Source organism: Schistocerca americana, chromosome 4 (assembly GCF_021461395.2).
Source record: "Schistocerca americana isolate TAMUIC-IGC-003095 chromosome 4, iqSchAmer2.1, whole genome shotgun sequence".
NCBI classification, from domain to species: Eukaryota; Metazoa; Arthropoda; class Insecta; order Orthoptera; family Acrididae; genus Schistocerca; species Schistocerca americana.
Genome location: NC_060122.1, coordinates 478,526,522 through 478,598,610, shown reverse-complemented (window position 1 = coordinate 478,598,610; position 72,089 = coordinate 478,526,522).

Below are 72,089 nucleotides of genomic sequence, written 5' to 3'. Positions count from 1 at the left end.
ATAGTAAAACGGAGTAAGTAAATGCATGTCGCAGTTCGATGTAGCAGTCAGATGGCGTTCCAGCAACAGCAAAAAGGTAAGGAACAGTTTTGGGTTATTGCTGGTAACGACTGAGGGCCACGACGACGACACATTCTGTTTCGTCGAAATAATCAGCAAATCACTTTTAATAAGCAGAATTTAAATTTGTATGCGAAGATTGCTCTCATTATTATTGAGGAAGAGAATTAATTTCAAAGGGAAGATTTCATTTGTTATTATTAAGCAAGAGATAGAAATCTTAAGGGAAGGTTTCATAGGTTATTGTAGAAGGGAAGGTTGCGTAACAAAAAAGATATAGAGGAGACGCGAAGGTTTCAAGGGAAATATGAGTTCAATGTAATGGAAATTAATAAAATTCGGTGGCAGGAGGAACAAGGCTATTGGTCAGGCTAGTATAGGGTTATACGTAAATACCAAATCAAGTAGGGATAATGCAGGAGAAGGTTATTTATGAATAAGAAAACAGGAATGCGAGTAAGCTATTATGAACAGCATAGTAAACGCATAATCGTAGCCAAGATAGACAAGAAACCAAGCCCCACCACAGTAGTACACGTATGTTTCAACTACACTACTGGCCATTAAAATTGCTACACCAAGAATAAATGCAGATGATAAACGGATATTCGTTCGACAAATATATTATACTAGAACTGAAATGTGATTACATTTTCACGCAATTTGGGTGCATAGATCCTGAGAAATCAGTACCCAGAACAACCACCTCTGGCCGTAATAACGGCCTTGATACGCCAGGGCATTGAGTCAAACAAAGCTTGGATGGCGTGTACAGATACAGCTGCCCATGCAGCTTCAACACGATACTACAGTTCATCAAGAGTAGTGACGGGCGTATTGCGACGAGCCAGTTGCTCGGCCACCATTGACCAGACGTTTTCAATTGGTGAGAGATCTGGAGAATGTGCTGGCCAGGGCAGCAGTCGAACATTTTCTGTATCCAGAAAGGTCCGTACAGGCCTGCAACATGCGGTCGTGCATTATCCTACTGAAATTTATGGTTTCGCAGGGATCGAATGAAGGGTGGAGCTGAAATGTAGCTTCCACTGTTCAAAGTGCCGTCAATGCGAACAAGAGGTGACCGAGACGTGTAACCAATGGCACCCCATACCATCACGCCAGATGATACGTCAGTGTGGCGATGACGAATACACGCTTCCAATGTGCGTTCACCGCGATGTCGCCAAACACGGATGCGCCCATCATGATGCTGTAAACAGCACCTGGATTCATCCGAAAAAATGACGTTTTGCCATTCGTTCACCCAGGTTCGTCGTTGAGTACACCATCGCTGGCACTCTTGTCTGTGATGCAGCGTCAAGGCTAACCGCAGCCATAGTCTCCTAGCTGATAGTCCATGCTGCTGCAAACGTCGTCGAACTGTTCGTGCAGATGGTTGTTGTCTTGCAAACGTCACCATCTGTCGACTCAGGGATCCAGACGTGGCTGCACGATCCGTTACAGCCATGCGGATAAGATGCCTGTCATCTCGACTGCTAGCGATACGAGGCCGAAGGGGTCCAGCACGGCATTCCGTATTACCCTCCTGAACCCACCGATTCCATATTCTGCTAACAGTCATTGGATCTCGACCAACGCGAGCAGCAATGTCGTGATGCGATGAAACGGAATCGCGATAGGCTACAATCCGACCTTTATCAAAGTCGGAAACGTGATGGTACGCATTTCTCGTCCTTACACGAGGCATCACAATAACGTTTCACCAGGCAACGCCGGTCAACTGCTGTTTGTGTATGAGAAATCGGTTGGAAACTTTCCTCATGTCAGCACGTTGTAGGTGTCGCCACCGGCGCGAACCTTGTGTGAATGCTCTGAAAAGCTAATGATTTGCATATCACAGCCATCTTCTTCCTGTCGGTTAAATTTCGCGTCTGTAGCACGTCATCTTCGTGGTGTGGCAATTTTAATGGCCAGTAGTGTAGTTAAGCAGATGATGAAGAGATTGAAGAAATGTACGTTCAGGTAAAAATAAATTATTCGGATATTTAAGGGAGATAAAGTTTAATTGTGATGGGAGACTGCATTTAGATAGGAAGAAAAGGAACAGAAGGGAAAACAGTAGATGAATATGACCACGGGAAACGAATGAAAGAGGAAGCCACCTGGTGGAATTTTGGTTATGACTCGGGAAAGATGGTAGTATACGACGGAAGAGACCTGGGGATGTCGGAATGTTTCAGACTGATTACATAAAGGGAAGGCAGAGATTTAGTAATCAGGTTGTAAACTGTAAGACGTTTTCAAGCCCAGATGTGGAGTCTGACTATAATTGATTCGTTGTGAACTGTTGATTCAAACTGAAGAAATTACAAAAAAATGTAGAAAATTAAGGAGATGAGACATGGATAAGTTGAAAGAACGAGAGGTTTTTGAGAGTCTCACAGGGAGCATTAGTCAACGATTGAATACAACAAGGTAAAGGAATACAGCAGAAGACGAACGGGTAGTTTTGAGAGATGAAACAGTGAATGCAGCAGAGGATCAAAAAGGTTATAAAGATAAGGCCTAGTAGAAGTCCTTGCGTATCACCGGAGATACTGAACTGAATTGATGAAAGGAGAAAATGTAAGAATGCAGCTAATAAATCAGGCGAAAGGGAATAGAAACATCTAAAAAATGAGAATGATATGAAGTATAAATGGCTATGGGAGAATGACTACATGACAAACGTAAGGATGTGGAAGCATACATCGCCAAGAGGAAAATTGATACCGCTTGTAGAATAGTTAAAGATACCTTCAGAGAAAAGAGAAGCAGCTGTATGAATATCAAGAGCTCGGATGGAAAAAAAATTATTAAGCAAAGAAAGGAAAGCTGGAAGGTGGAAGGTGGAAGGAGTATATAGAGGGGTTTTACAAGGGAAAAGAATTGCAGGCAATGTTATAGAAAGTAAGAGGACGTAGATGAAGAAGAGATGGGAGATACGATACTGGGAGAATAATTTCACAGAGCTCTGTTATATATAAGTCAAAACAAGGCCTCTAGGTTACACAACATTCCGCCAGAAGTACTGATACCCTTGTGAGAGACAGTCATGAAAAAACTATTTCAGCTGGTGTTCAAGATGAATGAGACAGGAGAAATACCGTCTGTCCTAAAGAAGAATGTAATAATTCCAGTTCCAAAGAAAGCAAATGCTAACATGTGACTAAAAGAAGGGATCGGCTGATAGGAGACATTCTGAGATAACAAGGGATCACCAATTTGTCTTGGAGGGAAGTGGGGAGCGGGGGGATAAAGATTACAGAGGCAGACCAAGAGATTAAAAATCTAATCGTTACTCGGAGTTGAAGAAACCTGCACAGAGCAGAGTAGAATGGAGAATTGCATCAAACTAGTCTTTTGTCTGAAACGGTAACAAAATGTAATACCGAGACATTTCCAGCACCCTTGTAAAAGAGATATACGGATAAATAAAACTACTACTGCTACTATTACTAGTACTACTTCGATTGAGATTCTCACAGACATGTTTGCTAGGATTATCGCAGCCACGGAAGTAGTACGACAAACTCTGGGAATTCTTGAGCGCGTAAGATGGCTCTGAGCACTATGGGACTCAACTGCTGTGGTCATAAGTCCCCTAAAACTTAGAACTACTTAAACCTAACCAACCTAAGGACATCACACACATCCATGCCCGAGGCAGGATTCGAACCTGCGACCGTAGCGGTCGTGCGGTTCCAGACTGTATAGCCTTTAACCGCTCGGCCACTCCGGCCGGCAAGCGCGTAAGACAGTCGACTGCGCATCACTGTACACACTGCCATGATGATGGTGAGCGTTTACCTGTAAGGCAACAGTTTTTCATTTTTTACGTGCTGCACTGTACACGACAGAACAGAACACGCTGGGATCAAAGTGTACTTGGTTCGTATGAGGGTTGTTGAATTACTCGTTGCTCTGTGTTGTGCATTGTACGTTTTGGTTATTACATGTTACAGGCACTTTCACTGTTGTGAAAACATTTTCACAGAAACAAGGGTGACTGCGTTAACAAATCGAGTAAATCGTGGTTACATTATATCTTAAAACGGGCAGCTGGAGTCAGGGTGTCCTTTATAGCAGAACATTCAGAAGGTATGTCAACAGTCTTTGAAAGTTTGTACCTGAAGATATGGTTCACCTTGTATAGTTCTCTTTATTCTGCTCCATCACGTTGCGTTACTGCTGTTTCTGACACTTTAAATCGCAGGTTTGTTTGCGGTGCATGGCCGTATAAATCATACAGCACTGTAATTAAAGTCTTGTTAGTTGTGTGGCTTTTTTTCTGATTTGTGTTTCCAGTATCGAAAAATCCATTTCTAGGTGTGTTTCTGCTGTAGGGGCTTGTAAAATATATCGAAGTACCTTGTTTTGGACCGATTGTAATTGTCACATTTGGTGTTTTGATACGACGACTTGTTGCAAGATCTGGGAACTGTCACCACGAGTATTATCTGAATTGTACGGAAATCACTAAATCTGATGTGAATATCATAACAATTTCAGAAAAAATTGATTAGTTCAGGAGAAAGTCCTTCACAAACTGAGCAAGTCAATAGGGCGTTTTTTCACCTCTTGCCCTTATACAAGCAGTTATTCGGGTTAGCATTGGTAGAAAGAGTTGCTAGATGTCCTCCTGAGCAAAATTGTGCCAAATTCTGTCCAGTTGAAGCGTTACATCTTCAAAATCCCGATCTGGCTCTAGGGCGCTGCCCATAAAGCTTGAAATGTTCTCAATTGGGGTGAAACACGGCGACCTTGCTGCCCAAGGCAGGGTTAGACAAGCATTAAAACAACCATCTGAAACTCTCGCCATTTGTAGGCGGGCACTATCTTGCTGAAATGTAGGCCCATGATGGCTTGCCATGAAGTGTAAAAGAACGAGGTGTAGAATATCGTCGAAGTACCTCTGTGCTGTAAGGGTGCCGCATATGAAAACCAGAGGGATCCTTATATGAAAAGAAATGGCACCACAGACCATCATAACTGGTTGTCGCCGGCCGCGGTCGCCGAGCGGTTCTAGGCGCTTCAGTCTGCAACCACGCTGCTGCTGTTGTCGCACGTTCGAATCCCGCCTCGGGCATGAATGTGTTTGCTGTCCTTAGGTTAGTTAGGTTTAAGTACTTGTAAGTATAGGTGACTGATGACCTCAGATGTTAAGTCCCATAGGGCTCAGAGCCATTTGAACCATTTCAACTGGTTGTCAGGCCGTATGGCGGGTGACAGTCAGATTGGGGTCCTACCACTGTCCGGGGCGTCTGTAGACACATCTTAGGCCTGAAATCTCATTTACTGGAGTAGAATTGTCTTCACTCATGAGCCCAGCTTTGAATTGAGCATCGACGACCAGTATATACGTCTCTGGAGATTTCTTAGACAACGGTGGGGTACTGTGCCGATTGTCACCTGTCATACAGCCCGACAACCAGAAGTGATATTCAGCTGTACTGTTCCTTTTCACAGCACGACATCTTTGGTCGTCATCCGCTGAGCCCTTACAGCACAGTAGTACGTCGACGACATTCTATGCCCCGTTTTGTAGCCCTTCGTGGCAAGGCATCCGGGGCTAACAATTCAGCAAGATAACGCGCACCCACTCACGGAGAGAGTTTTTACTGCTTGTATTTTGACCAGCAGTGTCACCGGATCTCTCCCCAATTGAAAACGTTTCTAGCATGAAAGGCAGGTCACTCCAGCCAGCTCGTGATTTTGACGATATAACGCGCCACTGGACAAAGTTTGGCACTATATCCCTCAGGAGGACATCCGTCAACCGTATCAATAAATTCAGAGACGTATAACTGCTTGCATGAGGACTAGAGGTGCATCAGCGCGGTTCTGAAGTTCTTTCTCTTGAATAAATCATTCAATTTTTCTTTAATTGTAATCATTTGTTTTTCTGTGCATGTATATCACATCTACCGTATTCCAGCCCATTCGGATAATTTCTTCTTTGTACTTCGTTTTTTTGTCTTAGCACGTATTTAACAGATTTTGAGGGAGCGATGATTTTTTCCTGTATTCGGAGATTCGATCTTAGTTGCGGCGATTTTTATGAGATAGACTGCTATCATTATGTCTGTATTTAATTTCATATTCTGCACCAAGATATGGTAAATGCACTCTATCGATGCAGTTTCGAAATATCCTTAAAGCGTTGCCGACTTGGCGTATTAAGCGCATTCCCATATACATTTCGATACATGGATACTCTGGTATGAGGGGATATTGTTTATGTAGAATGAGAAGAGCGATAACGAAAGTAATGATCCTTTTGGTATACCAGCATTTACATTTTTTGTAGTGATCTTCCATTGTCTAGCGTCGTATTTAAATAACGAGACGTACTGCCCATCTCGCACTTGTGGTTACGACGAACAGCGAGCTGTTTATGTATACCGCAAACTACTGTTGGCAGTAGTTATTCTGGCGATCAGAGTGTACATTTCCTCGTCGCTGGACGCGAGGGATATGAAAATAACATAAATTTACCCGGACTTGCAGCTGAACTACTTGTACGATAGTTCAGACTCAGCTAACTCCTTTCTGTATCTCAAACCACACCTGCAACCACATAGACACAAATCTGGTTGCCCAACACACTATTGAAACCAGGGGTCGATTGTGATGCTGAGCGAGTACGACCGAGCTAATCATTAACTTTTGTACTTCAACTTGAATTGGCGTCTGAGGGCAATAAGCTTTGTCACCCTGCTTCTCAGCGTGCAACACTGTCTAGCCACAACAGCAAGCAACGCCACAGCAGCACCGCTTGTCGATATGTGATGGTCTGTTTGCTTGTTCAGTCGCTTCCGTTTGCAGCATTCACGCTTCTCTGTCGAGGATACTATTAAGAGGATGGCGGAGGAATGCGCTAACCTAAGGCGGTAGTTTTCGGTATAGTACTTTATATTTTTGGTTAAATCAAAATGTAAGAATAGAAACGGGTGAGAAAATAAAATTTGTCAAGTAGCATTTTGTAACGGTACCCTAGAAATACTTGTTTAGCAGCAAGTTTCACGTCGTTAAATACAACAGCATATGTGACCAGATTAACCCTTACTGAATTGAGGGTTCGTGCGTTCATTCACTGAACTGTACATGTGCGATGAACGACATATACTACTTCCACACATTAACAGAGAAAACGGGTACCAATGCCCAATCTAAACTATCATACTGGTCCAACGAAATGAGACAGCCACCAAAGACATGAAAATGGTCAAGAGTTATTTGATTTGATATAACAAGCTGGAGAATGAGAGCAACAGGGTTCAAAGTGTCGTATACTTTCCCCCGTTCGAAACAGAAGCTTGTCCTCGTCACTAATTTCTCGTTTCTCGCACGTTGAAGTAAAACTGGGACAGCTTTAGGAGACTTTTGCAGCTGAGGTTGTGCAACGAACCTTAGCTTCTATCATATACATTTATCAACGAATGCTGAGAAAAAAAGATACAGATTCGAATAAAGCACGAATTGTTATCAAAAGCTTTCTATCAGCAATGTTACACAATCAAACATGACATTGATAAGCAGATGTATCCCACGCCTCTCTACTATTTTGCTCGTTTGAGGTTCATGGATGTAAGTAACAACTGTGAACGTAGGGGACAATAGCAGACATGATCAAAACGTAACGTCTGCTTTGAATACAAATAACTGATATTAAACTGCCGCTAATTTTACCGAACTGCTATGACGATGTTAGTCATACGGTGACCATAACAGCACTGCACGATGGTGGCTGGGTGTAGAATATTCTTACAGCGATAATTTTATTGTTATGAATTTTAGGCATAAAATTTGTTTAGAAAGTGGATAATGTCCACTGATTACTACTGTGACAACAAAATTTTTCAGAATTTATATAATTTCTTTGGTGGTGTACTTATACAACACTCATGCCATCACAAATGACTTTATTACCGTAATAATCAAGAAGAGCCGTTTTTCGCTTGTGAAATGGCACAGTGTTACTTTAAATATGAATGAAATTAGCCATAGGTAACTGCAGGATACCATTCAAGCATTCGCCGTATAGTGTCCACGAGAACCTCGGGAAACAAGACTTCAGGCTGCTGATCGCTGATTTCAAACCGTAATGGATAACGACACTGTGGCATCGCATTGACTGGAGTGGAATTTCCCTCAGTGATGAGTCCCGCTTCGAATTGAGCCCCGATCAGTGACAATGTGGGTGGAGACGCCTTGGACAACTGTGGGACACTAACCCGACCGTCCTCCATCATATGGTCCAACAACCAGGAGTGATTGTCCGAGTTGCCATCCCTCCTCATACAACATGAGCCCCAATCAGTGAAGTCGTGGGTGGAGACGCCCTGGACAGCTGTGGGATACCAACCCAACTGTCCTCCACCATACAGCCCAACAACCAGGAGTGATCGTCCAAGGTGCCAAACCTTTTCATACTAATTGAGCCCTGATCAGTGAAGATGTGGGCGGAGATGCCATAGACAGCTGTGGGATACCAACCCAACCATCCTCCTTCGTATGGCCCAACAACTAGGAGTGAATGTCTGGGGTGCCATCCCTCTTCATACGAATTGAGCCCCACCCTGAAGAGCTATGGGATACCAACCCGACCGTCCTCCATTGTACAGCCCAACAACCAGTAGTAAACGTCCGGGGTGCCGTCTCTCTTTATACGAATTGAGCCCCGATCAGTGGAGACTTGGATGGAGATGCTCTGGACAACTGTGGGATACCAACCTGACTGTCCTCCATCACACAGCCCAACAACCAGGAGTGAACGTCAAGGGTGCTACCTCTCTTCATACGAATTGAGACCCTATCAGTGAAGACGTGGGTGGAGACGCCCTGGACAGCTGTGGGATACCAACCCGACTGTCCTCCATCATATGGCCTAACAGCCAGAAGTGATCACCCGTGGTGCCATCCCTCTTCATACGAATTGTGCCCTGATCAGTGATTACGTGGGTGGAAATGCCCTGGACAGCTGTAGGAAACCAACTCAACTATCCTCTATTATACGGCCCAGAAACCAGGAGTGATCGTCTGGGGTGCCATATCTCTTCATAGCAGGACTCCTTGATTGTTATTCGTGGCACTATTACGGGACAGAGGGTCGTCGATGATATTCTACACCTCGCTTTGTTGCTCTTGGTGGCATGCTACTCTGTGCTTATATTTCAGCACGATGGTGACCACCCTAACATGGCGAGAGTTTCCACTCCTTGTCTTCGTGCTTGCCAAATCCTACCTTGGTCAGTAAGTGAGCTCAATCAATGCCAAACCGAATAACTGCTTGCATAAAAGCCAGAGGTGGACAAACGCATGACGGACTTGATCGATTTGTGAAGCTCTTTCTCCTGAATAAGTAATCCAAATTTTCAGAAACTGTAATCATTTGCCGTCCGGAGTGGCGGAGCGGTTCTAGACCCTACAGTCTGGAACCGCGCGACCACCAGGTTCGAATCCTGCCTCTGGCATGGATGTGTGTGATGTCCTTAGGTTGGTTAGGTTTAAGTAGTTCTACGTTCTAGGGGACTGCTGACCTCAGCTGTTAAGTCCCATAGTGCTCAGAGCCATCTGAACCACTTTGTAATCATTTGCACATATACATCACATCTCTTCTTTCCGGCCTATTAGGATAATTCCTTCCTAGTTCGTTGTTTCTTGTGTACTTTCTCAAAGTCAGTAACGCGTAAAGCGTTTATTGTGCATTATATAGTTAGTGCTTAAGTACTTCAATATTTTATGTACATAGTATGTGTATTTTGTACTTATCACAGTGAGTATGCTTACATTCACTTGCTGTGAACCATGCCAGAAACCATTTTTTTTCTGCGATCCTGATAATCTACTCGATAACCAATTACGACTTCATAGGGCAGAGGATTGACCTTGGATCAGTGAAAACGTGTCGCCTGGTCGGATGAATAACGGTTCTTGTAACACCAGGTCGATGACCATTTCCGTATACACAGTCACCCAAGCGAACATATGCTTGAACCATGCTCTGTGCACGGAAGTAGGCCGGTGGCATCAGTACAGCGCTATGGAAGTCATTCGACTGGGCTTTATGATGGTAATAGACGGCACCATGACAGCGGTGGACTACGCGAACATCGCTATCGACCACCTGCATGCGTTCATGGCTGACATTCTTCCCGACAGGGAGTGCGTCTTCCTGTGGGTGCAACTGTCCGTGTGGCAAGGCTTGAAGCTTGCTATAGCTCATTTGAACTATACTTGTGTCTGAACATAAAGCAATAAACGGAAATTTTGCTAGGTTGCGTTTATTTTGCTACAAAACATTACAGACAGGTGATGCTGAAGTAGAAACAATGATAAGAATACAGAACGTAATATCAAATACGTAACGGTAGACAAAAATGTCCTTCGTCTTTTCCAACTTAACAGGAATTACACACACAATATAACAACTGGTTAATTTGCTGAGTATGGGGTGTGACCACCTCTGGCAGCAATACAGGCCTGACAACGTCAAGTTCTGAATGATGTCATCGATCAATCTCACGTTGAGGCAATAACGTCTCTTCTTCCTGCAGAGCTGCTCGCAATTCTTGGACGATGGTTGGTGGATGCTGACGTGGTGCAACGTGTCGCCTTACGCATCCGAGACATGCTCTATGGAATTAAAATAGAGAGAGCGAGCAGGTTACGCCATGCGTGCAGTACCTTCTTTTTCCAAGAAAACGTCAACCACTTGTGCTCTATGAGGTGGAGCATTACCAGCCTTCAATAGAAAGTCTGGGCCGACAGCATTTCGCAACAACCGCACGTAAGGTTTTAAGGTCACAATACCTGATAGTAGTTAAACCTTACTGATTCACCTGTACAATTTCACGAAGATGTGTTCCAGTGGTTAACATAATACCTGCCCACACCACTAGGGCTCCCCCTCGATATCGGTCTCTTTCCACAGTGTTTTGGTGCCCCAAAACGTGTTCCACGTTCTCTCCAGATGCGAATCCGTCGAGAAACACTCTCCAAACCAAATCGAGACTCACCTGTGAAAATAACATTGGCCCAATGTTTGACCGTCCAGGTGGCAAGTTGTCGATTCTACTCCAGACGTTCGCTTCTGGAGCGTCAGAGGCACAAGTACAGCAGATCTCTGACAATGACTGTAACTGTGACTGAGCCTTCTGTACACCAGTTCCTTCGATATAATACGTCCAGTCGATGCTACCAGCTTAGATGCGAGTTGCTTTGGAGTACTAAGGTTGTATCGTCGTGTCCTTGCAGCCAAATAATGTTCCTCGCTTTCTGCTATCACACGTGGCCAGCCATGGCATAGTCTTTGAGTTACTGTTTCGGTCTCTATCCGAAAGAGACAACAGAGCGATTTACATTAAGCCATCGAGCCACATCAGCTTGCGAGTGTCCTGCTCCTATTCTTCCCCCGCAGAATGTCTGGTAGGCGTCTTCCCTGTGGCGTAGTGCACCAAATGTGACTGTGTATACAGCATGTACATCTACATCTACATTTATACTCCGCAAGTCACCCAACGGTGTGTGGCGGAGGGCACTTTACGTGCCACTGTCATTACCTCCCATTTCTGTTCCAGTCGCGTATGGTTCGCGGGAAGAACGACTGTCTGAAAGACTCCGTGCGCGCTCGAATCTCTCTAATTTTACATTCGTGATCTCCTCGGGAGAAACGCACCCTCTCTAAACATGGCGAGTAAGCTACACCGCGATGCAGAGCGCCTCTCTTGCAGAGTCTGCCACTTGAGTTTGCTAAACATCTCCGTAACGTTATCACGGTTACCAAATAACCCTGTGACGAAACGCGCCGCTCTTCTTTGGATCTTCTCTATCTCCTCCGTCAACCCGATCTGGTACGGATCCCACACTGATGAGCAATACTCAAGTATAGGTCGAACGAGTGTTTTGTAAGCCACCTCCTTCGTTGATGGACTACATTTTCTAAGGACTCTCCCAATGAATCTCAACCTGGTACCCGCCTTACCATCAATTAATTTTATATGATCATTCCACTTCAAATCGTTCCGCACGCATACTCCCAGATATTTTACAGAAGTAACTGCTACCAGTGTTTGTTCCGCTATCATATAATCATACAATAGAGGATCCTTCTTTCTATGTATTCGCAATACATTATATTTGCCTATGTTAAGGGTCAGTTGCCACTCCCTACACCAAGTGCCTATCCGCTGCAGATCTTCCTGCATTTCGCTACAATTTTCTAATGCTGCAACTTCTATGTGTACTACAGCATCATCCGCGAAAAGCCGCATGGAACTTCCGACAGTATCTACTAGGTTATTTATATATATTGTGAAAAGCAATGGTCCCATAACACTCCCCTATGGCACGCCAGAGGTTACTTTGTCTGTAGACGTCTCTCCATTGAGAACAACATGCTGTGTTCTGTTTGCTAAAAACTCTTCAATCCAGCCACACAGCTGCTCTGATATTCCGTAGGCTCTTACTTTGTTTATCAGGCGCAACTGCGGGTGTGGGGCTATCCGGCAAGCACTATCCCGTCTGATAGGTGCACTGACGTCGTCGCTGACGTGGTTGTCCGTTGACTGGAATGCCGTCTCGTTTGCAGAACAAAATTGTACTGACATCTGTTGAGAGTTCGAACTATTATACCGTGAATTAGACACAGGACTGGTAAATAACGGTTTGTTGCTTTACTTTTGGATACCAGTGTAGATGGAACACACATAGGATGATGGAGAGTACCATTTCCGGGCCTAAAAAATACAGTCCCGCAGTTTACGGAATTACATGACCTGCCAAAGATGTCTGAAAACCTACCAGGGACTAGGCGAATCCATAACCACTGCTGCAGTGCGCTGCAAAGGTGAAACAACTCATTGTCAGGCAGGCACTCACAATGTTTTGGTTAATCATTGTATAGGGAACATAATGATGTTCAGATTGTAGACTACGTGCGGTCTTAGCACAGAGAAAATAAATACTAAGTTAGAGGAAGTAAGTGCCCACAAAAGAAACATGACAGCAGCTCACTCCTACCCGTGTGGTTTTATCTGAGAGAAGAAATGTGCCCGAGGAAACCTATAGTACGATACTTAATGCTTTTTCGGTTGCATCATGATTGGGTGTTAGTGGGCTCCTATAAATCACTTCAGAGTAGTGGTTCGTACAGAGGTAAAACACGACTAATCCCTTCGTCCTAGCTCCATCTCTGGTAAATTGAATATCGATGTAATTCATCCTTTCATTAAGAGGCCTGCAAGGGACGTGATGTAAAAATCAAATGTTGCGCATCAGGAGGTAAATGCATCAGCAGAATCAGTATATATCCATAGGTCAAGATGTTTGTGAACTTCTAGCACGCTGAAGTAACTGCAGTGCAGCAACTTTGGTTAATCAGTACAGTGGAGAAATAGCATAGATTACAAATTTGATGTATTATGCATTGAGATCTAGTTTCGGGTTGTGACCTAGTTTCAAATCATCTAGATAGTCAAAATGGTATTATTTTGGTAAACATTTTTGGAAAGCAGTGATCAATTAATTGTTATATTTTGACTAAAGTTCAGTCTTGATCACATCATGTATGTTTTAATGATATAGGTAACCGGTTTCGGTTCTTTCTACAAAACCATCATCAGACCCATGGCTCCCTTAGAATGGTAGGCGTAGCAGCGAGGAGAGCTCCGCCTACCATCCTAAGGGAGCCATGGGTCTGATGATGGTTTTGTAGAAAGAACCGAAACCGGTTACCTATATCATTAAAACATACATGATGTGATCAACACTGAACTTTAGTCAAAATATCAAAATGGTATTTCCCAAAATATAAGAACCATGTCAAGACAACAAACATATACGTATACAGAGTGCAAATGAACAGTTACAGATGCTTACTTCAAATGCATTATTTAACTGTTTTCACAACCGACTGATTAGCAATGGACAATCTTTGCTGATTGCTCCGATTTGGGTTCTGTCTCTTGGTTTTATGGTAAAGAGGTGCGGTGAACAGTGTGCCCTTTGAAGCTGTTAAAACAAGAAGGATAGCAAATGCGTAACGATAAGTGGACAATTTTAGTTCACAGACGAAAACAACTTTTTCCCTCCACCATTGCCGAGGCCATTTTCGCTTCGGTGAGAAACTGTTCAGTTTTAAATTGGTTTTACACAGATTCGCATATCAAATTCGATATCAGCATTTTGTACTTATACAGATGTTACAATGTTACGCTAAATTGCTCATAAAAACAGTAATATCTGAAATTAAACGCTTTAATTATTTCTAACATTAGAATATGCGTCAACTTCATTTTAATTGGAAAAACATAATTTCAGTCTGTTATTTTTCATCACGTTTGTTGGATAACTTGGAGCTGTTTTTGACGTATATTAGCGGAATATTTTTTTATGCATACAAATAATTACGCTTAAAAACTTCATTACCGTTAAACGGAATCAGACTGTCTGCGCGAAGCAGATAAATACGGGTTTTAATAGGACACGAAGCGTCACAATTTCTGCCATAAAGTCCCTTCTCGGCACTACCGTATTTTAAATAGCCAGAGACAGAAAACGTGCAATAAACGCAACTGTAATATGCAAAGAAAGTTTGCTCATTAAGATAAAATTTTTCTTCTGCCGCCTTATGAGGGGTCATTAAGAATGAGCAATGCCTAAGGGAGCCCACTGCTACTTCGCATTTTAACATTTCTCGTTTCTTAAGAACTGAGACTGCTGGTCATGTTAGAATGGTGTTAGTTAAGTTTCTTTAATAAGTATACCAAGTAAGATACTTTGCAACTTATAACTGAACTCAAGAGCCACGTTAATTCACATTTTACAGCAATTGTCCGACAAATATTTCATGAAACAGTGTGAAGCAGAATTTAAATAGCTGATTTACGATCAAGTAGCATTCAAACCTATTGTTTATTACATTCATGGAAAAAAGACCCTAATGCAACAATTAATGCTCATATAAATAAATAACGTAGCCTCGCGTCAATAACAAATATTTGCGTGTGCAACAAATATTTTAGTTGTCAGTTTCACGCATTTCAATCACATGAAAACTACATTACGTTTTCTGAAACTGAAGAAGTTGAAAAATAAAATGTTGCAGAGACAGACAATGTTTTGCAGATGGATGCTTAGGCTGAGTTACTGGTGTGGAAACCATATCAACTTCGTAGGTCTTTTTAAACTGCCTAATCTGAAAGCCTTGTTATTTGACTGTTAGCTAGTGCTGCTCTTCCTAATAATCATTTGTGTAGCACGAGAGTCGTTCAAAAGAAAAGGTGCGGAACAACACTTCGGATATAACTGGAGTCTCTATGCAAAAGTAATCAACAGAGGGCTAAACAGAACTATCCCACTGATTGACGATCCGAAGAATTCCCTGCTCCCAGAATTCCTATGGCCGTGGCAGGAGTCAGTCCTCCACTGTGTCCTTCACTTTGCCGCCCGACTTGAAATCCATCTCTTTCAGCTTTTTTTTTTTTTTTTTTTTTTTGAGAAAAAGAAAGCTGCTCCCACTTGAACCTGGCCATCATACTTGTTGAGACCCTGGAGACGTGTGGACGCACGATATCATGGGGCAGAACCACTTCTTCTCTGAACAGCCAAGGCCGTTTGCTCTTGGTGGAGTTATGTAGGCTACGGAGTGTCTCACAGTACCCAAAACTATTTATGGTTTTTCCATGCTTGAGAAATTCGAGCCGGCCGGAGTGGCCGAGCGGTTCTAGGCGCTACAGTCTGGAACCACGCGACCGCTACAGTCGCAGGTTCAAATCCTGCCACGGGCATGGATGTGTGTGATGTCCTTAGGTTAGTTAGGTTTAAGTAGTTCTAAGTTCTCGGGGACTGATGACCTCAGAAGTTAAGTCCCATAGTGCTCAGAGCCATTTTGAGAAATTCGACGAGTACCGGACCTGACGTCGAAAAGGACGGTGAGCACCGCCATGCGTGCTCCGGGCACAGGTTTGAATTCAAAAAATATGGGCACTATATTCGAGTCCCTAGATGTCTCACTACGTTATCCCAAAGCAACATATGCAAATTTCATCCGTTTTCTTTTGTTTTAGGGCGCAAAAACAACTACGGTCATACGCGCCCAGACCAGATTGGTTGTTACGTCGTTTAGTACCTTTTCATTTGAACACTCCTTATACACTCCTGGAAATTGAAATAAGAACACCGTGAATTCATTGTCCCAGGAAGGGGAAACTTTATTGACACATTCCTGGGGTCAGATACATCACATGATCACACTGACAGAACCACAGGCACATAGACACAGGCAACAGAGCATGCACAATGTCGGCACTAGTACAGTGTATATCCACCTTTCGCAGCAATGCAGGCTGCTATTCTCCCATGGAGACGATCGTAGAGATGCTGGATGTAGTCCTGTGGAACGGCTTGCCATGCCATTTCCACCTGGCGCCTCAGTTGGACCAGCGTTCGTGCTGGACGTGCAGACCGCGTGAGACGACGCTTCATCCAGTCCCAAACATGCTCAATGGGGGACAGATCCGGAGATCTTGCTGGCCAGGGTAGTTGACTTACACCTTCTAGAGCACGTTGGGTGGCACGGGATACATGCGGACGTGCATTGTCCTGTTGGAACAGCGAGTTCCCTTGCCGGTCTAGGAATGGTAGAACGATGGGTTCGATGACGGTTTGGATGTACCGTGCACTATTCAGTGTCCCCTCGACGATCGCCAGTGGTGTACGGCCAGTGTAGGAGATCGGTCCCCACACCATGATGCCGGGTGTTGGCCCTGTGTGCCTCGGTCGTATGCAGTCCTGATTGTGGCGCTCACCTGCACGGCGCCAAACACGCATACGACCATCATTGGCACCAAGGCAGAAGCGACTCTCATCGCTGAAGACGACACGTCTCCATTCGTCCCTCCATTCACGCCTGTCGCTACACCACTGGAGGCGGGCTGCACGATGTTGGGGCGTGAGCGGAAGACGGCCTAACGGTGTGCGGGACCGTAGCCCAGCTTCATGGAGACGGTTGCGAATGGTCCTCGCCGATACCCCAGGAGCAACAGTGTCCCTAATTTGCTGGGAAGTGGCGGTGCGGTCCCCTACGGCACTGCGTAGGATCCTACGGTCTTGGCGTGCATCCGTGCGTCGCTGCGGTCCGGTCCCAGGTCGACGGGCACGTGCACCTTCCGCCGACCACTGGCGACAACATCGATGTACTGTGGAGACCTCACGCCCCACGTGTTGAGCAATTCGGCGGTACGTCCACCCGGCCTCCCGCATGCCCACTATACGCCCTCGCTCATAGTCCGTCAACTGCACATACGGTTCACGTCCACGCTGTCGCGGCATGCTACCAGTGTCAAAGACTGCGATGGAGCTCCGTATGCCACAGCAAACTGGCTGACACTGACGGCGGCGGTGCACAAATGCTGCGCAGCTAGCGCCATTCGACGGCCAACACCGCGGTTCCTGATGTGTCCGCTGTGCCGTGCGTGTGATCATTGCTTGTACAGCCCTCTCGCAGTGTCCGGAGCAAGTATGGTGGGTCTGACACACCGGTGTCAATGTGTTCTTTTTTCCATTTCCAGGAGTGTATTATTTATTGATTTTTAAGCTCGCCAAGATTTTACAGTTATGTTCTTTATGGCATTGTGTTACAACTGATTTTATACTTAGTACAGAATGTAACGCTTATGAGCAGCAATGAGAAACAGTAAAAACAGTAATAGCTGTATCAGAAATAAAAGCTGATTATATATGTTTCTGATCGTTAGAATAAGCAATGTAATTAATGGGCAGGTACATTTTATAGAGTGTAGAATATGACAGCAGTGGATACGTCGAAATATATGGGTGGCGGAGAGATAGAGAAACATACGGCAGTGGTGGAATGCAGTTGATGAAGACTGCAAAACGAAACGTTAATGACTTTTAACTAGAATAATAAATGGCTCTGAGCGCTATGGGACTTAACTTCTGAGGTCATCAGTCCCCTAGCACTTAGAACAACTTAAGCATAAGAGACTTCCTGGCAGATTAAAACTGTGTGCCCGACCGAGACTCGAACTCGGGACCTTTGCCTTTTCGGGCAAGTGCTCTACCAACTGAGCTACCGAAGCACGACTCACGCCCGCTACCCACAGCTTTACTTCTGCCAGTACCTCGTCTCCTACCTTCCAAACTTTACAGAAGCTCTCCTGCGAACCTTGCAGAACTAGCACTCCTGAAAGAAAGGATATTGCGGAGACATGGCTTAGCCACAGCCTGGGGGATGTTTCCAGAATATCTCAGAAGTAAAGCTGTGGGTACCGGGCGTGAGTCGTGCTTCGGTAGCTCAGTTGGACAGTCGTGCTCCGGCACTCGGCCAGTGCACATCGCGCGGTGACGGGCGGTAGCGCGGGCCAGTGTTTACGTCGCGAGCAGTGCTGTGGTGGCGAGCTGCGCAGCGTGTGCGAACGCTGTTAACGTTTGTTTCTGTACCACTGTTGTAAGTAAGATGTCGACAATTAACAGAGCGAACAGCGTTCAGTGTGTTTTCGATCGTGCTGCCTTGCGACCGACGGCTTTCGAAATCCATGAGTGGATTTTTGAGGATCTGAAATTGCCGGAAGATATAGTCGACACGTTCCAGTTGGACTTTGTGCAGTACTCGTTATTTATCAAATTTATTTCGAGTGACACTTATGAGAAATTCGTTGAGGAGCATGCTGGTGTGAGACCATTTCGTCATAATGATGGCAGTATTAGCAATGTCCAAATCGTGCCTTCGGGATACGGAGTGAGAACCGTCAGGGTATTTAATGTGCCACCTGAGTGCCCTAATGACCTGATAGCACGTTCTCTGTCACTGTACGGCGTTGTTTTGTCGGTTACCAATGAAAAATGGTCGAGTGCATATCGCTACCAAGTTAACAGCGGGGTGCGAAGTGTACGTGTGGACTTAAAAAAGCATATACCTTCGTATGTTACCATTGGCGGCTGTCGTGCACAGGTAACTTACATTGGACAACCCCCTACCTGTTCGATCTGCCATTCAACAGAACATCTGCGGATGAACTGTACACGTCGACGTCCATTTCAACTTCCACGGGAACGTCCTGCAGACGGTAGTGAAAAGCTTGTTCCGCTATTGAGTGAGGTAGTCGCGGGGACGGTACCACCACCTCGGCAGCCGGAACGTGTTAGCGAGGCGGAGATGCCAGTTCAGGTGGAATGCAGTGCCCAAGACATTTGCGGTAGGACGGACGTCGATCCGGCACCGTCATCCTCACCGGGGCAGTTACCGCTGGATAACAACGATGCGCCAGCCACCTCTGAAACTAAGCCGTGTGAGATACAGGAGCGGGTGCAGATCAGTTTGCCTGAACCGCCCCTATCGGTAGAGACTGCAGCAGACACGAAGAAAGGCCGCCGAAGGAGAAGCAAAGGGAATAGTAGCAAAGAGGAAAAGTCGGATGATTTGAGACCCGTACACATGTCAGAAAGTGGCAGCGAGACTGAACCTCCATCTTCTTGCTCCGTGCGCTGCGAGGACACCGCGAGGCAAGAACGCATTCGTGAACAGACCAAACACCTGAAGGCACTACTGAGCGCTGAGAGGGAACAGAGCACCGTAACGGCTAAGAGGAAGAGCGAGCAGAGCAGCGAGCAGCTGCAGCAGCGCTCCCGCAGGAACTCGCTGACGTCAGTCGCAGCCCCGCGTGTTGGTCAGGCGGATGCGACCACGTTGACAGACTCAGCCGGCGGTGGCGGGCAGGGCGGCGCGCGCACCGTGAAGCACCCCGACAGCAATGAGCCGTGGTGGCAGCAGGACGAGGAGATGCAGCAGTAGCTGCTCTCGCGCATGACCATCGCGCTGCGACATTTCCACTCTCTGAGTACTCCAGACGTTCCCAACGAGTTTGATTCAAAGACGTCGAGAAGGACGATCCAACACAGAGCTCATTGTCCTCTGAACCATCATGTGCGATAGCCAAACCTACAACGTTACCACACTTAACGTCAATAGAATTCACAGTGCGGTGAAACTCCGTTCGCTAACTGATTTCTTGTATGGTACCAGCGTTGACATTGCCCTCCTACAGGAGGTAATCACAGTCTTAGAAGTGCCCGGTTACGTTCTCATTGATAACATCAATCTCCAGGATGCTGTAGGCACTGCCATACTTCTGCGCGACGGTATACCATTTACGGATGTGCAGCGGCTGCCTAGTGGTCGTGGCATTTCTCTTCGAGTGAATGGTGTGCAGATTGTTAACGTGTACGCTCCCTCAGGTAGCACTCATAAGAGAGATCGCTCAACATTTTATAAAAACGAGGTTCCCATTCTTCTTAGCGCTTATCGTGCACATCTCATCCTCGGTGGTGACTTCAATTGGGTGCTTAACGACAGAGACCAAACTCCTCACACGAACAGATGTATCGAACTTGAACATTTAATTCATGGCATGCGTCTTCACGATACATGGCAACAACTGCACGGTGAACGGGTAGCGTACACCTTCGTAACTAGTCATTCTGCCAGTCGGTTGGATAGGATCTATGTGTCCGAGGCCCTCCAGCGACACGCTGTGAACTGTGACATAGCTCCTGTCAACATCTCCGACCATTGTGCGTATCAGTGTTACCTTAACCTACGCCGCCAGCAAATATACCGCGGGAAAGGCTACTGGAAATTGAATGTCAGCCTTCTGCAGGATGCCCAACTTGAAGAGGAGGTGAACATGACGTGGCAACAGCTCCAGCGGCAACGACGTCGTTACGATAGCGCTCTCCAGTGGTGGACTCAGTGTGCTAAGCCTAAATTACGCCTCACCCTCATGAGTTACGCCCGACAAAAAAGCTTTTGGCAGAAACAGACTATTGAGTTTTATTATCGCTGTTTGAGAGAACTGTACAGTCGTGCTAACAATCCTTCTGGCGATATCGACATAAAGATCAAACGATATAAAGCGAAAATCACGGCGCTACAACGCCAACGAATGCAAGGCATCATCGTGCGAGCCCACCCCAAGGACGTTGCCGCCGAAGAACGGGCCTCTCTGTACCACATCCTGAGAACGACGAAACGGTATAAAGCCATGTTGATTGAAGCCGTTGTTGATGACGCTGAGAATGCCATCACGAAGCAACGTGACATCATCTCGCACGTCTACGACTATTATAGTCAACTTTACAAGAAGCAAGCCGTTGATGAACACTCGTGCGACGATTTTCTTAGGACCTTGAGCTGTCGCTTGTCGCAACAGGATACTGCAAATCTGGAATCTCTTTTCACAGAGGACGAAATCCGACTGGCGGTCCACAGTGCAAAGAAAGGGAAGTCACCAGGACCCGACGGTCTCAGCGCTGAGTTTTACCAGCGTTACTGGAACCTCCTCGGTCCGACGCTCCTCGAGATCGCGAATGAACTCTGGCACCTGGAAGTTATACCCAAGGCATTTACGGAAGGTATCATCCTGCCCTTACCGAAAAAAGGGAACAGCAGGAAGGTCGAAAACATGCGACCCATCACACTCCTGAATGCCGACTTCAAAATCATCACCAGATCGATTAAGCTAAGGATGCAAACCGTTATGTACAAGGTTTTGGGCAGTTACCAGTACAGTGCAGTGCAAGGCCGAAGTGCAATCTCAGCAGCCTGCGATTTGAGGGACATCATCTGTTCGTATGCTGAAACCAAAGGACAGGGCGCTCTGATCTTTCTAGATTTTGAGAAGGCTTATGACCGTGTACGTCATGACTTCCTCTTTAAAAGCATGAAGAAACTAGGTTTTGGATTTCATCTCATAGAATTAATTCGCAAACTTACTACAAACGCCTCTTCACGGATTCTCATTAATGGCCACTTTACAAAAGAAGTTTCCATTGAGCAATCCGTCCGCCAAGGATGTCCTCTGTCAATGATTTTGTACGCCATTGCAGTGGAGCCGCTACTGAACAACTTGGCGCATAGCGGGATCGGACTTAGCGTCCAGTCTGTCACTATCCCATGCATTGCGTATGCTGACGATGTATGCGTAACTGTGTCATCATCGCAACAACTTCTGTCAGCGGAAACTCTTTTACAAAAATTCACGTTTCTTTCAGGAGCAATACTCAATAGAACTAAAACCACAGCTTTGCAGATCGGTGGCGGTATCGGAGACATATCCCATGTTACCTGGTGCAAGGTCAAGGATTCTCACACAACCCTCGGTGTTACTTTTGAGGCCAAACCAGACAAATTCCTGACGAAGAACTGGTCACACATGCTTAATAAATTACGTGCTGCTTTGATACTTCACTCCGACCGTGACTTGAACATACTACAGAAAGTTAAGACCATCGAGATCGCCATTACGAGCAAGATGACTTATTTGGCGCAAATTCTTCCCATCTCCGACCATCTAGCCAAGAGTATACAACAAGCGTTATGTTGGTTTCTTTTTAGGGGGCACATTTTCAAAGTTCAATTCGATACCTTAACCTTACCTTCGTTTAAAGGTGGCCTTAACCTCATTAAAGTACACAAAAAATGTGTCACCCTGCTCCTAAATCGCATCAGGAAGGAGTTCCGTACCCGGAGGACCAGTATCATCACAAACCTCATTCAGCGGTGGAAGCCTCATAGCCTTGACCCACCCGTTAATATCGCCGGCATTCCACTTGCTTACCGACATGTGCGACTGTACTACATGGAAATGAGCTACATTCGACACAACATCGTCGATAACGGAAGCCTGACGAACAGGAAGCTTTATGGCCTTCTCACGACAACAAACCACAGGAATCGTCTCGAAGAAAAACATCCACATACACATTGGAGTATCGTATGGCGGAATGTGCACAGCGACGTGTTACCGTCACGCGTCATAGCCGACTGGTATCTAACAGTCAACGATAAAGTAGCAACGAATGAAAAGCTACATAAAATTGGCCTTCATCCAACGCCCAACTGTGACGCATGCGGAAGGGTCGATACGCTTCTTCATAGGTTCACGTGCGGACATGCAGAAGCAATTACTACATTTCTTCGTCAACGATTGTCGGTGATAGACCGTACGACGCCCTGTGGTGTAGATCTTTTAGAGATCATTCAGCCACAAAAACTGAGATATCCACGAGCAAAAAACAACGCTGCAACGTGGATCATGGGCCACACAGCATCGTTTATTATGCAGAATAGGCATGCTACTTTCCTCGACTATTATTCTTACATAGAAATTGAACACTTTAAAATGAGACAACACTGTGACTACAGGAGGATATTTGGAAATATGCTGAACATCATAATTAACGGTTAAATGCTTCAAATACAATCTTTCGGATCGCAGAGGTTGCCAGTGACCTGTATGTATGACTCCCATTTGCTTCCTGGGACTTTAGCACTTGCCGCAATTTTACGATACTATTCAGATGCTCACCAATGCAGAAGGCATTTTTTCTTTCCCATTTTCGCTTTCACATTTCCCTTCTCTCGCGGAGCGAGCGGAGCAACCTTCCTTCAATTATGAAGTGATAGTCTTTTGTGCACCATAACAATTTCTGTTTACTACTTGGCAAAAAAAAAAAAAAAAAAAAAAAAAAAAAAAAAAAAAAAAAAAAAAAATCCTCAAGAAGACATTTCATTTCTTATATTGCGCTACAGCAGCCTAGCAATGATATACACTTTGTTCATTCTTTCTTATTACAAATTGGCAATATAAAAAAAAAAAAAAAAAAAAAAAAAAAAAAAGAGATGGATAGAGCGTCTGCCATGTAAGCAGGAGATCCCGAGTTCGAGTCCCGGTCGGGGCACACATTTTCAACATAAAAAAAAAAAAAAAAAAGAAAAAAAAAAAAAAAGTTGGTAGAGCACTTGCCCGCGAAAGGCAAAGGTCCCGAGTTCGAGTCTCGGTCGGGCACACAGTTTTAATCTGCCAGGAAGTTTCATATCAGCGCACACTCCGCTGCAGAGTGAATATCTCATTCTGGGAACTTAAGCATAACTAACCTAAGGAAATCACACACACCCATGCCCGAGGCAGGATTCGAACCTGCGACCAAAGCGGTCGCGTGGTTCCAGACTATAGCGCCTAGAACCGCTCGGCCACCCCGGCCGGCCTAGAATAATAAATAGGCATTTGCTTCGTGTTGTGAATTTTGGTACTCTGTTTTGCCTGTTGTATTACTTTACACTTTCGTAACGAATTCGACGTTACTCTCGAGACTAAGTTAGTGATAGAGAAGAATGGACAGAATTATCTTTCACTCGAAGCAGAAGTCTATAAGGACGGTATCATACTGATGGAATTACTTGTTATACTATATCGATACAATCATTGTAATGTAGCCATCAGTCTTCGAATATATTAACTGGAATGAATTCTTGTAAACAAAATGCTCACTTTTCGACTCCCAATATCTCTATATTCAACACATGCTCACCAGGCCATGGAGTGTGAATTCCGACGGAAAAAATTCATTTGAGCATCTGCGGAATTACTTGTGAAATCCGTCGCGTACTCCATCAGCGCCGGCTGTTGTGGCCAAGCGGTTCTATGCGCTTCAGCCCGAAACCACGCTGCTCCTACGGTCGCGGGTTCGAATCCTGCCTCGGGCATGGATGTGTGTGATGTCCTTAGGATAGTTAGGTTTAAGTAGTTCTAAGTTCTAGGGGACTGATGACCTCAGGTGTTGTGCCTCATAGTGCTTAGAGCCATTTGAACAATTTTTTTAGTTAATCAGCTTTTTAAGCGTGTTTCATCTTTGGGTTGGTTAAAACATGTGGCAATAATTCAGAAGTAATGTCTGGTAAGTATGGTGGACACTGAAAGCAACAACGGTAGTGATTATTGCAACTGTTGCAAGGGCTGTGCAGGTTGCACCGAAACACCTACACAGAACAGTCAACGTCGTTTCGGCGCGCTTACAGGCCGCCAATAGTTGTATAGGTCGTCTCAGTCTAATGCTCTAGTGAGTGATCTTTCGCGGCGGTTATTGTTGAAAGATGACGTCATTTTCGTTCCAAATGACGATCAGAATAATAATGCCTTTTATATTTGAGAACAGGACTTCCATAGCTTAAGTGAATGGGAACAGCACCATTCATCAGTCGTTCTCTTAGTTTGTGGTTGGTGATAATCGACGCATGGTGAGGAGTTTTGCAAGGAATGCATCACGTCCGCGGACGTCCTGCACTTGCTTCGCCACGGTACTTTTTCGGTTCAGGAATCAACTTCCAGAACACTTATCTTTCAGATCTCCACCTCTTGAAATTCCTACACTACATCATCTTTTCCTTGTATCTTCGTCCCGCATCGGCTCTGGGTATGCATGGTTATGAACGGACTAAGCATGGTTAGTTTAAGTGGTGGCCGACGACTTTCCTGTCCTACCCCGTTACTCCCCGGGATGAAATGCGTGCACCCCAGCTGTCTGCTTGTTGTGTTATTCATGTGAAAGTGAGCGAAAGTTTTCTAAATGCTTCCGAGTCGTGTAACTGAGGCGGGGCTCGGGTATCAGTAGAAAGCGTTAGCGACAGCCCTCGGACCTGGAACAAGTCCCGCCCATTCACCCCCTCCCCTCCACCACAGCAATCGAGTGCTTGCTCCCCCACAAAAAAGGTAACCGGTGCAGTGAGATATATACGCACCGCTAAAGTCGTTGGTCTACGCCATACAGTGAACAGCGCATAGTCTTTGGTTCTCATTGTGTAGTGCAGAAAGTGTTTTACGTCGTTTTCTTGTTGGTGGTGCTGTACTAAAAATCACACCTGCAGTTAGAAATCACGCATCGTTATGTGAAATACTTTCAAAATTAAAATTTTAGATCGCATAATACACACAATAGGTCTATGTTAGGTCAGAAGGTGATAATTTGGTTGAGTTAACGAGTGTGAATGGAAAATAATTATTTTCATAACAGATGTTTTTGCTGCATGACCTGTCTACTCTCGCACTATATTTAACATTCGTATCATTATAAGAAGAAACTGGAAAGTAAATTCACAAAAAACGTACATCAGATGATGGAGATTCTCTGGACAGAAATTTTGGTGCATATTGTGTAGATATATCGAATATAAACTGCGAAAAAGGCAAGCGGAGGTTTCACTACATGAATTTTACCAAAATAATAATATTGATGGTCTCATGGTGGTTTGGGAAAACCTTCACACCAAACATTCCACATCATCATTTGTAATCAGTTGATATTCTCTCACAGTGCTTTGAGAAATCAAAGCTTCTAAAGTGAACATAAAATTGTAAGAAATGTCAAACATGTTGGGAAGCAAAGCTGTTATAATTCTTTGCGTGAGAGTGGGTCAAGGGGGGGGGGGGGGGGTGGAGGGAGGGGGGACATTGCATTAGTGAGAGAAGTAGTGAAGTATTTTGATATGTTTGTTGATTCCACAGTAAATTCTATTCAGTAATCACTTTGAACAGCTCCAGAATTTTCATATATATTGATGGGTGTCTGTACAACATTCTTTTAGAAGACATCTCTTATGCATACTACGGTCATCATTCATACACGTCTATAGATGAGCTATATTTCTGACATTGTGAAGCAAATAGTGTTTCTGTGATACAATGTGTTATGTACTGTTACGGTTTGTGTGTCCCTCTAGTATTACTGTGGTCATAGAGAGAGAGAGAGAGAGAGAGAGAGAGAGATTTGTGGCTATCATTTACAATAAAATTCGGGTACATTGTGAGATACATAATCATGACTCAAGTTACAATAAATGAGAACACAGTATACCTAATCGTATACAGACGACTGAGTTCTTTCTATTGCGTTCTTTCTATTGCGTCACAATTAGCTTCCAGCATACATAAAAATAAGAACTTTGAACCCACATACATTTAAATGCAGACCAAAGACATAGCTTGTTAGGCACACTTTAAAGTTCTCTGTAGAACACTCCATGGGAACACCCAGTTACAGTGTACATTATTGGAGGAAGGGTACATAAATTATTTTAGGATGTGGCCACTTGTGCATTTACAGTTATACATACAGCAGCTTAGAGCGACTAGAATAATACATTAGCATAATTTGAAATAAGATACCTGAAAAGTCAGCATCTGTTTCAAAAGTGGTAGCTTCAATGTGAGCAAAGGGTGACATTAAGCTAAATTAGCTCTAAGCAGATTATTTTGGATCAGACTGGGGGACGGGTGGAGTATTTGCTCAATTCTATGAGGAATATAAAGAACAAGAACAGTAATGGAAAGAACAGTAATGGAAATTGCAGGTTTGCAAAGTACAGCAACTGAAATTGGCATACATGACTCAAGATGAATGTCTAGATTTGTGGTTCTAATCTAGATACAGGAATGGAACCTCTACCTATGGAAAATAAACTATTAGGTATTTACATGAATATGCAACATGGCCTCACTTGCTCCAACTAACTGTTTTCCTCCCAACTCCAGTCAGTCACCAGGTGGCACTCAAGGTAAGATGCTTGGAATGCAATGGAATCCTTATTAATTTCAGTGTGTTGTAAGTAATAGAATAACATGTAAGTATGTATGTGTCCTGCTTCCATTTTCATCTCCACAGTAAATATGTTTACATGGAACTGTTTTCTGAAGTACAACAAATTATTCATATGACTGCAATGTTTACTTTACTTATTTATTCATCCGATCTCACAATGGTATAGGATTTGTCATTGTAATACAATGAAACCATAAGGTTTTGACGATGACTTGATGATGTGCTCAGCAACCATGTTAGTTTCGAGTTGTAAAGGATACACTTTACTGTTTGATAGTGAAACTAAATACCTCAAAATATACCACATGCAGAATGTATAAGCATACTTTAATGGGGATAGGATAGGTAATTTACAGTTGTATTACAGGTTTTATTTCAAATTGTAGCATCCCTCATCACCTCACACCTGATCATTAGCAATTTTCGCCGGCCGAAGTGGCCGTGCGGTTAAAGGCGCTGCAGTCTGGAACCGCAAGACCGCTGCGGTCGCAGGTTCGAATCCTGCCTCGGGCATGGATGTTTGTGATGTCCTTAGGTTAGTTAGGTTTAACTAGTTCTAAGTTCTAGGGGACTAATGACCTCAGCAGTTGAGTCCCATAGTGCTCAGAGCCATTTGAAGAGCAATTTTCTCAGTGAAATTAATTTCATATTTATATTCTGTAATGTACAGTCCCTGAACATGCAGTGGCAATGGCTGGCATCATATGATAACTGACAATAAAAAAAACTGATGTGCTTGTTTACGCAAACTGCAGTGATCTGTACCTGTGGAGTTTAGTAGTATTTTCAGATTTAAAAAGATTTCAAGTCAAAGTTGTGCAATTACAATATATTTAATTGTCGCACAAGAGTAGAGAAGAATTTAATAAATGTCAGGAGTGAGCAATAAATAACTATCTTTTGCTTTTCAACAAAGTTTTAAGTCAAATATTAAAAACCCCAACACTTGTTGAATTGGTCTCGCCTGTGCCTGTTAGTTCTACAGAAAACATAAGTGAAGATTCCAGCACCTAAACTCACACCAGACTCTTTAAATACAAGTACTCAGAATTTAAGTGAACAGTCTAGGAATAAATAGACCTCAGTATTAGAAAAAGTCAAAACTTAAAAATGTTACCTGTGTATTGGGGATGTTTATATAGCACAAACATAAAAGGAATAATGAACATAAAAGGAATAATGAGGACAACTTGAGAGAAAGAGGAATCATGGTCTAGCTGAGAGATAAGTTTCAGAATCCAGACAGTATGTGTCACAAAATACAGATTTTGGCTAGAGTTCTGTAGGCGATCCAAATAACGGTATTGTTCCTAGTGCCACTCAAGCTATCTGTGTGTGTGACTCACTCAATATTAAGTTTTGGTGCAAAGTTTTATGTGTGGAGAGGGCCATAAAACACCATGTAGTACTTGTTTCATCCATTCCAAGGTACGACAGTGACGAAATGACGTACAAATGTTAGTCAATAACAGATGGTTCTAAGATTTAAAAAAAAAAAAAACAAAAAAAACTGATGAGTTTACTAAGGCGTTTGACGACTTTACAACAGATTCCACGACACTAATTTTTCACACAGCAGCAGCTACATATCTTTCTAACCCCTAAGAACAAGTCAAAATAAAACAATATTGTGTTTAAATACGCAGGCCATCAAAGCAACTCACAAGCAAAACCTCACCCATTACAGATGCAAATATTAATGAAGTATGTTGATATGGCAATGTCTGACTGCTTTCATCATGCAAATTTACATTATTTCACTCTTATATTCTTTAATTTTGGCGAGAAAATCAGAAGTAAATATACAAAATAATTTTGGCTTGTTATTGGCTTTTGACAATCGGGATGATCGAATGCATCCTTGGCATTTCTCAAACAGATAATTCACAATAGAATTTGACTTAGCGGTAATTGGCACTTATTGCAACTAAGAAACATCAGATTTTTAAGATACAGAAGAAGAAAGGTCATGAAACAAAAAAGACAATATGGATCACAATTTTATTTCAATTTCATTCTTGTTTTTTACTGATGTGGATGTTTGAAATTCACTATTGATACTTTTTTTCTATAAAATACACCCTTTTGACAGCAGTATCGGCAAAAACTTAAATTCATACTAATTATTGGTAATTTTTGTTTTTCTTGTTTCTGTGGCTGACATATCTGTGATACCAACAACTTTGATTTCTGAACTTGGCAGATCATGTGTGGGGCTTGGCGTATGGATAGGCGTAGAGGCGGGTGAATGGAAGGGACTTGTCCCGTGTCCCTGGGCTGTCGCTAACGTTACGTGCATCAGCCATATAGTCACCCAGTGGGGTATGGGAAATCGCCTAGAAACCACGCGCATGCTATCCAGCACACCGATCCTCGTCGTTAAAACCGCTGGGCTGATTCGATCCGGGTCGGTGCACTTCTCCTTCCTGGATGCACCGCTTTAACATCCACAGCTATTTGGTCGGGTAAATTTACACAATACAACACATTGTTTAGTTACATATGCATATATCTAGGTACGATTCTATATGCAACAGCTGACGCTCAACGAGAGGCAACTGACGAAAAATACGACAAATATATATTACGTGATCGAAAGTATCCACCTACTGCCAGGTACTCCACATCAGCGATCTCAGTAGTCATTAGACATCGTGAGAGAGTAGAATGGGGCGCTCCGCGGAACTCACGGACTTGGAACGTGATCAGGTGACTGGGTGTCACGTGTCATCAGTCTGTCCGCGGGATTTCCACACTCCTCAACATACCTAGGTCCACGGTTTTCGATGTGATGGTAAAGTGGAAACGTGAAGGGGCACGTACAGAACAAAAGCGTCCGTTGAATGACAGAGATCACCGACAGTTGAAGAGGGAAGTAATGTGTAATAGGCAAACATCTATCCAGACCATCACACAGGAATTCCAAACTGCATCAGCATCCACTGCAAGTACTATGACAGTTAGGCGGGAGGAGAGAAAACTTGCATTTCATGGTCAAGCGACTGCTCAGAATCAAGCCTGTAAATGCCAAACGACGCCTCGCTTGGTGTGAGGAGCGTAAACATTGGACGATTGAACAATGGAAAAACATTGTTTGGAGTGATGAATCACGGTACACAATGTGGCGATCCGATGGCGGGGCGTGGGTATGACGAATGCCCGGTGAACGTCATCTGCCAGGGTGTGTAATACCGCCGGCCGATTCTGTGCTGTGTCTTTAGTAAACCTATTGCACTTTCTAATTGTTCTTCCAATAAATCACAGTGTTGGTTTGCTTTCCCTGCAACTTTGCCCCTGTGATCGTTCCAATTTTAATTATTCTTAACCGTAATACCTAAGTGTTTAGTTGAATATAGAATCTTTAGATTTGTGTGATTTATCGTGTAATCGAAATTTAGGAAATTCATTTTTGTTAAAGACCTTTCTGAAAGGAACTCACAAATCCGGTTGCACAACTGAAGTGATACTCCATAGACACGCAGTTTGATTAGAAGTTGGTCGTGAGGAACGATGTCAAAAGCCTTCTGGAAATCTAAACATATGGATTCAATTTGACATCCCCTGTCTGTAGCACTCATTACTTCGTGAGAATAAGGAACCAGTTGAGTTTCACAAGAACAATATTTTCTGAATCCATGTTGATATGTATCAATAGACCGTTCTGAGGTAATCCATAAAGTTCAAACACAGTATATGTTCCAAATCATACTGCAAATCGACGTTAGTGATATGCGCCTGTAATTCCTTTCGTATTTAAGAGTGGGCCGAAGCAACGAAAACAACATGCCAGCTTTAAACGAACCCAAGATCCCCAATATTGGTGAAGTTTCGCACCAGCTCGAATTCTAATGGGTATGACTTACTCAACTTTCCAGTCTTTAGGTATGAATCTTTCGACGAGCGAGCGGTTGTATGTGATTCCTAAGTATGGAGCTATTGTATCAGCATACACTGAAAGAACCTGACTGGTATACGATCTGGACCGGTTCCCTTACCTTTAAGTGCTTTAAGCTGTTGCGCTACGCTGAGGATATCTGCTTCTAAGTTACTCATGATGGTAGTTGCTCTACATTAGAATTCTGGAAGACTTACTTCGTCTTCTTTCGGGAAGGAGTTCGGAAAACCGTAATTAGCAAATCTGATTTAGTGGCACTGTCATCAGTGACTTCATCACTGTTATCATCCGTGAAGGCATTGATCGCGTCTTGCCTCTGGTGTAGTTTACATATGATCAGAGACTCTTTGGGTTTTCTGCCAGATTTCGAGACAGAGTTTCGTTGTGGAAACTATTAAAAGCGTCTCACATTGAAGTTCGCACTAAATTTCGAGCTGGTGTAAAACTTCACCAATATAGGGGATCTTGGGTTCTTTTAAAGCCGACTTGCTATTTTCGTTGCTTCTACACAATCTTTAACACCAAACACTGCCACTGTCCCAAATTATCGATGATATATGTAGTACTGGATATGTGGTATGAGCCAGTTACCGTCTTACTAAGAAGACGGCGGTAGTCACAGTTGGACCTATATTTCTTGGAACCATATGTTGACTTCTTTGGCACAATGGTGTTCCCGTCCCGCACGCTGCCCACGCTCCATGGTCTCTTAATTATTCTGTCGGCTAAGTGTTGGTTAAGAAATCCTCCATAATTGCATAATTGGCAGTAAATTCTGAGATATACGATTTTATTTACGATAGACAGGTGCTTCATTTGGTATTGCATCGCTGGCAATGGACCCTGAGGATGATACAAGTCTTCGAACTGCAGTCGTAAGTCCTCCATTTCTAACCTTCCTGTCCGTTCTAGATGCTTTATGTTTGCATAACGTATTTTTAGCAGCGCCCTTACCATGGATCACACCCAATGCGTCTCAGTCATCCTCATCCAAGATGTCTAAAATTGCTACTAACATTCCCTTTGTTAGCCTTACTTCATCAGCTCCAAAATTATCTAGGTTCAAGAGAGCAGATACCACGCCATCTCTACTGTATGCATACAATGTGCTAGTGGAGTAAACAACATACATCGTCCACTATTACACACAACATATCGCCTGGCAACTCCTACGTTCACCCAAAGCAAATTTCCTGTGTCCTCCGGCATAATACGATGCTAATGTAGCCTTAGTGTTTTGTGAGCAGTTTAACTGGTTTGTTCCTAAAGATAGACGCATTATACGACAGGACCACACTGGCAACAGCTTCCCCAAGCTAGAATACTGTTCCACTAAGTTTCATCACTCATCACCGAAGGCCAGTTATGGCATGATGTCCATCAAAATGTTTAACCGTAGGATCATACCTTCGCTTGCATGAGCTACTACTTCCACAGAGGCCTCAAACCAAATCGCGCCAACCTGAAAATTTAATTCGCCTGATCTCAATGACCTCTCGTCATTGTCTCCACTTCACACAATCTGTAGCGTCATGGGCTTAACCGCTTCAGACAAACGAGGTCGCCACTTGGCATTAACACATGCACCTCTTTGTCCAACAAAACCCTATGTTACCTGTCTCCACATTTCATAATATAGCACACCCACCCTCTGCTTATGTATTCACTGCATTAAAGTATTAGGCCTGTTCAAAAAATTCCGGAATGTAGCCCACAAAATTTTTCTAGGCTTACCTTTTACTTATTGTGCATGGTCTCCTTCGAAATACTCTCCTCCAAAATTGATGCACCATTCCCAACGCAGTTTCCATTCCGGAAGCAGTTTTAGTGCGCCTCTTGCTGGATCGCGCGATGCACCGTCTGCAAATTTTCTTTTGTCTCGTATATAGTTGTAAATCATTTTCCATTCAACGGGGTTTCCAACTTCGTAAATAAAAATAGTCCGGAGGATTAGGCAGCACAATGATTTGGTTTTTTGTGCAAAATCATCCCCAACAGGTCTAAATGTGCGGGTGCGTTATCGTGATGCAAGAACCATGAATTATCTCGCCACACTTCAGGCAGTTTCCTTCTCACATTTTCTCGCAGGCGTCGCGACACGTCCCGATAGTCCATCGGTTACCAGTTTGTCTCTGTGGCACGAATTGATGATGAACTAATCCTTCAAAGTCGAAGAAAACTATCAGCATGGCTCTGACATTTGACCTGACCTGACGAGCTTTTCTGGTCTTGGAGAACCTTTCCCGACCCACTGTGAACATTGAACCTTAGTCTCAACATCTTGCCCGTAAACACATTTGTCTATCACGTGTTATGATTCTCTTAAGGAACATCTCGTTCTCATTTATACCATCGAAAAACTCTTCACTGATTGTAAGACGAAGGTTTTTCTCGTCTTGCCTCATGAGCCGTGGGATGAACATGGCAACAACACGATGCGTTTAAAGATGTTGTGTCAGGATTTCATGACATGATCCAACTGAAATGTCACATTCTTCTGCAATCTCTCGGACAGTCAGACTTCGATTCACACGCACAGTTTCGTTGATGTTGCTGACATGAGCGTCGTCGGTAGTCGTCGAAGCGGTCCTGAACGAGGATCGCTTCAACTTCCTTCCGGCCATTTTGAGACTGTGTGAACCATTCGTAACGGCTTAAGCACTCATCACCGTAGGCTTTGTGCGTCATCATGTGGAATGTCTCTGTAAATGTTTTCTCGCGTTCGACGCAAAATTTAATGCAGACGTGTTGCTCCTCTAATTCTGGCATCTCGAAATTCTCAAACTGTGCGACACAACGTTCTATTCAATACAGCACAGACTAATAACTAACAGATACACAGTGATGAAACTCCCGGCAGTTACACATTAAACATAGGCATGTGCAAGGATGTCAACCGCATTTCACTCGAACACACCATTGGCGGGAAATTACGATTGTTTCGGGGGTTTTTGAACTGACTTCGTATACCGGAAACGCCACTTCGCGGAATTGGGGTTTCGTCTTGCATTTAAGGCCAGTCCGTTTACCCCTTGTCTATCTTTATTACTGCTTCCTCCATCCGTTGCTCGCATCCTCCCATTCCACCCCAATGGGGCTGGCAACACTTGCTCTAGACACGCCCTATTCATCCACACCGTAACATTCCACGCTATTGGAGAACACTCGACACTTATCCTGTACCCCCGTTGACATATCAATCTCTTCAAAATCAGCTGCCAATCTAACAGCACAACACTGAAATTTCACAGTATCTATTCGAGCCCTTTTAGACATATGAGTACATTCTTATTCGCCTCGTCACTCTCCTCTAATTCATACGGTTTTGAATTAATTTTATATATCGTATAGCCGCTTTTTGTGATTAAACTTGATTGCCCCTGAGAGAACCTCGCACAGTTTAATTTCCTGTATCGTTGTAGCAGCCCTTGTTCAAACATCTTCCCATTTTTCAATGGTTCCGTACACTTAACAAAAGTTTTTGTCTCCTCTGCCAACCACAGCTTCGTCAATTGAAACAACTAATTATCCGACCATCCACTCAGCACTGCCGGCGTTATCAGGTCTTCCAAGAAAGACACCACATCTTCAGTTGATCTCTCACAAAAGGGAGTGATTAAACTGGCGGTGGCTGGATCCCCTTCGGCTGAAACGGTCAGGTGATGCTAACTGCTCATCTTTAGTTGCCATTTGCTCTAGTAACTCTGTTTTATCCGCTGTTAACTGCATCACCTCATCCACAATACCTACAATGCCTCTCGTCCGGAAATACCCTGTATCTCTGACTCTGCCATTGTGAAATCCTTAACTGCTGTTCACAAACAAGTACAACACATTGTTAATCCACAAGAACTCATACACTCAGAACTACAATCAACATATACTCTACGCCTTATCATTAGAATCGGTACACTGCCTAGCAGTATGGGCATAACGGTGGTACTTGAGACTCTCTTCCGATACTGTTCTGCAGATGGTGTATCATCCCCTTGCAGGACGTATTAAGAACACGACTACAAATAGTACTCTCTGCAGTTACCACGAAGCTGTGAGATGTCAATCGGTTCCATTTCCTTGACTAACGTAAGTTGGAAGTTCCGATGTATATCCCACCTACACCCCATCTCTTCCACACACACACACACACACACACACACACACACACACAACAGTTTGTTAGTCAGTCTACCATTTAAAGACACTGCGAAGTGCGGTTGTGTCGTTGTGCTGCATGGTGGTCAAACTTTCTGACTATCACTGAAGTCGACCTCAGCACTTCTGACACCAACTGAAGTCGATGCTACAGTACGATTTTTCTAAGTACGCTCCATCACAACCTATGGCCTTACGCCAGCGTTGTGTAAGAGCAAGTGTTTCCTTTTGGTGAAAGCTTTTCCCTGTATTCGTAGCCATGTCTTCACGGTAGGACTGTATGACTTAACGCTTTCATCGTCTTAAAAGTGCGTCCCACGTAGAGAATCCTTAAGGCTGTACAAATAATGGCTTCCATATAATTCACCATGTTGGGGTCAGAGTCTGTTTACCCATCGCTTACCAGTACTATCTATTCCATCCTTACCATCCTCCCAAATGTTTATCGACGTTCACCAAGGTTACGTTTTCCGCAACCGAGAATACAACACATTGCTTGTAACGAGTGTCTTGTGTAGACTGCATTTCGACAGTTCAGTGTGCTCTGTTATACTTCTTTGAATCTTCACAAGCATGCAGAAGAAATCAGATTTGAAGTACACAAATGATGTTTTCATGATTTTCAAAAGCTGTATATGCCAATTTTGGCTGACCACCAGATTCTCCAGTGATGTTATCTGTTGTTTCTCTGTCTACCGAACTAAAGTCTTTCTTGAAATCACTAAATGGTACTATTATATACGGGGCGAACAAAATTTTCCGTTAGAAGTCTGCACAGTCCAGAATCGATATCCCGATCAGACAAAATCACCGTGTGCACTGAGGCAATCAGCCCACCGACACACCAGGTTGAAAATGCTCATATGATAGAACATCGTGTCCCGCTGCGTGAAGAAGTCCGTAACTGCCCGATGCACATCCTCGTCCGACAGGAATCTAAGGTGTGGTAATCTCATGGGGAGAGGTCAGGTCTATAGAACGGTTGCTAGAATGTCTCCCATTTGAGTTGGTGATAATTCTTCGTTACATTTTTGATATGGGGACGTGTGTTGTCATGAAGCAGCAGGACCCTTGCCCATAACTGTGGCTTTCGACACATTCTTCATTCTCCGATGGATGTCTTCCTCGGCAGCCGAAAGAAGAATGACAGCACGTTGGTATTGTTGGGACGTATTTCATATTAATTCCGCCACAGTTTCTGCATTCACCAGACGCAAATAGGAAAGACACGAGTGTCACACTAATCCCTTTCCTACATGTCGGTGCTTATGTAACCCCTTTGGAGTCGTGATACGTCACGTATACGGAAACATTTGATGGCCCCTTATAGGTTTACTCAAAAGTCTCAAGAAAAATTTAATTATATACTTTATACGTTTGCTCGTTAACATTATGTGGCGAATCACTTATTATAAGTTAAAAGTGTGTTCTGTGTAGAATCGTCCCTTTCTAAAAACGCCTCTGATATTCTCCCAGTTGTTTGACAAAAGTTCAGGAAAATTTTTAATAATATTTTGTATGCCACTGGCAGAAGTGACACTCCTCTGTAGTTTTTGACGTCTAGTTTGTCACCCTTTTTATGTAGTGGCTTGATTAATGCTGTAGTCTACTCTTCTGGAATCTTATCTGTTTCGAAATGTTCTCAAAAAAGCAAGTGCAGTTCATTTGTAATTTCAATAATTCTTCTGTAATACTTTGTTTGTGAGTCTCGTGATGACTTCCCGAATTTCAAACTTCCTCAAGATCTGATATCTTTTGCAAACACCAATTTCACTGCTGGAACTGAACAATTTAAGAGACGTCAAAAAATTTTGCTACTGTTCCACAATTTTTCTTTCTATTTAATCCTGTTTCGCCCTTTTCATCCTTGAAACAAATACTTGGTGCTTCTTACCCTTCAAGTATGGGTTTGAAACTTTGCTATAAATTTCTAGCGCTATTTTTTGTTAAATATTCTTTTATTTTAACAAACTGACATTTTTAAAAAGTTGCTTTGATTTTCTGGATTACTTTTGCTGTTTCCACACTTTATTGGCTGATGTTTTGTGGCAGTTCTTTTTTTATACTACCAGGAACATTTCATAAACAGTGTACGGGTTGGAATTAATGTTGATTGTTTCATGCAACACCAATGAACATTACGTCAGACGTAATTGGGAGCCTCAGGAAGATGCACGAGTTTTCGTTTTTTCGCTGTATACTCTAACATAAAATTGGCGAGAGGTAGAAATCGACCATACAGGGGTCTCGGGTACTGTGGCTGTTGAAGACCAGAGATCGTACATCAAGATCGAAACTTTATGCGGCAAAAACCCGACAGAAATTCATTAAGTGAAGTTTGTGGTGAGTTTACGGTAGATCGTAGTACAATGTTACGTTGGTTTAATCGTTTCGTGGTGGTCGTAAGCATAGAAAATAATCCAAGACCTGGAAGACCAAAAATATCAAGAGATGAACAAATTGTGAAACTTGTGGCAGAAGCTCTTGAAGAAGATAGTAGTGCGACTTGTGAGGAATTCTCTGAAGCCAAGTGAATTCCCCCATCGGTATTCCGTATTCTGACGAATGTTTTGAAGAAGAGAAAAAATTCTGTGAGATGGGTCCCACATTGTTTGACTACTGAAGAAAAACAGAAACACCTGGACATTGGAACCTTGCTCAAACAATGATTCAACAGTAATGTTCGAGGGTTCCTGTGTCGAATAGTCGCCTTTGATGAAACATGTATTGGAGGATTTGACCCGGACTTAAAATCACAGTTCAGTGAGTGGAGAGTTTCAGATTCTCCAATTAAAAAAAAAAAAAAAAAAAAAAGAAATTCTACACGCCCAACAAAGCTCAATCAAATGATGAGTTTTGCTTATGATCACCAAGGAATGATCATAACAGAGTCCCATGTGGAACAAGACTCGAGCATTGCATTACCGTAACTTCAGGCAAATCATGCCCAGAAAAATGCACAGAATCCGACCTCAGTTGCTCGAGACTGGACAACTCATTCTCCACGACAATGCCCGCCGCATACCGGCAATGTTGTAGCTCAAAAACTGCGCGAATACAGATCGGAAGTGTTGCCGCATCCTCCCTACAGCCCACGCATGACTCCACCAGAGTTCAACTTATTTATGAAGTTAAAGAAAAACCTACTCGTGGAAATCGTTATCTTTCTGGAAGAGCTATCTCTCACTGTTATATGATCGATTTGACATATGAACAGAAGTGGTGTCCTGGATGGAATAATAGGACTTCCGGACGTTGGGACTCACTCATAGAGAAGCAGATAGACTACGTTGAAGGATCGTAAAGAGATATTACAAAAATAAACACTTAAGCAAAAAAAATAGTACGCATTATGTATGAAATGTCCCTCGTATCTCCATTTTTTAGCCCACTGTTTTAGTGCTTCTTCACACTCCTTCTCCTTCCGCCACGACTTCTTTTTATTCTTGTCCCATCCTAATGTTTTCTCTCTTGACACAAGTATTCTATTTATATACGTCACGCCACAATAATTTAATATGACGATATATTATATACTATGTATATTGTATACCATGCCTATTCTCTTTCGATGTCGTGTCAACTGATCGAACCTCATTTTATCACTCGTATATACGTACAATTGCAATTCCCAGAGAAAAACTATAACCGCCTATTTTCGAAGAGGACGGTTACGGAAAGCAAGCAGTCATTGGAAGACGATGGGACAGTGCAAAGCCTGGAAAATTAGAGTGGCAATTAATGTCGCAACGACACCGAGGCCCTTGAAGACTGAGAAGAAGTTGGATTTGGATCTGAACCAAGGTGAATAGACAAGTTCTATGAAAATAACTTTATGTATGATCACGACCATTTGTAACGTAATAACAACAATACATAGTGTTTTTTTTCAGCTCTCCAAGTATCACACAACAGCGCTTGGGTACGCACCATCTAATTGTTAAATAACATCTCTGGTTTTTTTACAACTCCAGATAATCTCTGGTTTTTTACAACTCCAGATCTTCTCATAATTAAATTTACCAGTCTTAATGAATTTCAATTAGATTAGCTTAATTGTTTCGTTCAAAACAATGGACTAAGATTATAGACCATTGGCTTCCGCTTCTCTCTAACGGAGAAGTCGAAATCTCTAAAATGTTGGTGAACATCGTCTTCCTCTACAGACGTGCGAATGTAAAAAGGTTGGTCGAGATGTACATTGATCCCTATAGGCGACGTTACGCAATGTCAGATCGAGGTTACTGGTTGAGTTAATACATGATGTTTCATTAAAAACTTACTATTTAATTTCTGCTCAATACGGAAAAGTTACGAAATATTATACCTCTGAAAGGAATCAGCTCGAAATTCACCTTAATGGGTTCAGAGAAACCAAGAAAAACCCAAGTCTGAACACGTTTTTGAAGCCCGGTTCTCCCGAATGTAAAATTATTATAGACATATACATATGTCCCACTAAATTAATATGTAGTTTTTGTAACGTCTTTATCTCATATTTGTCTAGTGCTAGCATGTAGCGAGATACTTTCGGAACTAGGAAAAAGATACTGCGGACTATGGGGTGGATATATAGAAGGCTGTGAGCGATCAAATGGGGCGGCATGTGTTTATAGTGTGTCTGTTCCACGAAAATCAGATCATCAACTTCTCCATTCCCAGAATGTCTGAAGTAACTAATTGTGTTTTCTTATACATCATAGACATGGTTTCGAGACATTAGCCGCGCGGGATAGCCGTGCGGTCAAGGGCGCCTTGCCATGGTCCGCACGGCTCCACCCGTCGGAGGTTCGAGCCGGCTCTCGGGCATGGGTGTGTGTTGTCCTTAGCGTAAGTTACTTTAAGTTAGATTAAGTAGTATGTAAGTCTAGGGACCCCACAAAAACTTACCACAAATTTCCAAAAAATTCGAAACATTACTACACACTTCAGTAATTCTGTTTGATTGTAAGTAATTTGTATGTAATGGCACGTATGCGTCCCATAAAACTTTATAGACAATAGAAAACGTTGGTGTGTAGTATGTCAAAGCCCACTTCAAAGGTTACGTTGAAATCGTATGTGTGATATTTCATGTTTTTAATTGTCAGCCGAGTAAATGTGGTTTGGTGCTTGTTTGTTATACTTTTTCCGCCCTTGTAAAATCATTCCAAAACTAAATATTTAACACCGAAAATCCTAGGTTCACGTGAAGACGTGGTTCTGGTTAGACAAATTTCTCAAAATCAGTCAGGTTAAAAATTTTTTCGTAGTGAAAGTTTATTATTTATCACAGAGGAAGATATATTTGGATCTTTTATTTTTCAAATACATGCGTAATAAATTTTAACCATAAAAACGTAAACCAAACAGCACTCGTTCTTAGGTATTTTTTTCTCCTTTTGTGACTCCCACTGCACTGGGTGTCGGCCAGTGACACCTCTCCATTACTTCCTTTGGTCAAGTAAAGGTTTTTGGCAGTGACATAAGATTTTATCGCTTTATATGCAGGAGGCGCGGGCTGGGGCATCGGTTACTTGTTAGGCCGCTGACGTTGCCGACAGCCCCTGCAGTGAGCGGGAATGAACCAGCAGCCTGTTTATCTTCTCAGCCCTGCGGACGCAAACTTGCGAGACGCTTGCGCAATCTTAATTAGATCTTTGAAGACCGTGAAGCGTTCATTAAAAGTGGTCATTATTGCCGCAGTGCCCCACTATCTGGGCTCAGCCGCTGCCGCTGCCTTCGAGGCGACAGGGGGGAGGGTAAGTCTTTCTACTTGCTCTTCACTTTACAATTGTCCAACCTTAGCTGGCTTCGTGAGCGGATAATGAAGGCTAATGGTGATGGAGCGTATGGACCTTGTTCATTATGGAGATAATCAGAGTTGCCGCTTGTCCGGTTACAATGCAGCCTCAGACAGTACAAGATAATGCAGTGTGCACGCAGTAGGCAGTACTAACTGTCAGGAAAACGTAACCCCATCAATCGCTTGCGACAATCAGACACCAAGTAATGTAAGAAAAAACATAATGGTCTATCTCATTTACTTGATTTCAGTTATGCAAAAATGCAGGAAATATTGACCACCCGTTGACTAAACTTCGACAGTACATGTTAGTGCTTCCTTAGGTCCCGGTACCGATTGGTAAAGTCGTTACCTAGTACACATAAGTTTTATTACATTTACCACGTTCCAGAAATATATCGCTTTCAGATGTATACAGAGAAAGCGGTTTATCTCTGCACCACGGATTGTTTCAGCTGTGGTTGCCCTCAACAAAAAACTGTCACATTTCCATCCATCTAGCTCAGTATGTTGATCATAGCGGCATGAGTTTCTCTCCCCCTGCATATCCTACACTGAAGAGCCAAAGGAACTGGAACACCTGCCTAATATCGGGTAGGGCCCCCACGAGCACGCAGAAGTGCCGCAACATGACGTGGCAGGGACTCGACTAATGTCTGATGTAGCGCTGGAGGGAATCTTGCAGGGCTGTCCACAAATCCATAAGAGTACGAGGGGGCTGGAGTTCTTCTGAACAGCTCGTTACAAGGCATCCCAGATATACTCACTGATGTTCTTGTCTGGAGAGTTCGTTGGCCAGCAGAAGTGTTTAAACTCAGAGAGTGTACCTGGAGCCACTCTGTAGCAATTCTGGGGGTGTCGGATTGTCCTGCTGGAATTGCCCAAGTACGTCGGACTGCACACGCCCCACGTCATTACAGAGCTTCACCCAGTTTCATTTCCATCTACATGGATACTCTGCAAATCACATTCAAGTTGCTGGCAGAGAGTTCATCGAACCACCTTCACAATTCTGTATCAATCTCGCATAGCGCGCGGAAAGAATGAACACCTATATCTTTCCGTACGAGCTCTGATTTCCCTTATTTTATCGTGGTGATCGTTCCGCGCTATGTAGGTCGGTGTCAACAAAATATTGTCGCATTCAGAGGAGAAAGTTGGTGATTGGAATTTCGTAAGAAGATTCCGTAGCAACGAAAAATGCCTTCCTTTTAATAATTTCCAGCCCACATCCTGCATCATTTCTGTGACACTCTCTCCCATATTTCGCGATAATACAAAACGTGCTGCCTTTCTCTGAACTTTTTCGATGTACTCCGTCTGTCCTATATGGTAAGGGTCCCACACCGCGCAGCAGTATTCTAAAAGAGGACGGACAAGCGTAGTGTAGGCAGTCTCCTTAGTAGGTCTGTTACATTTTCTAAGTGTCCTGCCAATAAAAATATGCCTTTGGTTAGCCTTCCCCACCACGTTTTCTATGTGTTCTTTCCTATTTAAGTTGTTGAACAGTCCCCAACTGACAAGCAGGGTCCATGGATTCATGGGGTTGTCTCCATACCCGTACACACCATCCGCTCGATAACATTTGAAACGATACTCGTCCGACCAGGCAAAATGTTTTCAGTCATCAACCGTCCAGTGTCGGTGTTGACCGGCCCGGGCGAGGCGTAAAGTTTTGTGTCGTGCAGTCATGAAGGGTACGCGAGAGGGCCTTCGCCTCCGAGAGCCCATATTGACGATGTTTCGTTGAATGGTTCGTACGATGACACTTGTTTATGTCTCAGCATTGAAATCTACATCAGTTTGACGAAGGGTTGCACTTAAATCACGTTGAACGTTTCTCTTCAAGCGTTGTTGGTCGCGTTCTTCCAGGGTCCTCTCCGGTCGCAAAAAAATGTCGGAGATTTGATGTTTTACCGTATTCCTGATTTTCACGGGACACTCGTGAAATGGTCGTACGGGAAAATTCCTACTACCTCGGAGATGCTGTGGCCCATCGATCGTGCGCCGACTATAGCACCACCTAGAACCTCACTTAAATCCTGATAAGCCGGCCTCTGTGGCCGAGCGTTTCTAGGCGCTACAGTCTGGAACCGAGATGCAGCTACGGCTGCAGGTACGAATCCTGCCTCGGGCATGGATCTGTGTGATGTCCTTAATTTAGATTTAAGTAGTTCTAAGTCTAGAGGACTGATGACCTCAGATGTTAAGTCCCATAGTGCTCAGAGCCATCTGAATCATTTTTTTTAAATCCTGGTAACCTGCCATTGTAGAAGCAGTAATCGATCTAACGACTGCGCCAGACGCTTGTTGTCTTATATAGGCGTTGCGCCGTATTGTGCCTGTTTACATCTCTGTATTTGAACATGCCTGCCTATACCATTTTCTTTGGAGCTTCAGCGTACCTTCATAAACGAGGTCGTCTTGAAAAGCAATGCCTCCATATTTTTTCTGTGGAAACTCTTGAAGCTTTTTAAATAAAACAATCTTAAGTAATATCTTCATTCTTCCTGTCTACATATTTAGTTTGCAGTGTAGTCATCCCGGTGACGAGCACAGTTTCTCCAAAGAGAGGTCTGTTTTTTTGGTACCATCAGCACAGAATGTATGACTTTGTTGACGGAGCTACGACCTCACTTCTGCTTGCACTGTTTCATCACTGTCAAAGTGAAGTCCACTAAGGTGCTCTTCAAGGTTTACAACCGGATAAAACTCCGATGGAGCCAAGTCGGGACTGCATGGAGGACGATCGCTGACGCTGAACCCAAGGCGCCGAACTGTTGCAGACGTGGCTGCGCTCGTGTCTGGTGTGGCGTTGTCATGCTGAAGGAGACGGTACTACATGTGCGGACGAAGCCTTCCAATTCGTGCTTTCAGTTTTCTCACGCAACGACTTAATTACGTTGCACGTCATCATCTTATACGCTAGAGTTCGGAATCTTTTAGCTGCAGAGGGTTGCAACTTGAGACAGAAACGTAAATGTGGACAGACTATTTGCGTGACATGTAATGCTTCAGTCGATGTAGAGAACAGAAAAAAAAAATTCGGAAGTACTACTTTCCAGCAAACGTGGCATTCATTGTAAATTAAGAGTGAATTCTACAGGTCTATCTAGTTAAGATCTCAGAGGTAACAAGACATCTGTACTGTGATATTTGTACTGACTAGCAGGCCACTGTTTTCTTACTATGCCAGTTGCGTCCAGTACTACCAGGAAGTATGGCTTAGACAAATGACAATGCACTTCGCCCGCAACTAATAGAGAAAATTTTCTGATAATCATGTTTACATGGATTTAAAAGATATGGTCATTGTCATTCCGTTTAGCGTTCCACAATTTCATAATATGTACATGCGAAGATCTGTGTGCCACAGAAGTACGACACGTTGTTGTTACCACGAGAAAAGGGTTATACACAGGGTTAAAATTAGATTTTAAATAATCTTGGTGTTCCACATAATTTTCAATCATAATAAACATATTACACTTGACAGACATGTCGTTTGATGCATACCTGCACAGATCGTAAGTGAACTTACGTTTCTACTTTAGTATACGCAAAATGTTACACAGTTGTCGACAAAGGCATGCATTCGTTTCTTTGTATATCTTCTGTATCAGATGACGTTGATGATGGATTGTGTGTCCAAGCATCGGCCTAGCAAATTACTGCCTGACGAAAAAAGTGAAGCACCCAGATGAGGGGGAGGTAGATAAATGGAACTTCTAAGGTCGAGAGGCAGTATGGTGTTATTTCAATGGTTGCAAATATGAATCAGGTATGGAAAAACGAGGCAGCATTAGCACACCTATCAGTATGTCGTTGGATCCCTCCCTTGCTCCCGCTCTGTCCTGGATGCATGCACTGATTCGGTTGGGAAGGCTGTCATAAAGCCATTATATCCTCTCCTGAAGCAAGCTGGCACAGAGCTGTTGTATGTGCTTCCTGATATCCTGGGTACTGGCGTTGGGCCAGAATTGCCATCTGAGAAGGCACCGCGTATGCTCTATCGCGGACAATTCTGTGCATCAGGATGTCAGCTCAGACACCTTTCAGGCGTCTAGTTTCGAAACTTATTTTATTTGGCTACCAGTTTCGCGATTTGCTACGCCATCTTCATGTCCCTGACCGATGTCTAGGAAGATTCCACCTCGATCACTGCCCACGGAAATATCTTAACATCGCGCAGTTCATAGAGCCGTGCCATATGTGGCCGGGTATTGCTGAAAAATGCCACCAAGATATTGTCGAACTAAGGGTAACGCACCAGGTCGCAGGATGTTCGTGACGTAGCGTTGTACGGTCACAGCTCCCTTAATCACTACCAGCCTGACATGAAGTCATGTCTGATGACACTCTACAGCATGATGCCAGGAGTAACACCATTGTGCTTTCCAAAACATTGAAAAAATGGAACCTCTCCTCATCTCGCCGCAATACTCGCCTACATTGGTCAACCGCTACAGTGCACAACTACGATCATCGCTGAACACAACGCGACGCAACTGATCAGCAGTACAATGCCCCCGTGATGCTGTTCTATGATTCTATAGTCCGCCCCCGGTAGCTGAGTGTCAGCGCGACACAATGTCAATCCTAAGGGCCCGGGTTCAATTCCCGGCTGGGGCGGAGATTTTCTCCGCGCAGGGTGTTGTGTTGTCCTAATTATCATCGTTTCATCCCCATCGACGCGCAAGTCGCCGAAGTGGCGTCAAATCGAAAGACTTGCACCCGGCGAACGGTCTACCCGTCGGGAGGCCCTAGCCACACGACATTATTATTATCATTCTATATTCACCTGACCATAAAACCTTATCTTCTTTACGTTTTACTTCACTAAACCACACTATACCTAGAATAAATCACCTACAACATTAAAACATCCGACATTCCATGCTCCAACTCGTAGTTTGTTACCATTTCGCTAGCTATTTAATATTTTTCTCACGATCACCTTCAGTACACTCCCAGACATCCGAAGGGGAGATTAATCTGAAATCTTTTGTATAGTGAGATTACATGGCAGTTTCTTCAATTAAAGAGCATTCTCAAAACTCAGGCCGTTCATCAGTATTGATTCTCCCGGGAAACTGTATCTAAAGATATTTCTGTACGTAATGGTGATGTATAAACAAAACACGTATTTGTTTAAAACTGTGTGGTTATGATGCGTCTAACATCGTTGTAAAATATTATCGACAGGAAAGTATACTACTACTACTCCTCCTCCTCCTACTACTAGTACTACTATTATTAAAGTAGGTGCAGGAGACTGATGTTTAATTCTAGCAAGCTCAAAAATGTAGCCATAAATGGCAAAATTAAAGAAATGGCTGGAAAGGTAGAAGGGGAGAGAACGTTGATGCTAGAAGTTCATCAGGAACTGAGGGCGCAGACAGAAAGTATCTGTAGGTTATTAACCATGTGAGCGGAAATGATAATTACCATTTAGGTTCGAACTATAAGCTCGCGGAATGAAATTAAAGAACTATATTTTATGAAGTTAACAATTTTCAATGTTCTTACTGGAACTCACCGCGGGTCTCTACGTCTCAGCTGAGTGGAAAAACTTGAAAATTAGATTCGATGGTTCTTAGGGTCGTGTCAGTGGGTGAGAGAGAGTAACTGTCTGAATGCTGCTGTCATTTCATAAGGGAGGCTTTATAACTCTGGTCAGATGTACGAGGCAGGGCCAAAACCTTCATTGGTTAGTGGTCAAAGTTTCTCGCTCTTAGTTACTTCCAATAGAAAAAGAATATGATGTCGAAAAAAAAGTGGACTCCACAGTAGGTAAAAACTTAGTGTGAAAAAGTTACTGCCGATGCTACAACAACATTGCGGCAATGAATATGAGTATGAGAAGCGTAGATTTGGAACTTTCCACGCTCTGACCGACAGTTTTAATTTTTTTGACAAAAATACGGTGAAATTCTTTACATCACAACAGAAAACCATAGTATTAAGATTCGATTGAGAGGGGAGATAGACGATTGGCATCTTAAACGACGTTTTTTTTTCTCATGGTAAGATACGTCCCGAAATGAAAACCGTAATGAAAATTAAAAAATGTTTTAGATGCATCGTTTAGCTGCACCTTCACGTTACTTTCCTACATAGTCACCGCTCCAACTTAGTTATTTGTCGTAGTGTGGTACCAACTTTCCAGTACCCTCGTCAGAGAAGGCAGCCATCTGTGGTTTCAGCCAATTCTCAGCAACGATGTGGAGTTAGTTATTTGTGCCAAAACGCTCGGGGAACGAATCACTCAACACAGAAATTGTGAAAGCCGACTTCCAGACTCGCCTGATCCACATGCTGGACAAGATCATTGGTTGATACTCGCTTCCTTCCCTGTACGTCCTACTTAAAAAGCTCCCGCACAATGGCCACACTTTGGTGTCACACATGACAGTTAAGTTACGAGGGCTGCAGGAAATCAGGAGGAAGCCCCTCCGCAACAACAATTCGCATTACATACTTGGCAGGAGACTTTATTGTTCTGGGCATCTTCGACGGCTCATTGTGCTCTCACAACTCAAAAGTGCGGCATGACGTGATCGACGGGCAAAGCTTCATCGGATTTTCACTGTGTTTTTAATTTCGCGATCGATCGCACCTTGAAAAAGAATCGCACAAGAGTTAATAGGCACGTCTTGCTTCTGGTCTGGCTATAAAGTTATTGGCACCACGTTTGCTGTCCCCAGATTAAAAACTTTCTTAGAAACATATTGCAGAGTAGCATTCTGGAAAGCGAAGTGTATTCTGGCGGTTATTTTTCGTGGTTATGCCATGGTAGACAATTACATACCACAGACAAAAGTTCAGTCAAAACAGTGGATTGATGATTGTCGAAGAATGATGCTTGCTTACGTCAAGGTGTATGAAATGTGCAAGTTTTATCTTGCTCACCCAGTATATTCTGCAACAAAACATTATACAAACATGGAAACAAATTCCTTTTTTTGAAGAAATAGGGCACTTGGACTCTTCCTTAAGAAACTTGCGAAGTTCAAGAAAAACGATGTTGATCAATAAACTTTTGTTTTTGAAAAAAAAAAGAAAGAATTTGTGTGTGCGTGTTTTTTTTTTTGAAAAACTTATAAACCAAACCTCATTTCTGTCTGTGTATAGGTCAGAAACAAGCGTTCTTTGGATCTGATTACTATACTTTCTATCATCCCAACTGTTGTCTCAGATGGCTAGTATCACAACGACGAACTCCTTTACAAGATATGTTACTAAATAACACTAAAGCACCTCTATGAAGGTGCCACAGATTGATGCATTCCCGAGAAGTAAGAGTGCCGTATATCTCTCGGTACCGAGGGTTAACTACTCGTATATTCGGAAACTAATAGTACTGAGATCTAAGGGACATGCCTCAGCGTTTCCAGAAAATGCATGTTATTGAAATGAGTGATGTAGTATTTGGAGCCATGTACAGTTTTATTAAGAGAGGTAAAAATTGTTTCTGAGTTTTTAATAATTTGATCACGATAAATAATCATTCGTAAGTTGAAATATGCAACCGAATTCTTTTTTCGGGCACTGTAGTTACTAGAACCATAAAAGAAAATGCCAGTTTGAGAGCATACATTCCCTTTCAGTTTAAGTGTAAGATGTAATTTAAAACACAGTAATAAAATTAAAGGAATTACAGTTTCATAAGCTGCTTACGAGACAAACTTGGTTGAAGCGTAATATTTATCTGGAACTTAACTTGAACAGATAGTTTAGAGACTGACCTATACTGTAATATATTAGATATGTTGTCTGTGATCTGACATGATCTTTCTGACGATGTTTACATAGAAACTGAGATGTAGCAGCAGACTCATACCTCAGACCGGACTAAAATCATCTAGACCTATCTATGATGAAAGTAAATGTATTGTGGCTAATATTCAGGAGCATAGTTCATCAAGCCCTTGAAAATCATCTGCCTAGCAGATTAAGATTAACTTGTAGACATCCGATTTGAAACGCAAAATGTATCAGGAGGCTACTTGAAAATTACTAGGAGCAAAGAAAATCAGAAATCTGCACACAGGGATATATTAATTGAAAAAACTTGACTATCACAAACAATGAGTAATTTCTTCAGTAACCATCATAAAAATTTATTATTCTAGGACCTGTTCTAAAACTCTAACTGTTTTAAGCTAGACATGAGCGATATAAAAATTACTGCTCCCAGAGTTGTGAAAGAAATAAGGAACACTACAGATCATATCAAGGCCTAAATAGAAGTTTTTAAATTGGACTTCATTCATTTCCTGACGAAGGAAAACTAAGAAACGTTGCCAACACTGAACGTCCTAATTCTGTGCTACTGAAAATCAGCATCTAATGGTATTAAAAGCAGCTGAAATCGCTGAAAATCAGAAGACTTTGGCCCTGCCGCTGTACCTGTCAGCTTTTACACAGAATCTGTATGTAAAATATTTCAGTTCTTAGCATTTTTACGATATACGCGGTGAGTTTGCTAAATGGGGGAAAACATTAGAAAACAAGCCCTGAGGGCATAAGGGGCAAAAAAGGACATATGGACATATGGGCGGAAATACGTTCCAAGGGAGGTACCCCCACTTGAAGGTACCTCAAAGAAAACGATTTATTGATACGTAGTCAGCAGGGATTCAGAAAATAGCGTTCTTGCGAAACACAGGTAGCTCTTTGTACTCATGAAGTAATGAGTGCTATCGACAGGGGATGTGAGATTGATTCCATATTGCTGTGCAGTGTGGGATTCGCATCAGGTAGGACTGACGGATGACAGAAAGTACAAAGAAGGGCAGCTCGATTTGAATTATCGCGAAGTAGGGGAGATAGTGCCACAGACATGATACGTGAATTGGAGTGGCAATCATTAAAACAAAGGCTTTTTTTTGTTGCGACGCGATCTTCTGATGAAATTTCAATCACCAGTTTTCTCCTCCGATTGCGAAAACATTGGCACTCACCTGCATACGGAGAAATGATGATCACGATAAAATAAGAGTAATCAGGGCTCGCACAGAAAAAATTTAAGTACTCGTTTTGCCGCGCGCCGTTCGAGAGTGGAACGGAAGAGAGACAGCTTGAAGGTGGTTCACTGAACCCTCTGCCAGGCGCTTTATTGTGAATATGAGAGTAATCACGTAGTTGTAGATATAGATGAAGATAAAAGATGCCAGCCGTTCTGGCCGAGCGGTTCTATGCGCTTCAGTCTGGAACCGCGTGACCACTATGGTCGCAGGTTCGAATCCTGCCTCGGGCATGGACGCGTGTGCTGTCCTTAGGTTAGTTAGGGGCAGTATCTTCAAGCACCATAACAACCACATGTGGGCTACAGAATATCCTCTTGGTATGGTAGCAGCTGGAATGTTACGAGTATGTAGGCGAGTTATTCGTCCACCGAGGGCTGGTGTTGAGGATACATGAATTTGCTTGCTTGGCTGAGTATCAGTCGGCGGGATGAGGACGTCGTATGGCTGCTCCAGGGGAGTTCAGGTGCAGGAACAAGGAGCACATGGCCGGGAATGGGTAAATCTTGGTATGGGGAATTTTGACGCCTGTTGCTCGCTTGGCCTTTGTGCAGGAGATGCACCAAAAATAACAGTGATGGACAAGCTGAAATATGGATTCTTACAGCTCTTCAAGAATCTTTAATAATTCACAGTCAAGTATTAAAGCAAATCTGAATACATTTGCGCCGGGCGGAGTGGCCGAGCGGTTCTAGGCGCTACAGTCTGGTACCGAGCGACCGCTACGGCCGCAGGTTCGAATCCTGCCTCGGTCATGGATGTGTGTGATGTCCGTCGGTTAGTTAGATTTAAGCAGTTTTAAGTTCTAGGGGACTGATGACCACTGCAGTGCTCAGAGCCATTTGAACCATTTTTTGAATACATTTGCGATCTGAGAAAAATGGGACACATCCAGTGAGACAACATTTCAATATCTTTAAAAATACAGAAATTAAAATTTCACACCCAATAAACGTTTTTACAATGAACCTCTGAATTAACAACTTTCAAATGCTTCATGAAATTTCAACATAAGATGATAACGTTGCACTACAGCTATCATTTCTGAAAGCTAAGTATCTACATCATGCGGCTGGTCCCAGCGGAGGTTTGATTCCTCCCTCGGGCATGGGTGGGTGTGTTGGTCCTTAGGATAATTTACGTTAAGTAGTGTGTAAGCTTAGGGACTGATGATCTTATCAGTTAAGTCCCATAAGATGTCACACACATTTGAACATTTTTTTATCTACATCTATTTTATTTCTTGATTTGTTACATTTTTATATCTTTTCATTCTGTAAATATTTGTCAGAACATTGTATCCTCTACAATTACACAACGAATGAATACAGAATCAATACCTCACTTTTTGTTATACTTGTGTATTTATTTAATGAATGGTTTACTATTTTGCTAGTAATTTTATTTAAATATTAATTGCAATTGGTAATACAAGACCATGGTAATTTAAGAAGTGACCATTCCCCTGAGCTAGCTGACACCACTTTTGGAAAAGAGTGCTAAAAGACACATCTGACAAGAAGGCCTAAATAGTTATTTAAACAAAATTTAATGACAGTGCGTTCTCATTTATCGATAATGCCTTTAGATAAGAACACTAGATAATATATTTATGGGCAAACCGTTATTGACCTTTATTGTGAATGGTTTGAGTGTCATCGAATGTTTATAGCATTTTTTAAATACTTTTGTAATACATTAGTTTAGTCTGAGAAGTGGTCGAGTTAGTTGATGTTCATAGAACTAAATAACGATGTATCTTTGGCGGGGAAGGCCTTCAGCCAAAAGAAAAGCAGACAGTAGTGGAACACTACAGGAGTCAAGTGGAGATAGGGACTTTTCGAGTGAAGAGTTCAAGGGAGCCATTCTGGCACTTTTACAAGGGTTCTGGAAGGAGGCAGACTTGCCTGAGGTAATGGGCAGGATTCAGTCATATAGGTGAATGATTCTGGGGGGTGAACGGCCACTACCATACTTTAACTTCTGTAGGGACTTCATATTTCGAGAAGTCTGAATGTGCTCCAGTGTAGGACCGTAACTTTTTCTGTTTGTGTTACGGAACTAAGGATAGAAATACAATGCATTACTAATCTTTTTATCGTAAGTGATAATTTGTAAATCATCATGACGAATTCCCAACTGTTTTGAGCTGGTGAATATTTCGTGTACTGCAATTTCGAAATGTACTTGGTTGTCGTGTTTTATTGATTACAATTAAGTTTGGAGATTTTGCTAGGGTTCTTGTAATACTCTCAACATAGGTTTACTGCATTTGATAAGGATATTTTCTGTGGGTAATTTGACTGAATATCGTAGGACCATTTTCTGTTTATCTGAGATGTCCTTTCTTGAATAAACATCATTTAACATAATTCTGTGTAGTCTACATCAATTACAGGCATTATAATAGGACTCTCGTTATTGAATTATTCATTAACATTTATTATGTATTTGTATTTTATTAACTCGCAAACCTAGCCAATTCATAGACTATTTGAATACAGGCTCACGGATACAGATTATTGGTTCAAATGGCTCTGAGCACTATGGGACATAACTCCTGAGGTCATCAGTCCCCTAGAACTTAGAACTACTTAAACCTAACTAAACTAAGGACATCACACACATCCATGCCCGAGGCAGGAGTCGAACCTGCGCGGTTCCAGACTGTAGCGCCTAGAACCGCTCGGCCACCGCGGCCGGCTACAGATTATTATTTGCAGCTAATCAGCTGCGGGGCATGAAAGCAGACGTGCGGGGCTCGATCCTATGTCTTCATCGAGCTATTCTTTTTAAACAGAGCCGTGCATAGCCGAAGTACTTAAAGTATGAGTAACGGCAGGGGGAGAAGCAACTGGTTTGCTTGTATGGGATTTCGTTAGGAAGAGCAGCTACGCTAACAGTAACCGTTAGGTCTGTAAGTGAAGATTATTGGCAACTGCCTCTTGGGACCAGTCATTCCTCCACAATGCTTGACAGGTGAGGCATATCTACATTTCCTGTGGGTGACGCCTCGCATGCTGGAAGAAGAGCGTTGATGATATGAAGAATAATGGGGCTACTACATAATAGCGCTCCAACTCACTGCCCTCTTACGTTCGGAACAAAAACCGTAAAACAGAACATTCGCAGACACATGGTGCGTTCTCTCTTGTGTTTCAACAATGGGAACATACACTGTGAAAGATCTTTTATTTCTACCTTTAAGTGGATGTTCTTCCTTTGGAAAACATTTCCGACCATCTGTTTATACAACTTTTTTTGCTTCTTATCCTCTCAGGGATCGTTTCTTGCAGCTGGTACTCATGTAGCAAAACCACCCTGTGTACCTTGAGTAGAGCACTATTCCCAGTGATTCGAAGAAAGCACAGAATAGACTAATATACGAAAAAGTCATTGTAACGGACTGGCAGAATTACATCTCCTTTTGTGACAGAATTCTGGAGGCTATTCTGATGTTAAACATAACCACCTATGGTTAATATAAGGACTATTTGCGGAACAACTACTATGTATTCCTGAGAAATCAAAATCTCTCTCAGCTATTGACGCACATAGTTGCATATGAGATGTGCCTGGACAAGATCGAATTACTGGCAATGGGTTAGTAGCGGTAGAAAATCTTTTTCTGAAATAGTAATGGAGATCCTTGTCTCACTCGAGTTTTCATTTAGTGACCTCCAGATCAAAGATGCAGTACACAAAATTTTTGTTTCATCCGTCAATGTTTTTTCGAGTGCCATTACTCTTGGCAAAAGCTGGCTTCATAGTGATAACTTAGAAAAAGAGGAAGAAAACTGCGAGAACCATAAGTCACGGCAGCCAGACAAATAGTCTGACCGCTCCCCACACGAATATGAAGCACTACGCCAGTCCCTTCTGCAAAAGGTGCTTCTGGATACCACGCTATTCAGCGAATCGAAGAAGAATATTCTTTCTCCGATTTGCAGGGGAGGAAATGATGATTTCCCTGTTCAGTATCTATTGAATAATTTATCAGTGCGAAGTTCTGCAGTTGACTACGGATATTGTAACGTTTTATGCATTCGTTTAGAAGGTTATTGATCAAGCCATTTGCGACTGGAACTTTGTTCACTTGTTTAGTGCTTGCGTTGCTGTGACGCGTAGTGCACGAGTACTGTTTAGCATTACTACCAATAAAGCATGGACTATAGTCCTCATATAACGCACAATTCATTCGTTCGCCCATGTTATCTTTTAATCCTTGGTGTCATCCGAAATCGAGATTAACGATCTGGAGAATTCGTACACGAATTCGACAGTAATGTTAAAAATGTGTACAGCAAGGCTTCTAGCTCTGTATGTTATACGTATAAATCAACTGAAACTATAACACTTACAGAATCATCAGTCAAGACATTTTGCAACTCTCTGGACAGTAAGGTGTTCACTCTCGTAACTAAAATGCAGTAGTACACTCCTGGAAATGGAAAAAAGAACACATTGACACCGGTGTGTCAGACCCACCATACTTGCTCCGGACACTGCGAGAGGGCTGTACAAGCAATGATCACACGCACGGCACAGCGGACACACCAGGAACCGCGGTGTTGGCCGTCGAATGGCGCTAGCTGCGCAGCATTTGTGCACCGCCGCCGTCAGTGTCAGCCAGTTTGCCGTGGCATACGGAGCTCCATCGCAGTCTTTAACACTGGTAGCATGCCGCGACAGCGTGGACGTGAACCGTATGTGCAGTTGACGGACTTTGAGCGAGGGCGTATAGTGGGCATGCGGGAGGCCGGGTGGACGTACCGCCGAATTGCTCAACACGTGGGGCGTGAGGTCTCCACAGTACATCGATGTTGTCGCCAGTGGTCGGCGGAAGGTGCACGTGCCCGTCGACCTGGGACCGGACCGCAGAGACGCACGGATGCACGCCAAGACCGTAGGATCCTACGCAGTGCCGTAGGGGACCGCACCGCCACTTCCCAGCAAATTAGGGACACTGTTGCTCCTGGGGTATCGGCGAGGACCATTCGCAACCGTCTCCATGAAGCTGGGCTACGGTCCCGCACACCGTTAGGCCGTCTTCCGCTCACGCCCCAACATCGTGCAGCCCACCTCCAGTGGTGTCGCGACAGGCGTGAATGGAGGGACGAATGGAGACGTGTCGTCTTCAGCGATGAGAGTCGCTTCTGCCTTGGTGCCAATGATGGTCGTATGCGTGTTTGGCGCCGTGCAGGTGAGCGCCACAATCACGACTGCATACGACCGAGGCACACAGGGCCAACACCTGGCATCATGGTGTGGGGAGCGATCTCCTACACTGGCCGTACACCACTGGTGATCGTCGAGGGGACACTGAATAGTGCACGGTACATCCAAACCGTCATCGAACCCATCGTTCTACCATTCCTAGACCGGCAAGGGAACTTGCTGTTACAACAGGACAATGCACGTCCGCATGTATCCCGTGCCACCCAACGTGCTCTAGAAGGTGTAAGTCAACTACCCTGGCCAGCAAGATCTCCGGATCTGTCCCCCATTGAGCATGTTTGGGACTGGATGAAGCGTCGTCTCACGCGGTCTGCACGTCCAGCACGAACGCTGGTCCAACTGAGGCGTCAGGTGGAAACGGCATGGCAAGCCGTTCCACAGGACTACATCCAGCATCTCTACGATCGTCTCCATGGGAGAATAGCAGCCTGCATTGCTGCGAAAGGTGGATATACACTGTACTAGTGCCGACATTGTGCATGCTCTGTTGCCTGTGTCTATGTGCCTGTGGTTCTGTCAGTGTGATCATGTGATGTATCTGACCCCAGGAATGTGTCAATAAAGTTTCCCCTTCCTGGGACAATGAATTCACGGTGTTCTTATTTCAATTTCCAGGAGTGTATTTATTACATTTTCATTTAAAATAGCAACTATGCTTTTGAAAGTTAATAACTGTGAAACTGAAGGGAGCCGGGAGAGCGGAAGATGATGGTGGTTTAACTCAACAAACTGCAGTGCATCATATATATATATATATATATATATTACCACAAACATGAAATATCATCACTGGATTCATTGATTCTTTGTTCTATTCACAAGTCTCACGACAAGGTTCGTGTGAAAGGAAGTTTTTGGAAAATCTACCGGAAAGTCGGAAATTTGGATGGTATTTTAGTATGAAAATCTCAATGAAAGAAATTTTGCGGTCGGTTTGACAGTTACGCTGTCATGTTTGCATGAAAAAAAAATGTGACGTTCAGTTTGACAGTTCTGCTGTCGCATGTTTATGTAACAAGAAATTCCGCTTGACTATTGACATTTTGCGAAAAAGAATACACTTAAAAGCGATATTTCAGTGTGTTGTCATTGGTGATCACATCGAAAGTGTTCCGAAGATTTAATTGTTTCAGTTCGTCGTAATGGGCTGTGTTACATTCATGCAAATAATTGTAACTTTGGAAAATTGCCACCAATGGGACTTCATAACAACAGTGGGCGCTTGCGCAGCTCAATTCAAATAAATTCGCTTGGCGTCCATGAGACTATGAGAGTTGCTGTTGTTGTTGTTGTTGTTGTTGTTGTTGTTGTGGTCTTCAGTCCAGAGACTGGTTTGATGCAGCTCTCCATGCTACTCTATCCTGTGCAAGCTTCTTCATCTCCCAGTATCCACTGCAACCTAAATCCTGAATATCTTTAGTGTTTTCATCTCTTGGTCTCCATCTACGATTTTTTACCTTCCACGCTGCCCCCCAATACTAAATTGTTGATCCCGTGATGCCTCAGAATATGCCCTACCAACCGATCCCTTCTTCTAGTCAAGTTGTGCCACAAATTTCTCCTCTCTCCAATTCTATATAATACCTCCTCATTAGTTATGTGATCTACCCATCTAATCTTCAGCATTCTTCTGTAGCACCACATTTCGAAAGCTTCTATTCTCTTCTTGTCTAAACTATTTATCGTCTACGTTTCACTTCCATACATGGCTGCACTCCATACAAGTACTTTCAGAAACGACTTACTGATACTTAAATCTATACTCGATGTTAACAAATATCTCTTCTTCAGAAGCGCTTTCCTTGCCATTTCCAGTCTACATTTTATATCATCTCTACTTCGACCATCATCAGTTATTTTTCTCCCCAAATAGCAAAACTCCTTAACTACTTTAAGTATCTCATTTACTAATCTAATTCCGGTAGCATCACACGATTTAATTCGACTACATGCCATTATCCTCGTTTTGCTTATCTTATATCCTCCTTTCAAGACACTGTCCATTCCGCTCTTCCAGGTCCTTTGCTGTCTCTGACAGAATTACAATGTCGTTGGCGAACCTTAAAGTTTTTATTTCTTCTCCATAGAGTTTAATTCCTACTCCAAATTTTTCTTTTGTTTCCTTTACTGCTTGCTCAATTTACAGATTGAATAACATCGGGGATAGGCCACAACCCTGTCTCACTTCCTTCTCAACCGCTGCTTCCCTTTCATGCCTCTCGACTCTTATAACTGCCATCTGGTTTCTGTACAAATTGTAAATAGCCTTTCGTTCCCTGTATTTTACCCCTGTCACCCTCAGAATTTGAAAGAGAGTATTCCAGTCAACATTGTCAAAAGCTTTCTCTAAGTTTACAAGTGCTAGAAACGTAGGTTTGTCTTCCCTTAATCGATTTTCTAAGATAAGTCGTAGGGTCAGTATTGCCTCAACGTGTTCCAATATTTCTACGGAATCCAAACTGATCTTCCCCGAGTTTTTCCATTCGTCTATATGGAATTCGTGTAAGTATTTTGCAGCCGTGGCTTATTAAACTGATAGTTCGGTAATTTTCACATCTGTCAACACCTGCTTTCTTTGGGATTGGAATTATTGTATTCTTCTTGAACTCTGAGGGTATTTTGCCTGTCTCATACATCTTGCTCACTAAATGGTATTGTTAGGCCTGGCTCTCCCAAGGCTATCATTAGTTCTAATGGGATGTTGTCTACTCCTGGGGCCTTGTTTCGACTTAGGTCTTTCAGTGCTCTGTCAAACTCTTCACGCAGTATCATACCTCCTATTTCATCTTCATCTTCTCTGAGCGTAGACAACGTTAAATCTGCTGCGAGAAAGAAAATGCTAAGCTGTCCTATGCGAATGTGCTATTTTGTTTTCTTATCCGTAGTAATTTTTAACAGAAAACCGGAAAGTTGTGTTTATGGCTAATATAATAATCCTACCAGTTTGTAGATTAAAATCATGTGAAAATACTGTTATTAAAGCCACTGTCTTAAAAGATACAGCCGCTGGAAAGGTCTCTCTCGTACCAGTGTTCGAATGATTCTAATCGACTTACCCTTCATTTTGACTTCTATTCCCAATCAAAGTACCGTTTGCAATAACAATAAATAAGGTCAGAGAGAGGAGGAAGGTGGAGATGGAAAGAGAAGACGGGAAGAAATAGATATAAGGAAGGGAAAGGAGGTTACGGACAGAGATGATGGTGGAGGAGATGGATAGAGAGATTGTAGAACAAGAGTGGAATGAAGGTGACGGACAGAGATGGGGGAGGAGGAGATAGACAAAGGGAGAGGAGAGGAAGAGAGGGATAGAGTGAGGGTGGAGAAGGAGATTAGAAGGTATATCCTGTTCTCATACATGTTCAGAAATTGTGAAGAATTGCTGGGTTTGCTAGTTTACTAATAAAATACCAAACGTAAACATTACACATTATTATTAGAGTGATTTTACTCTCCCTGACCACAAGAGTTTGATCTCGAAGTACCCTTTTTATTATTTTGCCATAATACAAGATATGCTTACAAGACAGCTTCAAGTCGAAAAATACTTAATGACATTTAACCATAAGAAAATGAATATTTGGTCTTACAACTGGTAGCAAAATATGTGAGGCTGTCATGCCTCAAGCACATTACATAGAAAAATAACAGAACACAGGCATCGATGCTATTAAGGCACAATGAATCGCCAAAGGTGATCACAAAAACGTATGCAAATTATCAACATAAGAACAAAAACTGCCATGACAGATACTTCAATTTCGAACCAGTGATACTTTCTGAATCGTGTAAGGCATTTACAACTAATCATAAAATTCTGTAAAACTAATGTTCACGTCAAAAAATTACAGAATAAATACACACATAAAGCAACTTAAAATATGTAATTACTTTTTTGGATTTTAAAAAAGCCTATGATTCAATTGACAGAAATACACTGCTTGATATCTTAAAAGAATTGGGACTCGATGCTAAAACAACTGCAATAATTAAAGGTACTTTGACAAATACAAAATCGAAAGTAAAATTTAGGGGAGAGCTCTCAAAATCGTTTGAAATAAAGTCAGGTGTTCGACAGGGAGATGGTCTGTCACCTCTGCTTTGCAATTGTGTCTTGGAGAAGGTAGTTCGAGAATGGAGGAAGGCCATCAATACTAAAGGGATTCAACTAGGGAGAAATCCAAACAAGATCACTGTCGACTGTTTAGCCTTCGCAGATGACATGGCATTGATTACGGATTCACTAGACAATGCCCAAGAACAAGTAAGGGAACTACAAAAACAAGCAGCCAAAGTAGGACTACAAATATCCTATGAAAAAACAAAGTTTATGACAAACATCTGTGATGCTCCTCAAAATATTGCAGTTGACAACAACACAATACACAAAACAGATTCCTTTAAATACCTAGGAGAGTGGATTACATACAATGCCAAAGAAAAGATAGCTATAGAAACTAGAGTGCACAAAATGGAAAGAGTGTTTCATATGACCAAAAACGTTTATAATAAAAAATCCTTGTCCTGGAACACGAAATTAAGACACTACCAAACAGTGGCCAGACCTGAAGCTCTCTATGCGGCAGAAACACTTAAACTAACAAGAAATGGAGATCCTGAGAAACTAGAGAAGGTCGAAAGAAGAATTTTAAGGAAAATACTGGGAGCTAAAAGAAACGATAATGCTGAATACAGGTTAAGACCAAACAGAGAGCTATATCTGAAAACGGAGAAACTAACTGATGTAATGAGGAAGAGGAGACTACAGTTTTTTGGACATATATTCAGAATGGATAACAACAGACTAACCAAGCGGATATTCACATTACTCAATAGCTACAAATCCAAGCCAGCATGGTTCATAGAGACTGAAAAGGACATTGAAAATGCTGGAGTTACAATAGACACAATAGAAAACAGAACACATTTCAGAAAGGCAGTTCAAAAGGCAGAATTTCAGGAGAGAAAGAAAATAACTAGACGAAAGTGGACTGAAGAAGAAAGGGAACAACACTCTAAAAGGATGAAGGATATTTGGAAACCGAAGAAATCTAATACAATGAAGAGTAGCCAAAGTTGATTCATCGTACCCTCCAAATGGGTTATTCGAAAGAAAAAAAAACATAAAGCATGTACACCAGTTGGATTATCCTTATCGCAACTGGAGCACTAAACTTCACAGATTCAGATTGTGACGCATTAAAAGCAGACAAGAAATTCTTTAAAATAAATATCAATCACAAAAATCTACAAAAAGAGCATACATGACTTGTACACCAATTAGCTCAACACAGATTGGTCTTCACATAGCTTGGCGCAATTAGCACTCTAAACCTTACAGAATCAAACTGTAGCAACCTGATATCCGTAGATTCATATATTTGAAACCACTGAAGACAACTCAGCGCTTCCAGCTCAACAGATATTTGACGGTATAGGAATGGTGAGAAGCATCGCAGTTGACACTCTCGATAAAAACACGACTGTCGTTTGCAGCACGTAACACGCATAGGTACGGACAAAGGCAGACAAACGAGAAGCCAAGATGAACACTACCTTCAACCAACAGGGGTAAACAATAAAATAAGTTTCATATTAAAAAATAAGCCACTCATTTGTACGAAATCCCCATGCGCTGAGGAACTCAGTTTAATAACACCATCTCAGGCGTTGCAGGCAGCACTAACACAATGAACTAGACAAACATGACACCAAAGGCAACAGAAAGAAAAGAAAAACTCTGTCATACGAACCACAATGGACGACAAAACACGTCACACATATGATCTACCTCCAGCTGAGCACCTTGCTAATCTGATGCACCCCACACACAGCAGCAAGAAAGTGGCAAGTCGAGAGCCTGCCAGTGAGTTTGGAGCGTCCATCTGGGCATTGTGTTTGGTAGACAGCAACGAAGTAATGACAAGCTGACAGCGTGCATTCAGTGCCGATTACATCACAACCTCCACAACGGCGTTGTATTGCGTGCGTGTCACCGGAAAATGGCGGACAAACAAACAGCCCACACTCGGTGGGCACAAATGAGCTGCCACTGTCTCTCACAGCCGCTGGCGAAACTCCAATAAGCGCATAAAACATCAGTCGAAATTGTGCTAAAAGTATTCTCTGAAAATTATTTGGAGCATTTAGTTCATGCGCTCACGCCAATAGTGAGCGGTTGTAAAAACTCACTTGATCTCTTAGCAATAAATAATCCTGATCTAATAACGAGCATCAAAGCGGATACAGGGGTTAGTGAAAGCTCGGCTGTGGTGGCGAGATTGAATATTGTAACCCCCAAATCCTCCAAAAATAAAAGAAAAATATACCTGTTTAAACAATCAAATAAAAATTCACTTGACGTCTTCCTGTAAGACAATCTCCACTTTGAGCCGGGGTAAAAATTGCTGTTTTGAAGAGCGCGCCGCAGCGCGTAGTGTGAAGCAGTCGCCCTCCGTTTCTGGCGGTGGTGCCGCTGTGACAATCGCAGCTTTGGTGTCTCCTTCTGGCGGGAAAGGGGAAAGGCTGCCTGTTCACGTGCATTTAAGGGTAGCTATGAGCTCGCCAGTGAGTCTGGGTCAGTCTCTCGTCCCCAGCTTGCTAGTCTGTCTCTCGTCCTCATTTGTTAAGCAGTTAGTGTCTGTCTGTCGTTCGGATCAACCTTTAAAGCCGGCAAAATGAGAGTCTTTCCACTCAGCCAGTAAGAGAACTCAGCGAGTGGACGCCCGGTCGGGGCTTAGTTCCTGCATTTGAGTCTGCGCGTTAGGCGGGCAGTCTGCACGAGTTTGCTCAGGCAATGGTCATTGGCGGTTGGATCGATCGGTTGATCGGTGGCGCATTGAGACACAAGATGACTTGAGCGTCGGCGCAACGTGAGTCCAGTGGGCCGCGGCGTATAGCGAGGGGTACTGACTTCACGGTCGACACGAGAGCAACAGGAGTCAACTCACGACATCAGTCCGGCCGGTGCGAGCTGCGACGTCGTGAGACGGGAGATCGGCGCGCCTTCCTGCGTCCGTTGAAGCGGCTGGCAGCCGACGGTTCGGGAGAGCGCTTTGGGGGTGCTGTACAAGGTCTTCTCGAGAAATCACAGTTTATTAGAAGTTAAGTGATTGGTGATATATTGTTTGATTGTTAAATTCTACTTGTTTTCTTGGTGAGGTCACCAGCCGTTTTGCTTTGGGGTCGTCCCATATTATATCTCTTAAAAAATGTAATGTAACTATTTATTTAGAGGAAACACTCTCCTAGTAAATTTGTTTGTCCTTTGATTTATCGTGATCTGTTACTGATTTTTAGTGAAGTTACTTTTTACTTTTAGCTTTCAAGAAAAAAAAATACAAAAGAGATATAATAAGCAAAATGATGAATTTCGTAGGTTGCCAATTACGTATTGTATCTGGTTTTACCGAGCGCCAGACTCCCTACAAATTACTGTAAATGCATTAGCGTAGTATTAGTCAGCTCCGAAATTATTACTATCACAGAAAATAGACAAGTTTTAATAAAATTATTTCACTGGATTCCTTCAATTAATCTCACTGAATATTTTAACATAATTTCTTCCGTTCCGGCTATCAGACATTTTGCTATGAAAAAATATTTTTAAATGTACCGCGTAATGGCAGCTAATTGTTAACGGTCAGAAATCACTGTAACTCGCTCCGCAGGAGCTGGAAACATGCTAAATAATTTTCATTAAATATTCTTTTCATAAGATAAATGTGGCGTAGGTTCGTGAAATAACACACGGAGATCACTTTATACTAATATATTCTTACTAGGACACAGTTTACACCATTAAATATTTGCAATTACGTTACGACAGAAACAAATGCTAGCGCAGCACAATAGCTTGCGTACCTTATTCCAGCTAACACCAGAACGAACAGAACAAAACAGACTAGACAGAAGAATGAGCTTTGCAGTGTATTTTATACTCTTACAAAGATAATCACATTATAATCTCATACAGTAAAAATAATGTCTTTTCTGCATTTATCGATCTGTATTGTATGTTTTTACAGTTAGTGTTATTACCTTTCGCAGATAAATCAATGTTTGCAATTCATTTAGAGTCACATACAGTCATTTTTATTTATGTTTCACCTCGATAATGGTGAATATTGCAAAAGGGACACTACACCCACCATTCTTCTCCGTTTGCCCACCTGCGGGAAGGTGGTTGTTTTTAAATTGGGTGGTCCGTTTTTCCCTTGTGGAGTAGGGGCGGGTTAGAGCAACCTGCGGTTCGGGTTGTTCCGTAATCTTCCTATCAATCTACCGTACGTTATTAGCTGGCTCTGTCATGTTTGTTGGATTTAGTGTGTTAACGAATTTATTGCTTGGAGTGTAACAGCCCAGTACCTGAAATATGTTTTGATTTTTGGAAACCTTGATATTATTGCCTATGATCTTCAGAGGCGGTATCTGTGTACTGTAGAGCATCTTAACTATTGTTTGGCCAACACTGTAGAATTTTATATAAGATTGCATTTCATGGGCTTTTATTTAAATGATCATTTTAGTACATAAAGTTACCACCCTTTCACCGTAAGACTTTAAAATCAAGTTGCACCCCCGTCTTCCCATTCCTTTTCCTCCAACTCCTCTCCTTCCACCAGTTATCTGCTTAAAAAGTAGATCACACCTGTGCTGTTACGATACAGGCACGATGGGTTGCTGACGGAATTATACTGGTAAATTCAACAGTTATTTGTTTGTTATTTTATTTGTCAAGATTTTCCTCTATACAAAGGTTTTTTCCAACATAACAAATACGCGGAAATTATTACATCTTTTACATAAGTTATTAATTTATCTCCTCGGTATGTCCCTCCAAGTGTTTCGATCTTGTATATCTTCTTCCTCTGCTCCAAGTCTTCTCATTGTTAATCGTACATTTTGGAGCCAGGTGGTCACAGTGTTTCTCTTATCTCCTTTCTCTCTCGTTCCCATTCCATGATCATTTTCGGAATTCTGGCCCCATTCTTCTTCATGCCCGTACTATTGTAACTTCCTTCTAGCCATCACGTCACGTATTCTTTCTCTTACTTCCATATCTTTATTTTCCGTCCTTTCGTACTTTCTCTTTTCTATAAATTCTTGCTGATCTTCCCCAGAGGTCCATTTATTTTGCTTGCAGCTTTTTTAGTTGAGCATCACAGTGACCTTCCTTCCACTGCTAATTCTCTTATTAATTTCTTTATCTGATTTTTCCAACAACTCTAACATGGATCCCAAATAACAGAAGGTATTGACCTTTTTAATTTTATTTCCTTTTATGAATAAGCCATCTGGATCATTAGTGAGGTATTCTTTTTTCTGGTAATTAATCTTCAATCCCCAGTTTCTTTATTCCATTGCTAATTGGTTACAGATATAATTTGCATCCTCTCCGTCTTGTGCTACAACTACTTGATAATCAGCAAATAGCAGGTGGTGTAAATAAACTCCATTTTTAATTCATAGACCCATCCCATTGCAGGTACGAGGCCATGTCTTGAAACTGATATATATATATATAGATTTTAAATAATGTTGGTCACATGGGACAACCTTGCTTGTTCTAAATTTCTGTGGAAGTGTGCTACCAAGTTTCACTTGACACATGTTATCTTTATACATTCCTTATATTACTTTAATTAAAGGATCCTTTATGTTTGCCACATGTAATGATCTCCAAAATAGTTTTCTGGGACAGTTTCATATGCTTTTTCTAAATATATGAAAATTAGTCCTATGTTTTAGATTTTTCCCTATGTTTCTCTAAGATTTGTTGTAATGTGAAAATATGGTATACGCATGATTTGTGAATCCACATTGTGCTTCCTGGGTTTTAAAATTTATTTCCAGCTTATTTTTAACTATTTCCCCAAAAATTCTCATTAATGTATCTGTAACACAAATTCCTCGGCAGTTCGAGCAACTTTTGCGATCCCCTTTCTTATATATAGTATTAATACAGCCCAGCTTCGCTTCCTTGGGTATTGAATGTCCATGTGACTTTTTTTTGAATAACTGTGTTGTTAGTTTCACAATTTTGTATGTACAATGCTTTTTTTTCTTCTTTTGAAATAATAGAAAGCAGAATTTAGTACGTAATTACTTTTACTTTGTTTTTAGATCTGAAGATGGTCAAAAGAGATCGATACTAGTCATACTGTGAAACTCTGAAACAGTATCTGGACAACAAACGATTTCATCTGATTTTTTTAAAATTCGGGAACAGAACCTCTCTCCAGGTCGCCGCCATAGCCGCCGCCGATGGTCATCTGGGGTAGTGCATAACCCTGATTCATCGCTGAATCGTGTTTGCTCCCCGGTCACGGAACCGCTGTTGACGCAGCCGTTTGTGTTGTGGTGTCAACGGCAGCTCACGCATAAGATGGTAATTCCCTGGTCCGGCTGCTGCTGCTACGACCACTGATACGGGATGACACAGAATGTTGTGGGCAATTCATTAGTTGTTCTGAGACGGCACACACAGATGTACAAGGGATTTATGATACGCTAGGTCCACAGTAATATGGTCCTCCGTTGTAGTGGTCAGACGTGGTCGACCGGAACCTTACAGTCCAATGTCTGGCCACTGCCACATCCAAATACCCCATAAGGCTGGACATTGTACGATTCGATTAGCCTGCCAAAAGGAAGATCAGAGGGAGTTCCCTGACAAACTCTGTTTGGTGCTGATAACGCTGTCTCACAGAAGTATGAGGCACCTCTGTATCCTTCACAGTAATCAATAAACATCTGACTCTGTTCATGCTCCTAATGTCCTCCTGATACCTGACGGCAGTTGTCATCAGTTTATTTGAAACAAATTTTATCTACCTGTTAAACAGATTATTGTGAAAAGAAATTCACCAATTTGCAGGTGTGACCATTATAGTGGACTGGATCTTGGTTACGTACGCTCAAGAGCCAAAGAAACTGGTACACCTGCCTAATATCTTGTAGGGTCCCCGCGAGCACGCAGAAATGCCGCAACACGACGTAGACTGGACTAGACTAATAACTCAAGTAGTGCTGGAGGGAACTGACACCATATATTGTCCACAAATACCATAAATCCATAAGAATAGGAGGGAGAGGAGATCTCTTCTGAACAACACCTTGCAAGACATCCCAGTTATGCTCCATGATGTTCATGTCTGGGAAGTTTGGTGGCCAGCGAAAGTGTTTAAACTCAGAAGATTGTTCCTGGAGCCACTCTGTAGCAATTCTGGACGTGTGGGGTGTCGCTTTGTCCTGCTGGAATTGTCGAAGTCCGCAATATTTAGACGTATCAGGGTTCCATATCTCTCCAACTGCACACGCCCCACACCTTTATAGAGCCTCCACCAGCTTGAACAGTGCCGTGCTGACATGGAGGATCCATGAATTCATGAGGTTGTCTCCACACCTGTACCCATCAATCTGCTCGATACAATTTGAAACAAGACTCGACCGACAAGGCAACACGTTTCCAGTCATCAAGAACCCAATGTCGGTGTTGACGGGCCAAAGCGAGGCGTAAAGCTTTGTATCGTGCAGTCATGAAGTTTACACGAGTGGGCGTTTGGCTCCGACAAGCCATATCGATGATGTTTCGTTGATTGGTTCGATGACACTTGTTGATGGCCCAGCATTGAAATCTGCAGCAATTTGCGGAAGGGTTACTCTTCTTTCACATTTTCGTTTCTCTTCAGTTGTCGTTGGTCACAATTTTGCAGGATCCTTTTCCGGCCCCAGCGATGTCGGAGATTTGATGTTTAACGGATTCCTGATGTTCACGGTACACTCGTGAAATGGTCGTATGGGAAAAGCGCCACTTTATCGCTATCTATGAGATACTGTGTCGCATCACTCGTGCGCCGATTATAACACCACGTTCAAACTCACTTAAATCTTGACAACCTGCCGTTCTAGCAGCAGTAACCGATCTAACAACTGCGCCAGACAGTTGTTGTTGTATATGGGCATTGCCGACCTGTTTACATATCTCTGCATTTGAATACGCATACCTATGCCCGTTTCTTTGGCGCTTCAGTGTTCAAGCAAGCATTTGAAAGTAAAAAACTGGTAGTTTACTTAACGAAATACAGTCGATTTGGCAAATGTCACTTGTATCACAGATTGACAATGAACTGGAAGAAAAACTAAAATTGTGACAATTTTATCTGTGATGATACTCAAAGATACAGTTGTTCTACGATGTTAGAAGGAGGAAAGATGATCAATCTTGACACTTTGTTTTGCTTGCCTTCGTGCAGCCAGTGTCATTACACCTCATGCTACTTTGCAACTCATTCATTCCTGGCGAATGAGCTGCGGTAGATGAGTGTACTTAATATTTTTAGCTGTTGGTACATCATCTTCTTCAGAATGTTGTTTCTCGTTGCCTCATAAAAATGCTGTGCAATTCTTTGTTTAGAATCAATATACTGTGGGATACTCTTCTTTGATTCATCTTTCTTTAATCGTCAGTCCTATACTGACTCCAGCTATTTTCAGTTTCCTGAACTGTAAAGCGAAAAATAATTTTTATAGTTCACTTTTTAGATTCTGCTGCAATTCCTATAAACACTCACTATCCAGTCAATTAGGCCTACTCAACGCATATTTTTATTGTAGGGGCCAATTATTGTTGGAAGGGAACCTGAATGTACTCGTATCTCCAATCATTCTTCGACCATCTTTCACACTGATCAATAGGCTACTACCCGGTCTTGTTCGATGCAGTTATGTCTGACTTATGATCATATCTTTTTACAATAGATATTAGTTTGTTAGACCCACGTCCTCAATTTGTAAGAATCTTGTATGCTGTCAGATTGACCGCTTTGGATATTCTTGATTATTGTTGCAGAAAATGATTGTATTAAACATACTATCTAATTTTCTTACACCACCGATGCCTAGTAACGAGTGCTCGTAAATATGGCAGTAAGTCTCATTGTCCGTTACAGCGGACATTACTATTTAGAAACCATAATTAAACATGCAGTACTACCAAAACTTACGACGCAGGAAAGCCATATAAAAACATTTATAAATACTGTCTACAACAGGTACGTATTTTCATTAAAGTTTCGAGAAATACACATAATAAAGGAGTAGTATCCTGCCATGTAACACATCGTAAACGGAGTTGCTATTCTGCACTGAGTAGAGTTGCGGGCTACGAAAACAACACTTCGGTAGTTTTGATACACTACACAAATAACGTAGTGAATGGTAGGCTTACCGGTACTATTGGCACTGAGAGAACAAAAAAGGTAAATGACTGTGTGAGAGAGAAACTGGGAGCCGACGACTTCTCTCTGTTTTTTGTTTGTTTGTGTGGTGTCACCGCCAGACACCACACTTGCTAGGTGGTAGATTAAATCGGCCGCGGTCCATTTAGTACATGTCGGACCCGCGTGTCGCCACTGTGTAATCGCAGACCTAGCGCCACCACAAGGCAGGTCTCGTGATACGAACAAGCACTCGCCCCAGTTGTACGGACGACCTAGCTAGCTACTAGATGTACGAAGCCTTTCACTCTCATTAGCCGAGAGACAGAATAGCCTTCAGCTAAGTTAATGGCTACGAACTAGCAAGGCGCCATTAGCCTTACAGTGATTGTAATTAAAGTCTCCTGTGTATAGTCAAGAGCGATGTACCACAATGATTGATTAAAGATAAGTATTAATCCAGCTACGTACTTTTCTTCATAGCATTAATTACGTAGCCTGTTCCAGTACTTGACGCCCGTCGGCGTGTGTGTGTACGCGTTCCTTTCTTTCGGCTAGCCGTCACTGTGGACTGGCTGCCTTGTCAGTCCACTTCAGTTTGGTTGCGTGTTCTGCTCATAATTAGATCCGCACATCATTCAATGTTCATCCATTGTGTATTTTACATCCGTACAGAATATAAACTGGATTTCGTAAGTAACAAAAGTTAGTTGCTCACGTTACTGCTGCGTTTTTACGTCACCAAAACGTCTGCTTTTGATGCAAGTATAGTTTACATGCATATGTATGTGTGTTTGTATCATTGTTATTGTTAATTTGTACTCTGTAGAATGTTTTTCGTGATGATAAAAGGAAAGAGTTTCCTGTTGTTATTGCCAAATGAGAAAGTTGTTTATGAGTAACAGAAACATGTTTTGCACAAGTTCGACGAAGTACTGAAGGATTTTTGACATGTTCTTGTACTGTGGCTTTTCAATTCACGTTTTTCTTGAAGAAATTGCTTTTTTTTGCCCTGTATGATAAGTCTATATTGTTTTCTTTATTTTTACTACAACTTCCTTCTGTTTCACGTTACAAACCAACAAGTTTCGAATAAAACGTGAATTGAACATTGACAAGTTCAGTTTTGCTGTAAGTACTGTTCATTTTTATGTAACATACAGGAGGACAACTAAGTAGAACAGAAATATTCCCTCAAGTTACGGAGCCCTTTGTATGTTACTCAGTTTCTAGGTGGTTTTCCCCTTCTGGTTTTTAGAGGAGTCTAGTAAGACATTGATCACGCATGAAAAGAAAGCGATAAATACAAGGTACCGTCCGACAGGTACGCAACGCACCTAATGTACAGGTTACATTGGTACGACCTTAACTGACAAAAGCTGCTAGGAAAAGTACTGTAGTCTAAGCTCACTTATGATAGACCACAGTACCCTACGGTAATTTTACAGCTCTAGCTAGCACCGAGTGATCGTAGTGACATTCTCCTAGCACATGGGTGCACCACACTGGCCATTCAAATAGACCGCAGGTATTAAGATACAAAATGCAGAATATTTGACAGCAGTTGAGACTAATGTCCGGCCTGGAAACAGCACTAAACGCTAACAACACTAATGCACTCGGGTGGCTATTCTACCTGTCACAGAAAATGGCAACACTAATCGTATATATATTGGCGTTCGAACATTTCTTATGAGTGTTTCACTTTTTTTGGCAGGCAGTTTGCAAGTTTGTATGAGTTCCTCAGTGACGCGAAACACACAACAGCAGGTACGCTTTTGTTTCTACGTACCATTTACTGCACCCTCCCCCCTCACCCAGGCAGATTTCACCTCATACAGTATAATCAAGGCACAGCAACTGTTAAGACGTTTCTTCAGACAAGATCCGCTACAGCCCCTATCAATTTAGAAAGGATCAGCGTGTAGCTAAAGATTAATAGCTAAAGCAGGATGCGTACCCGTCAGCCGAAGACTGCGTCGTCTCGAACTTGAGCAATAAGGTTGTTATTAAGAAACTTGGGAGGGGTGGCCAACGCCCGGCGGCCTGGTGGGGCTCCTCCGCAGCCGCAGCCGCAGCCGCCCCCGCTGGTAACCAGGTTACGCAGCCGTCCACGCGCTGCGCGCCGTAACCAGGTTTGTCGCTGGCGCAGCCGCGAGCGCGGGTTGTTGGAACTCGTTTTTGCGCCCGTTTTTCCGAAGCCTTTGCTGAGCGCTCTCCGTAGGCCGCTGCTGCTGGCGGGAAGATGTCGGACTGAAATTGCTATAGACTAGTTTTGTCCTCTTCATTTGGATTTATTTGACACTTCTACAAGTCATTTCATACGCGAAACCGTGTGTGTGGCAAGATGCCTACAGATACTTGAAATTTATAAGATCAGATGAAGTTGTAGAGCAGCGACTTTTCTCTAGCATACCAGAAGGCGTGCAGAAGAACCATCAGCAGTTCTGTACACCTTCTGAGAAAGGAAGACTCATTAAATGTAAGATAACTTAGACCAGCAGAAAATTCCTTTTATCGGAGCAAAAGAATTGCGAATATGTTCGTACTTATTTGAAAAAGTGATTGAAAAGTAGGGTACCAACCAACTCATTCTACCTTCCTCAGCACCTTTAAAGATTTTATCTAAAATTTTGGCATTCGTATATATTCACGCTTTTCTAACAAGTAACTCACGTCAAAGGCAAGATTTTCTAACCATAACTTACTCACATCCACTAGTCCATTGTTGTACATCACTCACGCCCGCCCACTCTCACTTGCTCTTTCTCACTCTCTCATTCAGCCCATATCATCGTCATTATCTCTTCGTGTCTCTGTCATTGTCTCCTGTGTCAAAACCACAGCCCCCTTCGTTCTGCCCCATTAATATAGGCTCCTCACAATGTCACTGTCTTGTTCTCTCTTTCTGTTATTATTTCATTCTTTCTGCCTAGTGTTGCTGTCTCGTCTCGTCTCACTCACTATCTCTTTCCTCGTTGTCATTGTCGCATACTCTGTGTCCAATTATCACTGGCTCTCACATACCTCGACTTTCTCTTCCCTTTTATCCCTCCCCCCCCCCTCCCCCCAATCCTCCTGGCACTGTCTCCCTCCATCTTTTCCTAGAACTGTTCTGTCACTGTCAACTATGTTCCATTGCCAATGTGTCCCCAACTTTCTCTCAAACTGCCATTGTCTCCTTCGTTCTTTCTCCTATGCGATCAACGTTTACTACCTTTCAGTATTTAGTAGTTCTCCATCTCTTTGCCAAC